At 46.0% G+C, this 72,089-nt stretch overlaps 1 protein-coding gene across 1 annotated transcript; it reads right to left on the minus strand.

Moving 5' to 3' along the window:
* Positions 1-32,833: 32,833 nt before the first annotated feature.
* LOC123134227 (BTB/POZ domain-containing protein At2g24240-like) lies at positions 32,834-34,462 on the minus strand. Its single transcript, XM_044553510.1, has one exon. It carries the CDS (start codon positions 34,403-34,405, stop codon positions 33,059-33,061), a length of 1,347 nt encoding a protein of 448 aa, XP_044409445.1. The 5' UTR covers positions 34,406-34,462; the 3' UTR covers positions 32,834-33,058.
* Positions 34,463-72,089: the final 37,627 nt, after the last annotated feature.

A 72,089-nucleotide genomic window follows, 5' to 3' on the forward strand; every position in this document is an offset into this window, starting at 1 on the left:
TCCAACTAGGAAAGAAGGGAGTCCTACTCCCGGTGGGAGTAGGACTCCCCATTGGCGCGCCCTCCTTGGCCGGCCTCCCCATCTCCCTAGGCTCCTTTATATACGGGGGCAGGGGGCACCTCTAGATACAACAATTGTTCTCTTGATCTCTTAGCCATGTGCGGTGCCCCCCTCCACCATAGTCCTCCTCGATAATATTGTAGCGGTGCTTAGGCAAAGCCCTGCGACGGTAGAACATCAAGACCGTCACCACGCCGTCGTGCTGACGGAACTCTCCCTCAACACTCGGCTGGATCGGAGTTCGAGGGACGTCATCGAGCTGAATGTGTGCTAGAACTCGGAGGTGCTGTAGTTTCGGTGCTTGATCGGTCGGGCCGTGAAGACGCACGACTACATCAACCGCATTTTTCTAACGTTTCCGCTTTCGGTTTACGAGGGTACGTGGACACACTCTCCCCTCTCATTTCTATGCATCACCATGATCTTGCGTGTGCGTAGGATTTTTTTTGAAATTACTATGTTCCCCAACAAATGCTACCTAGCATAATCTTGATCATGTAATCTAATCATGGCATGAATATTAAGACATGAGTGATTCAAGGCAATAGTCTATCATTTGACATAAAAACAATAATACTTAGAGCATCCTAACAAATAGTCATGTCTTTGAAAATGTCAATGCTTCCAGAATGTTATCCCTACAAAATCATATAGTCTTGTATGCTCCCTTTTCTTAACACAAGGTACCCCTCATGCCTATCCCGGTGTCAGCCAAGCAATTGTTTCATACTTTAGTATTCTCAAACTTTTTCAACCTTCACGCAATACATGAACGTGAGCCATGGATATAGCACTATGGGTGGAATAGAATATGATGGTGGAGGTTATGTGGAGAAGAAAAAAAGGGAGAAAGTCTCACATCGACGCAGCTAATCAACGGGCTATGGAGATGCCCATCAATTGATGTCAATGCGAGGAGTAGGGATTGCCATGCAACGGATGCACTAAGAGCTATAAGTGTATGAAAGCTCAAACTGAAACTAAGTGGGTGTGCATCCAACTTGCTTGCTCATGAAGACCTAGGGAATTTTGAGGAAGCACATCGTTGGAATATACAAGCCAAGTTCTATAATGAAAATTCCCACTAGCATATGAAAGTGACAATATAGGAGACTCTCTATATGAACAATATGGTGCTACTCTGAAGCACAAGTGTGGTAAAAGGATAGTAACATTGCCCCTTTTCTTTTTTTATTTTTTTTCCTTTTTTTGAATGGGCTTCTTTGGCCCCTTTTTTTATTTACGCTTCTTTGGCCTTTCATTTTTTATTTTTTTATTTTTTTTCATGGGGCAATGCTCTATAATGATGATCATCACACTTTTATTTACTTACAACTCAATATTACAACTCGATACTGGAACAAAGATATGACTCATGAATGCCTTCGGCGGTGTACCGGGATGTGCAACGATCTAGCATAGCAATGACATCAAAAAACGGACAAGCCATGAAAACATCATGCTAGCTATCTTACAATCATGCAAGGCAGTATGACAATGAATGCTCAAGTCATGTATATGATGATGATGGAAGTTGCATGGCAATATATCTCGGAATGGCTATGGAAATGCCATAATAGGTAGGTATGGTGTCTCTTTTGAGGAAGATATAAGGAGGCTTATGTGTGATAGAGCATATCGTATCACGGGGTTTGGATGCACCGGCGAAGTTTGCACCAACTCTCGAGGTGAGAAAGGGCAATGCACGGTACCGAAGAGGCTAGCAATGATGGAAGGGTGAGAGTGTGTATAATCCTTGGACTCAACATTAGTCATAAAGAACTCACATACTTATTGCAAAAATTTATTAGCCCTTGAAACAAAGTACTACGCTCATGATCCTAGGGGGGAGGTTGGTAGGAGTTAACCATCGCGTGCCCCCGACCTTCATGCAAAGATAAACAATCAAGATGCAATGCGCGCCAATTTGGTTACATAATTAGTAGACCATACGTGCATGCTCCGGGAATCACAAACCTTAACACCAACATCCTTACTAAACACAACCATCTACTAGTACCTCCCACATATTATCACCTCTATATTGCAAAACTATTGCAAGGAATCAAACATATCATATTCAGCTATCTACAAGTTTATGTAGGATGTTATGACTAACCATGTGAATGACCAATTCCTGTCATCTCTCTAAATTGATATAAGTGAAGCAAGAGAGTTTAATTCTTTCTTCAAAAGATATGCCCATGCTCTAAGTGAAGCAAAAGAGCATTCTACAAATGGTGGTTTTCTATATGAAGAGAAACAGGCAATCCAAACTTCAAAAGATATAAGTGAAGCACGTGAAGCATTCTATAAAGCCATACTCAAAAGATTTAAGTGAGGTGCAATGATCATTCTATAAATCAACCAAGGACTATCTCATACCAGCATGGTGCAAAAATAAAAATGAAAACTAAATGCAAAAGACGCTCCAAGACTTGCACATATCACATGAACGAAACGAATCCGAAAACATACTGATACTTGTTGAAGAAAGAGGGGATGCCTTCCGGGGCATCCCCAAGCTTAGATGCTTGAGTCTCCTTGAATATTTACTTGGGGTGCCTTGGGAATCCCCAAGAATGAGCTCTTGCCTCTCTTCCTTTTCCTCATATCGAATCATCCTCGATCAAACACTTCATCCACACAAAACTTCAACAGAAAACTCAGTAAGACCCGTTAGTATAATAAAGCAAATCACTACTCTAAGTACTATAGCAAACCAATTCATATTTTGTTTTTGCATTATGTCTATTGTAATATAACTTTTCCATGGCTTAATCCACTGATATAAATTGATAGATTCATCAAAACAAGCAAACTATGCATCAAAAACAGAATCTGTCAAAAACAGAACAGTCTGTAGAAATCTGAACATTCACCATACTTATGGTACCCCAAAAATTCTACCAAAATTAGGAAAAATAGACAAGTTTTACATAAAGACAGTGCAAAAAGAATCAGAACCATTTGATGTTCCAGTTAAAAATGTAAAGTCGCACACTACAGCCAAAGTTTCTGTCCTGCGCCGTACAAACCAACAAGCATTGTAAACATCCTAAAGGCAAACCTTGGCACATTATTTTTATAATACAATGGAGTTGTACAAGGGGATAATTATTTTTGATGAAAAGTTTCTGTAATTAATATTCAGAAAGTTTCCGTGAGCATGAACAAAGTTCAAGGAGCTCTCCCACTTCAACAATGCTTGTCTTTCTCACTTTCACTTTCCTTTTTGAAAAGTTATGGATTCCCCTCTTTACTTATTTTTTTGTTTTTAAACTTTATAAAAGCACATAACAGAAATAAATGACTCTCTAAACTTCCGGGTTGTCTCCCTGGCAGCGCTTTCTTTAAAGCCATTAAGCTAGGCATTTAGTGCTCAACTAATGGATCCACCAGGATCCCAAGGTATATCAAAGCCAATTTTAGTTAACAATGATTTGTAATTTAGTAGTGAGCACAAAGTAGCATACATCAAGCAACAACGAATTCTAACTCTCTTCCTATGCATCGGCATGTCATAAAAGAACAATTCATGCACACATACTAAAGGCCAATGCATAGTATAAGCAGTTTCTTGCAATTTTGTCATATTGGAAACATAGAGAGGTGAAGATATAGTTCCTCTTTCATAATAATTAAAAGTAGGAGCAGCAAGCACATGCATATTATATCTATCAAAATCATCATGTGTAGTAGTAAAAGGCAACCCATCAATATAATCCTTAATAAGCACAAACTTCTCCGATATAGCGTAGTTGGGAGAATTCAAAAAGATAATAGGACTATCATGCGTGAGTGCAATAGCAACAATTTCATGTTTAACATAAGGAACTATAGCAAGCTCATCTCCATAAGCATAATTCATATTGGCATATTGGCCACAAGCATAGAAAGCATTATCAAAAAGGGATATTTCAAGAGAATCAACGGGATCATAGCAATCATCATAGCAATCATCCTTCGGTAAGCATGAAGGGGAATTGAACAATGTATGAGTTGAAGAGTTACTCTCATTAGAAGGTGGGCACGGGTAGCTAATCCGCTCTTCCTCCTTTTGTTCCTCGCTCTCCTCATCATCTTTTTCATCCAATGAGCTCACAGTTTCATCAATTCCTTCTTCCATAGCTTCCTGCAAAATATTAGTCTCTTCTTGGACAGTGGAGAATTTCTCAATATATAGTTTAACATAGGCATTAGAAGCATAATTATCATAACAATATTCAAGTATGGGAAATTTTCAGATATGTAAAGAGTGGCATCATACTTTTCAATCAAAGAACCAATTTCATAAGCACCCTTAAAAGCAACAAATTCTTCAATTTGTTGAACATCATAGTAATTATAAACACCCTTAGCATACGAAGATACGATACCATTATCAATAAACTCACATTGGTAGGGAAGGTGTTTCTTAGGGTTTTCAGAACAACAAGTAACATCATATATTTCACATAAATTCCAAGCATAGCATTGCAAACCATGAGTTTCATCTAGTAAAAGTTTCCCTTTTTGTGTCAAGCAATAATCCCTAAAGTATTCATGTTGATCCAACGTGTCTCCCATAACATAATTGAATGGGGTTTTCTCAGGATTATCAAAGTAGTACATAATATCTTGAACAAAATGAGCATCGAGGGTTTTAGGAGGTTCCCCATCTCCATGAGTAGCAAGTACACCTAATTTTTTTGGTATTTTGTGTTCCATATCCATGACTAAAGATAGAGAACAACTAAGAACAGCAAATAAAAAATTACTTAGTGATAAAGCAAACAAGCACACATGAGAATATTCACCCCACGCTATGACTCCCCGGCAACGGCGCCAGAAAAAGGTCTTGATAACCCACAAGTGTAGGGGATAATTGTAGCCTCTTTCAATAAGTAAGAGTGTCGAACCCAACGAGGAGCTAAAGGTAGAACAAATATTCTCCCAAGTCCTATCTGCCACTGATACGACTCTATGCACGCTTAGTGTTCGCTTTACCTAGAACAAGTATGAAACTAGAAGGACCTTGTAGGTGTTATTGGATAGGTTTGCAAGATAATAAAGAGCACGTAAATATAAACTAGGGGCTGTTTAGATAAAGAGACAATAAAGTAAATATAGCGAGTGTGGAAAAGTGGTGGTAGGAGTTGTGGAATTGTCCCTAAGCAATTGGTTACTAGACCGGTAATCACTATTGCAATTTTATTTGAGGGAGAGGCATAAGCTAACATACTTTCTCTTCTTGGATCATATGCACTTATGATTGGAACTCTAGCAAGCATCCGCAACTACTAAAGATCATTAAGGTAAAACCCAACCATAGCATACACAAACAACCTACTTACTCGGGCCTGTGCTTCTATCACTCACGCCACCCACCATAATCAAATCATGAACATATTGCAAACCCTACAGCGGAAATCCCTCACGCTTGCGCGACACCGAGAGCCCCATAGGACAACACCAATAATAAAACATGCAACTCAAACCAATCATAGCAATTCATCAATCACCGATAGGACAATGGAAATCTACTCAGACATCATAGGATGGCAACACATCATTGGATAATAATATGAAGCATAAAGCACCATGTTTAAGTAGAGGGTACAGTGGGTTGCGGGAGAGTGGACCACTGGATATAGATGGGGGAAGGTGATGGAGATGTTGGTGAAGATGGCGGAGGTGTTGGTGAAGATTGCGGTGATGGTGATGGCTCCCGGCAGCGCTCCGGTGCCACCGGAAGCAAGAGGGAGAGAGCCCCCCTTCTTATTCTTCTTCCTTGACCTCCTCCCTAGATGGGACAAGGGTTTCCCCTCTGGTCCTTGGCTCCCATGGCGTGGAAGGGGCGAGAGCCCCTCCGAGATTGGATCTATCTCTCTGTCTCTCTCTCTCTCTCTCTCTTTCTGTGTTCTTAGATTCTGCCCTTCCACCGTTTCTTTTATATCTGGAGATCCGTAACTCCGATTGGATTGAAACCTTCGCCCAGATATTTTTCCAAAAATTAGCTTTCTTGCGGCCAAAGAAGGGCATCAATGGCCTTACGAGGGGCCCACGAGGGTGGGGGGCGCCCCCACCTGGAGTGGGCGTGGGCCCCTATCTCGTGGCCACCTCGGGCAATGTCTCGCGTTGATTTTACTTCCCAAAAATCACAAATATTCCAAAATAATTCTTCGTCCATTTTTATCCCGTTTGGACTCTGTTTGATATGGGGTTTCTGCGAAACATAAAACATGCAACAAACAAGAATTGGCACTGGGCACTGGATCAATATGTTAGTCCCAAAAATAATATAAAAAGTTTCCAAAAGTATATGATAGTTGAATAATATTGGCACGGAACAATCAAAAATTATAGATACGACGGAGACGTATCACTGCCCTAATGATGTTCTTTCTCTGCCTGTGGCTTGCATGTTGGTGAAAAAGTCTTGTGTTTCCATCACCTTCCCTCAACTGCAAGAGCCGGGATCATTGCCTCGCAATTGTTCTTTCAAGGGAGCACAACCCTAGTAGCTTTTTCTCCAAACACCTCCTCAAGCCCTTTTCCGCGTCACAGAGCTCCCTCAATTCCATGGCAGTATCAAGTTGCTTGATCACCTCCATAGCAATAGTAATTTGCAGTTTCACGTTACCAATCCAACGATCACTCCACCTTTGGAGGCTAACAGTCATGGCTCTAAGTTTGTTGTGCAGGGTGAGATATACATTGGAGGCTACCGGCGTCGACGTCCACGCCATTTGGAGAACGTCCATAAAACCTTCGGCTTTGCACCAAAAAGCTTCAAACTTGAAATGTTTCCTCGTACTAATACCCACATTTAAGTCAAGCATCAACAGGCAGTGGTCCGAGACCGCAGTGCCAAGAGCCGAGAGGACACAAGAGGGGTATGCCTCGTCCCACTCATTCAAAACAAAGACATGATCAATCTTTTCCAGAGTCGCATTCCACCTTTCATTGGACCACGTGTATCGTCTCCCATTGAGGTATAGCTCTTCCAACTCCAGTAGGCTCAACTTGGCCCCGAACCTCGCTAACGTCCTTCTATTAACCAAGGCGTCACTCTTGTCCTCCTACTTGGCGAGGAGGTTGAAGTCCCCAGCCACAAGCCATGGCCCAACGTGCAGGTCCCAAATGTCCACCAAATCCTGCATGAATTCCACTTTGTCACAATCGTCTTGCGGTCCGTACATACAAGTGAATCACCATGGCTGTTCGTCCTCCGGGCACTTGACAAGCGACGTAACCGTATGATTGGTGAAGGGTGGGTTTGATAGTTGGGTGACAGTGTTGTCCCAAGCTATCAAGACCCCCCAGGTGTTCCTATAGCTAGCAAGTAAAAAAATTTGAAATTATTTCCAAGGCATTGTCATACAATGATATCCGAGACCTCCTGTAGTTTGGTTTCCTGCAGACACACTATGGCCGGACTAGCCGTGTTCACCACCTGGTAAACCGAGTTCCGTCTTGCGGGTGCGTTGAGGCCACGAACATTCCACACTGTCATCTTCAAGGGTTGTGTACTCATCATCATAGTCAAATCCCACCTAGGCCACCAAACATGCACCTACACCTCCATGTCATCCACCAATATCTCCTGGAACAACTCAACTGGTGATTCCCAGCCAAATAGAGCCAACACCGCCATGATGTGTGTGTCAGAGAGCGACCGTGAGAAAAGGTCCACATACATCCGGAGAGCCTCCTCAGAAACGACCTCACCCTCATGTGCCAAAGATAGCTTACGTATGTGCACATGCTATGGCTTGGTGGCTCCAATCTTTGCAAGTCGAGTGCTCCGCCTGGGTGTTATATCAAGCTTGCCTTTCTCCCTCGGGTTGCGGCTCTGTACCGCACATCCACGGTCAGCCGGCAGTGGAAGAACCATAGCAATGGTCTTGCACATTTGAGCATGTAGCTCCTCAACGCATACTTGCAAGGGGCTCCTCACCTCGGGTTGCACAGGTGTACATGGCTCTTGGATTGTGATGACCCACAAGTGTAGGGGATCTATCATAGTCCTTCCGATAAGTAAGAGTGTCGAACCCAACGAGGAGCAGAAGGAAATGATCAGCGGTTTTCAGTAAGGTTTTCGCTGCAAGCACTGAAATTGTAGGTAATAGATAGTTTTGTGATAAGATAAATTGTAACGAGTAACAAGCAATGAAAGTAAATAAAGTGCAGCAAGGTGGACCAATCCTTTTGTAGCAAAGGATAAGTGTCGGTTTCAAAACCGATGGATCTCGGGTAGGGGGTCCCGATCTGTGTGTCAAGGCTGAGGGTAACAGGAAGCAAGGGACACAGATGTTTACCCAGGTTCGGGCCCTCTCGATGGAGGTAAAACCGTACTTCCTGCTTGATTAATATTGATGATATGGGTAGTACAAGAGTAGATCTACCACGAGATCGTAGAGGCTAAACCCTAGGAGCTAGCCTATGATGGTATGATTGTAATTGTGATCGGCCTTCTAAGGACGAACCTCTCCGGTTTATATAGAGACCGAAGAGGGCTAGGGTTTACATGGAGTCGGTTACAAGGAAGGAAATATAATATCCGGATCACCAAGATTGCCTTCCACGCCAAGGAAAGTCCCATCCGGACACGGGCCGAAGTCTTGCGTCTTGTATCTTCACGCTTCAATAGTCCGGACGTTGTACACAGTCCGGCTGTCCGGATACCCCCTAATCCAGGACTCCCTCAGTAGCCCCTGAACAAGGCTTCAATGATGATGAGTCCGGTGCGCAGTATTGTCTTCGGCATTGCAAGGCGAGTTCCTCCTCCGAATACTCCAAAGTGGTTGTCGAACACGTAGACCGTGTCTGAATCTGCAAGATGATCTTCATATGCCACCGTAGAGAGAATGATATTTCACAAATTCAATCTGCTGACAATTTGTTCTGACGACATGATATGTTATTACGGTCGGATCATTATTCGATCCGTTTTCCCACAACCAGCTACAGTGCGTATTGCGAGGCGGTTTCTTTGACACGTCTTGTCAAAGCAGAGATCGTGTCCCCTTATCACGGGATTCTCATCAATATGGGTATGGGTAATCTAGCTGTGCCACTAACCGCGGTGAGTGTGAGGCAGATGGGTTCCACCAAGCAAGTGGGGAGGCACAAAAAGCCTATATTGCCTTTATAAGGAGGTCAGGTTCCTTTCTCTTTTACCCACGCCTTCTTCTCCCGCTAGCCCATTCCCCTCCGTGCAAGCCCTAACGCCCAAGCACTCTTATTCCCCGCTGAAGGGAAGTTTCCTGAAGATGTCTGGATCCGGAGCAGGAGGTAGATGGATGGCCTCAATTGTCCAGGAGAAGGACATCAAGAAGCTCCGGGGAGCCGGGTATCTGGCCTAGAAGATCGGCCACCATCTTCCACCGGTAGGACAAGTCTTCTCCACTCGGGAATCTCATGAGAGAGTCGTGTTCCTCCCCCATTTCGTCCGTGGGCTCGGGTTTCCCCTCCACCCGTTCATTCGGGGAGTCATGTATTACTATGGGATCGATTTTCATGATCTTTCCCCCAACTCCTTCCTCAACATCTCGACGTTCATCGTCGTGTGCAAGGCTTTTCTCCGGATCCCACCTCACTTCGGCCTATGGCTGAAGATCTTCAATGTAAGCCTAAGGTGGTGAGTGGCAAACACGCCGAGTGCGGCGGCACCATGGTAAGCAAGATGCCCAAGGCTGTTTGGCCGAAGGGCGCTTTCAACGACTCCGTCAAGGAGTGGCAGCAGCAGTGGTTCTATATCACCGAACCACGCGGCAAGAAGTGGGCGGTAGCTCCATAGTTCAGATCCGGAGCTCCACTGCGGCTCACGTCCTGGACCGAGAAGGGCCCGAACTGGTGCTCGTCCGATGAGCTGTTACTGCTCCAGACATGCATTCAAGGTGTGGTCGATAGGGACATCAAAGTCGTCGACGTAGTCCAGGTGATGCTAGTTCGCCTAGTTCTCCCTTGTCAGCGCCGAGCTTGTGCCCTGTGGGAGTCCGATCCGACCGAGCACCAAACCCTTCGGGAGCTTTATGATTCCTCCCACAAGGATATCTAGAAGGTGCTCTTTAAGTCCAGAAAATCGTGGTCGGGCCCCGCCGAAGACCGTGGGTATCAGTCATCCCATTCTCCAAGCTCGGTAAATCACAGCCACACTCTGTTTATTCACGCTTTAGTCGGCATGTCATGCGGGAGTCATCCTAATCGTGTTTCATTTGAAACTTCAGGGATGGGTAAAGAAGGTGGAGCGGCTACATTGTCCAGCCCCCCTGCCGGAGGAGCCGGCCGGACCTCTTCTAACGAAGATGCTGGTCCCCGTGCCTTACAAGGCGCCCAAGAAAGAGGCCTCCAAGAAGGTCAAGAAGACCCGGGGCAGCCTTCGCCGTCGTGAGGCTTCGGATGCCAAATCCGAGGACTCCAGCGACGATCCTTCGTCCGAGGAGGAAGAGGAGGAAGCAAAGGAGGATGAGCCTCACTCTGATGGTGGGAGGAAGAGGACGGCCTCCACATCTCTGAAGGCCGGATTGCCCAAGAGGGGGGGGGAATTCCCTCTCAGGGGCATCCCCCACGGCTGCTGATAGCAGCTCGGAGTGGGATCCCAGGGCCTAGCCCCTGGGGAAGTCGTAAGTATCCGAACACACATATGCGTCCAGGATCGTTTATGGGTGTAGTAGTTTTGATTGTTGCCTATATATTGCACAGTTCGGCAAGGTCCTGCGCCGGCTAGTCCTCGTCGGAGGATTCACTGGGCGCGGACGCTTTGGCGAGCGAGACGCCTCCGCAAGCCCCTTCCCCCAAGTCTGGGCGCGACATTGAGGTGTCATCTCGACAAGACCCAGACCAGGGAGGACATATCCCTGGTGCTGAACACGCGGGGATGGATACGGCCCCCGGGACCTCTAGGGTTCCGAGATCGAGCGAGCAGCCACCCCTGATGGTGGGGGGGCTGCCTACGCCGCCGGCGTCCTCTGTTCGAGCAGAGCTGCCTGGCGGTCTATCGACAGCATTGAAGAACGCGTCTATTGTCGATGAGCATCGGGCCCTTATGGGCACGGTGGTTGAAAGGATTCAGTCCGCCGAGAGCGGGCTGAACAAGTCCTGCCTTGGCCTTATAAAGGCTTTTGAGGTATGTTTCCTAGGAAACCCTTGAGGAATTGTCATAATATGAGTAGTAGCCCCTAATGCACTGTCCGGCGGAGGAGACAGAGTCGGGCGGGGGATCAAATCCCCTGCCTTCGCACGAGCCTATGTAAATAATGTATACCCTTTTGTGTGAAAATAGGCATCCGCAGAGAGGATGGCCTCTTACAATGCGGAAGTGTCGAAACTGAAGCTGAGCCTTGCCTGGGCCGAGGAGGAACTCGGCCGTGTGAAGAAGCAATTGGAAGATAAGCAAGATATGTTGAAAAAACATTTGTCTTGGAGTTGGCACGAACAAATGGTTTTGCAGAATGAAAAATATTAGTATTGTGTGCTCTAGGAGCGGGTGCCGAATACGAGGCACTAAAGAAAGCTTTGGCTGATGCCAACAAGAAGGCTGAGGCTGAATAGGCGCTTCGTGAAAAACACGAGGCCAGGGTTGTCACCGCTGAGCGAGAACTCCATGAAGCTATGAAGAAAGGTGAGGGCTTGGAGCAGAGTCTAGAAAGGAAAGAATCCGAGCTCGCCCAAGATCTCGAGGCTGCAGAGGGTGCTCGGGAAGAAGCCCGAGGTGCTGCGCGGGACATTCAGGAGGCCCGGAAAGTAGCGGCTGGTAAGGCCTTCTGTATTCTTAGCTCTTTATATGTTAGAATGTGAAGAATTCCAGCGGCAAGCTGAATTCTTATTTTTCCAGGGGCTTTTGCGGATCTTCCTCGCAGCATATCAGATGCCGCTCAATTCTACCGCATCGAGGAGAAGAAGACTGTGGAGAGGGATTTCTGGTCGCAGTATCTGGCGCCGAACTATCCGGTGCCATTTATCGATCAGCTGAAACGGCTGGTCGAACTGCACCACGCGGCCGAACTAGCCATGAAGGACTTAGTTGTCCGGCTGTGGCCTGCAGAGCCGATTCCAAGAAGCTACTTCGCACTCGTCAAGCGGATTGTGGGCGCCTATCCTCGGCTTGATGCTATCAAGCAATCAGTCTGCATAGAAGGCGCACGTATGGTGTTTGCCCGTGCGAAAGTGCATTGGGGGAGGCTTGACGCGGAGAAGCTGATGACTGAGGGGCCGCCGGAGGGTAAGGAGCACCGCAAGCCCGAGCTGTATTATGAAGGTGTAATGAAAGGGGCCCGCCTTGTGGCGAACAAGTGTGCTAAAGACATCATATTTCCCTGAGGGCATTTGCGCCGCTTGTTGTAATATGGGATAATGGCATGTTTATTATATATTTCCTGTTTTATTTGAACATATGTTCTTCCTGTGCGGCTATTTATTGTATGCAAATTCTAGGAGTTGGCCAGTCGTCGGCTTCTGCCCCCTCGTAGAAAGGATACGGGGGTGTTCGGGATATATCTGAACGCTCTTTATCCCATAGTTGGGTCCTTTTAAGGAGGTGTATCTTTCCGCGAACCAGGCAATCGGACTATAAGGCTTTATTACTCTCACTTAGCCATAGGAATTCGAGTATGGTCGGCGCAGCCCCTAGTGTTCGGAAGGCCGAACTAGGGGCTCTATTGGCGCCTGATCAGAAGACCGATCCATCGCACTCAGCATTTATAATGGCGTTGTGGAGAATAAATCTTTAAGAATTCTGTAACCTCTCGAACAGCGGACCGGCTCTCGCTTCATCATGATAGTCGATTTTCGGCTTTCTCTACTGAGGTGCTCGTCCGGCTGAACCGGGACACAATCGCAGTAGTTCTCCCAGCGCTACCTTAGCCGATAGAATGGAACATAAGGTACCAAAACATGGGAGCCAGGCAAACCCAAACAATGACCCAAGACATGATTCGGAGCAGATGCATATAGTGCTATAAGTTCGGGGTGCCGAGTGACCGAAAAGGTGGTCGGACTTTATTGTCGTACTGTGAAGCCCCTGGTATGACCAGACGAACGCGCAGCGTGGCTGTCATTTTCGGCAAAGAGGCGTCGGCGATAAACGACAGCCGGTAATTGCTATTTAAGTCTACGCATTGTACTAGGATGATATGTCTATGCATATGAGTATGATGTATGGAAAGAGGTGTTATTTGTTGGAACCTGTTGTGGCCGGACTGGAGGGGGTTGTGAGTGGATTGAGAATAAATCCGAACTGCCTTCTACCTGCATGTTCCTTCCTTTGTGTGTCCCGGATAATTCCATGCCGCCAGTCATGTTCTGCGTCAATCGTTAGTGTGCAAATGTGAAATGCTTGAAGGCAGCTAGGTGTCCTCTTGTTGTTGGTCCCAGGGTCCCTAATCGGTCCCTGGTGTGCCCAACCTTTAGACCGTGAGGTAGTGCGGACTCCGCAATGGGTGTACGGATAGTTGGCCTGGGTAATTTACCACGTGGAATCTAGTCGACGTGGTTTTTAGCATACGGTAAACTATCGTATGGTGGGAAGGCGCCGAAGATTTATTCTTTGGCGTAGCATCCTTTGGGTGATCCGAAGACAACCGTTTAGAGTGGTGGGCCAATAAAACTTGGCCTTTGCGCCTTACATCTTTTAGGAGATGTTTTTCGTGGCGTCATACCCTTGTGGGCTTTGTGTGTTATGGAGCCCCCGGACTACTAGGTCTAGAGGCACTGTAATTGACTTGTTGTGGTTTATGTGGTCTTGGGCGGTCGGCCGTACTGTTACGCTCTTGGGAGGGGGTCTTGACGAGGCATCTTCCCTTATTGCTTCTGGCGTGCGACCAGCCGCTTTGTTTTGAGAATCCCGCATTCTCTATTGGTATGCTTTCCCGTCCTTCTAGGGGTACCGTGAATTTCACACGGCTGATCCAGCGTGTGGCTTTGGTCGAGTAGGCTTGTGTTGTTCTTTGTCTGTTTAGCGGACCGAGAGTTGCCGGACTTGGCACCAGCTTCCTTGTCTTGATGTTTATGACCTTTGTGTGGCCTGAGGGTGCCTCTTCGTGTATGCTTCTTGCCGTCTTGGACCGTAGTGATGCGTGGGCGTTTGTGTGCATGCCCGTGGTTTTCCTGCTCGAGTTGAGGTAGCCAGTTGTGCCGTGTGTGCCCTTTATTGGGGCTGCCGAGTTCGTACTTTTCGGCGGCCAGTATCTTGGTCCACCTATCCTCTAGCACGTCTTGGTCAGCTGTAAGCTGCTCTTGCTTCCTTTGCAGGCTCCTTGCGGTAGCCATGAGCCGTCGCTTGAAGCGAACTTGTTCCACTGGGTCTTTAGGTACGCCAAATTTGTCATTGTCGAGGCTTGCCTCGTCGTCGGAGGGGGGTGTGTAATTGTCCCTCTCCAAGCATCCCACCATCATCGGTCCGGCCTGCTTGAGTGTAGGCTGACTAGCGTTGTATTCCTCTTCGGCACCATCTGGACTACTCTCATTTCCGGGGCCGTTTTTGATGTGGCGGGGCTTGGAGTGGCGCTGATAACGCACATGTCTTGCTTTTCTCCCTGAGGGGTTATCCTCCATTGCCTCACCGCCACTGGTTTCCTTTGGGGTGTCCACCATATATATATCATATCAGGAGGTGGCCGCCCACCGCCTTGTATGCGGTGGTCCCTGTAGTTCTCCTGCATCGTCGTCCATACCGTCGATGTCTTCGGAGTCAAAGTCAAGCACGTCGGTTAAATCATCGACCGTGGCAATGAAGTGGGTGGTGGGTGGGCAACGAATTCCATCATTGTCTGCTTCCCACTCAAGCTGGACATAGTCCGGCCCGGAGTCTCCTGACAAAGAGAGAGACTTCAGTAAGTTCAGCATGTCGCCAAAGGGCGAGTCCTGAAAGACGTCCGCCGCAGTGAACTCCGTCACCGGAGCCCAGCCAAGCTCGGTGGGTTCGGGGATGTGCGGACTGGAACCTACAACCGGATACAAATCCGGGAGTCCGGAGTCACAGGCTCCCTCAGAAGTGAGGCATGTGTTCGGCTCCATCGCCGATGAGGGTACGACCTGCGGGGCAAGGTCCAGCCCTTCGTCCTTAGGCAACGCAACCTCCCTCGGATTTAGATCCGAGGCTTCTGTCGGGATGATGTCCCGAGCATAGTCTGATAGCAGGTCTAAGCCGTGCTCATCGTGACAGTTCGGTGCTCCTGGTGCTGGCCTGAATCCATCGAAGATCAAGTCTCCACGGATATCCTTCGTGTAGTTTAGGTTTCCGAACCTGATTTGATGACCAGGGGCATAGCTATCGATCTGCTCCATGTGGCCAAGCGAATTGGCCCGTAGTGCGAAGCCGCCGAACATGAAGATCTGTCTGGGGAGGGAAGCCTCACCCTGGACAGCGTTGTTGATGATGATTGAAGGAGCCATCGAGCCTGACAGCGACGACACAGAGGAACTCTCAATGAAAGCACCAATGTCGGTGTCAAAACCGGCGGATCTCGGGTAGGGGGTCCCGATCTGTGCGTCAAGGCTGATGGTAACATGAAGCAAGGGACACAGATGTTTACCCAGGTTCGGGCCCTCTCGATGGAGGTAAAACCCTACTTCCGGCTTGATTAATATTGATGATATGGGTAGTACAAGAGTAGATCTACCACGAGATCGTAGAGGCTAAACCCTAGGAGCTAGCCTATGATGGTATGATTGTAATTGTGATCGGCCTTCTAAGGACCAACCTCTCCGGTTTATATAGACACCGGAGAGGGCTAGGATTTACATGGAGTCGGTTACAAGGAAGGAAATATAATATCCGGATCGCCAAGCTTGCCTTCCACACCAAGTAAAGTCCCATCCGGACACGGGCCAAAGTCTTGAGTCTTGTATCTTCATGCTTCAATAGTCCGGACGTTGTACACAGTCCGGCTGTCCGGATACCCCCTAATCCAGGACTCCCTCAATAAGCCTGGACAATTTCTTATAATGAGAAAAGAGCTCCCGAGGACACATGGGAATTATCGTCAAGCTAGTTTTCATCATGTTCATATGATTCGCGTTCGGTACTTTGATAATTTGATATGTGGGTGGACCGGTGCTTGGGTACTACCCTTACTTGGACAAGCATCCCACTTATGATTAACCCCTATTGCAAGCGTCCGCAACTACAAAAGAAGTATTAAGGTAACCCTAACCACAGCATTAAACATATGGATCCAAATCAGCCCTAACGAAGCAACGCATAAACTAGGGTTTAAGCTTCTGTCACTCTAGCAACCCATCATCTACTTATTACTTCCCAATGCCTTCCTCTAGGCCCAAATAATGGTGAAGTGTCATGTAGTCGATGTTCACATAACACCACTAGAGGAAAGACAACATACATCTCATCAAAATATCGAACGAATACCAAATTCACATGACTACTAATAGCAAGACTTCACCCATGTCCTCAGGAACAAACGTAACTACTCACAAAGCATATTCATGTTCATAATCAGAGGGGTAATAATATGCATTAAGGATCTGAACATGTGATCTTCCACCAAGTAAACCAATTAGCATCAACTACAAGGAGTAATCAACACTAATAGCAACCCACGGGTACCAATTTGTGGTTTGGATACAAGATTGGATACAAGAGATGAACTAGGGTTTTGAGAGGAGATGGTGCTGGTGAAGATTTTGATGGAGATTGACCCCCTCCCGATGAGAGGATCGTTGGTGATGACGATGGTGATGATTTCCCCCTCCCGAAGGGAAGTGTCCCCGGCAGAACAGCTCTGCCGGAGCTCTAGATTGGTTCCGCCAAGGTTCCGCCTCGTGGTGGTGGAGTTTCGTCCCATAAGCTTGCCCATGATTCTTTCCCAGGGTAAAAGCACTCATATAGCAGAAGATGGACACCGGAGGGCCACCAGGGGGCCCAGGAGACAGGGGCGCGCCCAGTAGGGGTGGGCGCGCCCCCCACCCTCCTAGCCAGGGTGTGGGCCCCCTGAGGTGTTTCTTCCGCTCAATAATTCTTATTAGTTGCAAAAATAAGTTTCGTGGAGTTTCAGGATTTTTGGAGCAGTGCAGAATAGGTTTCCAATGTTTGCTCCTTTTCCAGCCAGAATTCTAGCTACTGGCATTCCCCCTCTTCATGGTAAACCTTGTAAAATAAGAGAGAATAGCCATAAGTATTGAGATATAATGTGTAATAACAGCCCATAATGCAATAAATATTGATATAAAAGCATGATGCAAAATGAACGTATCAGCTTGCGTGCTGCATGGCGTGCCCATGCAATGGGCTCCCCACATCTGGTTGCACAGGTGCACCCGGCTCCTGGTTTGCAAGCTGCATGGCGTCAAAAATTAGACAGTACTAGCGATTTTTAGCTGCAAAATATGAAAAATGACAGTATTTTTTAGGATCACAAATGGCAGTGTTTACAAGGTCGACAAATGGCAATGTAACTATATTTACAAATGTAATTATTTCAATTTGACAAATGGCAATATACCCAATATAACAGATGCAAATCTTGAAGGAAATATGCCCTAGAGGCAATAATAAAGTTATTATTTATTTCCTTATTCCATGATAAATGTTTATTATTCATGCTAGAATTGTATTAACCGAAAACATAATACATGTGTGAATACATAGACAAACATAGTGTCACTAGTATGCCTCTACTTGACTAGCTCGTGAATCAAAGATGGTTAAGTTTCATAGCCATGGACAAAAGAGTTGTCATTTGATTAACGGGATCACATCATTAGGAGAATGATATGATTGACATGACCCATTCCGTTAGCCTAGCACTTGATCGTTTAGTATGTTGCTATTGCTTTCTTCATGACTTATACATGTTCCTGTAACTATGAGATTATGCAACTCCCATTTACCAGAGGAACACTTTGGGTGCTACCAAACGTCACAACGTAACTGGGTGATTATAAAGGAGTACTACAGGTGTCTCCGAAGGTACATGTTGGGTTGGCGTATTTCGAGATTAGGTTTTGTCACTCCGATTGTCGGAGAGGTATCTCTGGGCCCTCTCGGTAATGCACATCACTATAAGCCTTGCAAGCAATGTAGCTAATGAGTTAGTTACGGAATGATGCATTACGTAACGAGTAAAGAGACTTGCCGGTAACGAGATTGAACTAGGTATTGGATACTGACGATCGAATCTCGGGCAAGTAACATACCGATGACAAAGGGAACAAAGTATGTTGTTATGCGGTTTGACCGATAAAGATCTTCGTAGAATATGTAGGAGCCAATATGGGCATCCAGGTTCCGCTATTGGTTGTTGACCAAGAATAGTTCTAGGTCATGTCTACATAGTTCTCGAACCCGTAGGGTCCGCACGCTTAAGGTTTCGATGATAGTTATATTATGAGTTTATGAGTTTTTATGTACCGAAGGAGTTCGGAGTCTCGGATGAGATCGGGGACATGACGAGGAGTCTCGAAATGGTCGAGACATAAAGATCGATATATTGGACGACTATATTCGGAGTTCGGAAAGGTTCCGAGTGATTCGGGTTTTTTTCGGAGTACCGGAGAGTTACGGGAATTCGCTGGGGAGTATATGGGCCTTATTGGGCCATACGGGAATTGAGGAGAGAGGCCGAAAGGAAGGAGGCGCGCAGCCCCCCTCTGGTCCGAATTGGACAAGGGGTGCAGCCCCTCTTTCCTTCCTCCTCTCCCCCTCTTTCCCCCTTCTCCTACTCCAACAAGGAAAGAGGGAGTCCTACTCCCGGTGGGAGTAGGACTCCCCTTGGCGCGCCTCTCCCTGGCCGGCCGCCTCCTCTCCTTGCTCCTTTATATACGGGGGCAGGGGGCACCCCATGAGACACACAAGTTGATCTACGGATTGTTCCTTAGCCGTGTGCGGTGCCCCCCTCCACCATATTCCACCTCGGTCATATCGTCGCGGAGTTTAGGTGAAGCCCTGCGCCGGTAGAGCATCATCATCGTCACCACGCCGTCGTGCTGATGGAACTCATCCCCGAAACTTTGCTGGATCGGAGCCCGGGGATCGTCATCGAGCTGAACGTGTGCTGAACTCGGAGGTGCCGTACGTTCGGTACTTGGATCGGTCGGATCGTGAAGACGTACGACTACACCAACCGCGTTGTGCTAACGCTTCCGCTTACGGTCTACGAGGGTACATGGACAACACTGTCCCCTCTCGTTGCTATGCCATCACCATGATCTTGCGTGTACGTAGGAAATTTTTTGAAATTACTACGTTCCCCAACAGTGGTATCCGAGCCGAGGTTTTATGTGTTGATGTTATATGCACGAGTAGAACACAAGTGAGTTGTGGGCGATACAAGTCATACTGCTTACCAGCATGTCATACTTTGATTCGGCGGTATTGTGAGATGAAGCGGCTCGGACCGACATTACGCGTACGCTTACGCGAGACTGGTTTCACCGTTGCGAGCACTCGTGCTTAAAGGTGGCTGGCGGGTGTCTGTCTCTCTCACTTTAGCTGAATCGAGTGTGGCTACGCCCGGTCCTTGTGAAGGTTAAAACAGCACTAACTTGACGAACTATCGTTGTGGTTTTCATGCGTAGGTAAGAACGGTTCTTGCTAAGCCCGTAGCAGCCACGTAAAATTTGCAACAACAAAGTAGAGGACGTCTAACTTGTTTTTGCAGGGCATGTTGTGATGTGATATGGTCAAGACGTGATGCTATATTTTATTGTATGAGATGATCATGTTTTGTAACCGAAGTTATCGGCAACTGACAGAAGCCCTATGGTTGTCTCTTTGTTGCATAAGATGCAAGTGCTAAATAATTGCTTTACTTTATCGCTATGCGATAGCAATAGTTGCAAGAGCAATAGTTGGCGAGACGACCATGTGACGACACATTGATATAGATCAAGATGATGAAGATCATGGTGTCATGCCGGTAACGATAGAGATCATGACATTACTTTGGAGATGGAGATTAAAGGCGCAAGATGATCATGGCCATATCATGTCACATATTTTGATTGCATATGATGTTTATCTGTTATACATCTTATTCTGTTTTTTTTACTGTAACATTATAAGATGATCTCTCACTAATTATCAAGAAGTGTTCTCCCTGAGTATGCACCGTTGCGAAAGTTCTTCGTGCTGAGACACCACGTGATGATCGGGTGTGATAGGCTCTACGTTCAAATACAACGGGTGCAAAACAGTTGCACACGCGGAATACTCAGGTTAAACTTGACGAGCCTAGCATATACAGATATGGCCTCGGAACACGGAGACCGAAAGGTCGAGCGTGAATCATATAGTAGATATGATCAACATATTGATGTTCACCATTGAAACTACTCCATCTCACGTGATGATCGGACATGGTGTAGTTGATATGGATCACGTAATCACTTAGAGGATAAGAGGGATGTCTATCTAAGTGGGAGTTCTTAAGTAATATGATTAATTGAACTTAAATTTATCATGAACTTAGTCCTGGTAGTATTTTGCAAATTATGTTGTAGATCAATAGCTTGCGTTGTTGCTTTCATATGTTTATTTTGATATGTTCCTAGAGAAAATTGTGTTGAAAGATGTTAGTAGCAATGATGCGGATTGGATCCGTGATCTAAGCTTTATCCTCATTGCTGCACAGAAGAATTATGTCCTTAATGCACCGCTAGGTGACAGACCTATTGCAGGAGCAGATGCAGATGTTATGAACGTTTGGCTAGCTCAATATGATGACTATTTGATAGTTTAGTGCACCATGCTTAACGGCTTAGAATCGGGACTTCAAAGACGTTTTGAACGTCATGGACCATATGAGATGTTCCAGGAGTTGAAGTTAATATTTCAAGCAAATACCCGAGTTGAGAGATATGAAGTCTCCAACAAGTTCTATGGCTAAAAGATGGAGGAGAATCGCTCAACTAGTGAGCATGTGCTCAGATTGTCTGGGTACTACAATCGCTTGAATCAAGTGGGAGTTAATCTTCCAGATAAGATAGTGATTGACAGAGTTCTCTAGTCACCATCACCAAGTTAATAGAACTTTGTGATGAACTATAGTATGCCAGGGATGACGAAAACAATTCCCGAGCTCTTCGAGATGTTGAAATCGACGAAGGTAGAAATCAAGAAAGAGCATCAAGTGTTGATGATTGACAAGACCACTAGTTTCAAGAAAAGGGCAAAGGGAAAGAAAGGGAACTTCAAGAAGAATGGCAAGCAAGTTGTCACTCCCGCGAAGAAGCCCAAAGCTGGACCAAAGCCTAAAACTGAGTGATTATACTGCAAAGGAAATGGTCACTAGAAGCGGAAATGCCTTGAATATTTGGTGGATAAGAAGGATGGCAAAATGAACAAGGGTATATTTGATATACATGTTATTGATGTGTACCTTACTAGTGTTTATAGTAACCCCTGAGTATTTGATACTTGTTCGGTTGCTAAGATTAGTAACTCGAAATAGGAGTTACAGAATAAACAGAAACTAGTTGAGGGTGAAGTGATGATGTGTGTTGGAAGTGGTTCCAAGATTGATATGATCATCATCGCACACTTCCTATACTTTCGAGATTAGTGTTGAACCTAAATAAATGTTATTTGATGTTTGCGTTGAGCATGAATATGATTTGATCATGTTTATTGCAATACGGTTATTCATTTAAAATCAGAGAATAATTGTTGTTCTGTTTAAATGAATAAAACCTTTGATGGTCAGACACCCAATGAAAATAGTTTGTTCGATCTCGATCGTAGTGATACACATATTCATAATATTGATGCCAAAAGATGCAAAGTTAATAATGATAGTGCAACTTATTTGTGGCACTGCCGTTTGGGTCATATCGGTGTAAAGCGCATGAAGAAACTCCATAAAGATGGATTTTCGGAATCACTTGGTTATGAATCATTTCATGCTTGCGAACCGTGCCTTTTAGGCAAGATGACTAAAACTCTGTTCTCCGGAACAATGGAACAAGCTACTGACTTATTGGAAATAATACATACCGATGTATGCGATCCAATGAGTGTTGATGCTCGTGGCAAGTATCGTTATTTTCTGACCTTCACAAGATGATTTGAGCAGATATGAGTATATCTACTTGATGAAACATAAGTCTGAAATAATTGAAAAGTTCAAAGAATTTCAGAGTGAAGTGGAAAAATCATCGTAACAAGAAAATAAAGTTTCTACGATCTGATCGTGGAGACAAATATTTGAGTTACGAGTTTGGTCTTCAATTAAAACAATGTGTAATAGTTTCACAAACTGATGCCACCTGGAACACCACAGCTTAATGGTGTGTCCGAACGTCGTAACCGCACTTTATTGGATATGGTGCGATCTATGATGTCTCTTATCAGTTTTACCACTATCGTTTTGGGGTTGTGCATTAGAGACAGCTGCATTCACGTTTAAAAAAGGGCACCATCTAACTCCGTTGAGACGACACCGTATGAACTATGGTTTAGCAGTAAACCTAAGCTGTCATTTCTTAAAGTTTGGAGTTGCGATGCTTATATGAAAAAGGTTTTCAACCTGATAAGCTCGAACCCAAATCGGAGAAGTGCGTCTTCATAGAATACCCAAAGGAAACTGTTGGGTACACCTTCTATCATAGATCCGAAGGCAAAACATTCGTTGCTAAGAATGGATCCTTTCTAGAGAAGGAGTTTCTCTTGAAAGAAGTGAGTGGGAGGAAAGTAGAACTTGATGAGGTAACTGTACCTGCTCCCTTATTGGAAATTAGTTCATCACAGAAATCTGTTCCTGTGACTATTACACCAATTAGTGAGGAAGTTAATGATGATGATCATGAAACTTCAGATTAAGTTACTATAGAACCTCGTAGGTCTTCCAGAGTAAGATCCGCACCAGAGTGGTACGGTAATCCTGTTCTGGAAGTCATGTTACTAGACCATGATGAACCTACGAACTATGAGGAAGCGATGATGAGCCCAGATTCCACGAAATGGCTTGAGGCCATAAAATCTGAGATATGATCCATGTATGAGAACAAAGTATGGACTTTGATTGACTTGCTCGATGATCAGCAAGCCATGTTAAATAAATGGATCTTCAAGAGGAAGACGGACATTGATAGTAGTGTTACTATCTACTAAGCTCGACTTGTTGCGAAATGTTTTCAACAAGTTCAAGGTGTTGAATACGATGAGATTTTCTCACTCGTATCGAAGCTTAAGTCTGTCTGAATCATGTTAGCAATTGCCACATTTTATGAAATCTGGCAAATGGATGTCAAAACTGCATTCCTTAATGGATTTATTAAAGAAGAGTTGTATATGATGCAACCAGAAAGTTTTTGTCAATCCTAAAGATGCTAACAAAGTGTGCAAGCTCCAGCAATCCATCAATGGACTGGTGCAAGCATCTCGGAGTTGGAATATACGCTTTGATGAGTTGATCAAAGCATATGGTTTTATACAGACTTTTGAAGAAGCATGTATTTACAAGAAAGTGAGTGGGAGCTCTGTAGCATTTCTAATATTATATGTGGATGACATATTGTTAATTGGAAATGATATGGAAATTCTGGATAGCATGAAAGGATACTTGAATAAGAGTTTTTCAAAGCAAGACCTCGGTGAAGCTGCTTACACATTGAGCATCAAGATCTATATAGATAGATCAAGACGCTTGATAAGATTTTTCAATGAGTACATACCTTGATAAATTTTTGAAATAGTTCAAAATGGAACAGTCAAAGAAGGAGTTCTTGCCTGTGTTACAAGGTGTGAAGTTGAGTAAGACTCAAGACCCGACCATTGCAGAAAATAGAAAGAGAATGAAAAGTCATTCCCTATGCCTCAGTCATAGGTTCTATAAAGTATGCTATGCTGTGAACCAGACCTATTGTATACCTTGCTCTGTGTTTGGCAAAGGAATACAATTTTGATCTAATAAGTAGATCACTGGACATGGGTCAAGAATATCCTTAGTGAGGACTAAGGAGATGTTTCTCGATTATGGAGGTGATAAAAGAGCCCGTCGTAAAAGTTACAATGATGCAAGCTTTTACACCAATCCAGATGACTCTAAGTCTCAATCTGGATACATATTGAAAGTGGGAGCAATTAGCTAGAGTAGCTCCGTGCAGAGCATTATGGACATAGAATATTTCGAAATACATACGGCTTCTGAATATGACAGACCCGTTGACTAAGCTTCTCTCACGAGCAAAACATGATCATACCTTAGTACTCTTTGGGTGTTAATCACATAGCGATGTGAACTAGATTATTGACTCTAGTAAACCCTTTGGGTGTTGATCACATGATGATGTGAACTATGGGTATTAATCACATGCAGATGTGAATATTGGTGTTAAATCACATAGCGATGTGAACTAGATTATTGACTCTAGTGCAAGTGGGAGACTGAAGGAAATATGCCCTAGAGGCAATAATAAAGTTATTATTTATTTCCTTATTCATGATAAATGTTTATTATTCATGCTAGAATTGTATTAACCGGAAACATAATACATGTGTGAATACATAGACAAACATAGTGTCACTAGTATGCCTCTACTTGACTAGCTCGTGAATCAAAGATGGTTAAGTTTCCTAGCCATGGACAAAGAGTTGTCATTTGATTAACGGGATCACATCATTAGGAGAATGATGTGATTGACATGACCCATTCCGTTAGCCTAGCACTTGATCGTTTAGTATGTTGCTATTGCTTTCTTCATGACTTATACATGTTCCTGTAACTATGAGATTATGCAACTCCCGTTTACCGGAGGAACACTTTGGGTGCTACCAAACGTCACAACGTAACTGGGTGATTATAAAGGAGTACTACAGGTGTCTCCGAAGGTACATGTTGGGTTGGCGTATTTCGAGATTAGGTTTTGTCACTCCGATTGTCGGAGAGGTATCTCTGGGCCCTCTCGGTAATGCACATCACTATAAGCCTTGCAAGCAATGTAGCTAATGAGTTAGTTACGGAATGATGCATTACGTAACGAGTAAAGAGACTTGCCGGTAACGAGATTGAACTAGGTATTGGATACCGACGATCGAATCTCGGGCAAGTAACATACCGATGACAAAGGGAACAAAGTATGTTGTTATGCGGTTTGACCGATAAAGATCTTTGTAGAATATGTAGGAGCCAATATGGGCATCCAGGTTCCGCTATTGGTTATTGACCAAGAATAGTTCTAGGTCATGTCTACATAGTTCTCGAACCCGTAGGGTCCGCACGCTTAAGGTTTCGATGACAGTTATATTATGAGTTTATGAGTTTTGATGTACCGAAGGAGTTCGGAGTCCCGGATGAGATCGGGGACATGACGAGGAGTCTCGAAATGGTCGAGACGTAAAGATCGATATATTGGACGACTATGTTCGGAGTTCGGAAAGGTTCCGAGTGATTCGGGTATTTTTCGGAGTACCGAAGAGTTACAGGAATTCGCCGGGGAGTATATGGGCCTTATTGGGCCATACGGGAATTGAGGAGAGAGGCCGAAAGGAAGGAGGCGCGCAGCCCCCCTCTGGTCCGAATTGGACAAGGGGTGCAGCCCCTCTTTCCTTCCTCCTCTCCCCCTCTTTCCCCCTTCTCCTACTCCAACAAGGAAGGAGGGAGTCCTACTCCCGGTGGGAGTAGGACTCCCCTTGGCGCGCCTCTCCCTGGCCGGCCGCCTCTTCCCCTTGCTCCTTTATATACGGGGGCAAGGGGGCACCCCATGAGACACACAAGTTGATCTACGGATCGTTCCTTAGCCGTGTGCGGTGCCCCCCTCCACCATATTCCACCTCGGTCATATCGTCGCGGAGTTTAGGCGAAGCCCTGCGCCGGTAGAGCATAATCATCGTCACCACGCCGTCGTGCTGACGGAACTCATCCCCGAAGCTTTGCTGGATCGGAGCCCGGGGATCGTCATCGAGCTGAATGTGTGCTGAACTCGAAGGTGCCGTACGTTCAGTACTTGGGTCGGTCGGATCGTGAAGACGTACGACTACATCAACCGCTTGTGCTAACGCTTCCGCTTACGGTCTACGAGGGTACGTGGACAACACTCTCCCCTCTCGTTGCTATGCCATCACCATGATCTTGCGTGTACGTAGGAAATTTTTTGAAATTACTACGTTCCCCAACAAATCTTGCCAAATTATATGTATGTGGTTGCACATGTGTCATCATGCAAAATCATTTGCGATGAAGAGATGCACAAATCCTGCCACCAAACTTTCCCTAGGTGGCTTAGTGGTGAAGGAACCTAACTCTCGCTTTGCATACGGGTGTTCAATTGAAACATTTGAGATGAGTGTTTTATTCAGTGAAAAACATTGATGCTTTTTTTAAGTATGTATATTCAGAGAAAAAATGCTCAGTTGATCAAAACCACTTAATTCAGTCACACTATGACTTTACATTCATATGATTGAGATACAATATTAAACAAAAAATCTAATTGCGGCGGCGGCTTGTGGCGCGGGCGTTGTCGCCCTCCGGAACACTATTGTTCAAGTCTTCAAGCTAGCCCAAAATGTTTTGGACTTGCAAATCCAAGAGTTGTTTGTCGCGAATCGATGGGTAGGGGGGGCGACTCATGGCGCTGCAAGGTAGCGGTCGAAGGCGGCGTCTCATGATGCTGAGGGAGGCGCGGCGGGTGTAGGAGTGCGCACGGGCACAGGTGCAGGCAAGCGCATAGGGACCGGCGCCGCGGTGGGTGCAGGGATGCGCTCGAGCACAAGAAGTGGGAGCTTGCGTCACGTACACGAGATCGCGCGGGTCCGCAGGGACCTCGCTGACGCCCACGGCTTCCAGCGCTGCGATAATGCTCGGCGGCCAGCCCGTCAATGCCATGGGGATGATCACCGACGCGTCGGGGATGGGAGTTGCGAGGGGCCTGGCGTTAGCATCCGTCGCAGCCAGCTCGTTCAGGGCCATGTCCATGAGGCCCTATTCCTCCTTATTTCTATCTCCTCTGGCTCGGGCTCGACTTCACCAAATTGGAAGACTAGTGGCAGATGATCCTTGTGCGCCATGGCGTAGGTGGAGGTCTGCCAGATAGGATTCAGATGAGAGGGGAATGGGAGGTGAAGACTAAGGCCGCCTTATTAAACAGTGGCTTAGGAGCCATTACTGGAGAGGTTGGGAGCGAGGCGGGCGGTTATGGAGGTCAAAAGGCTCGCTTCCCACTCAGCCTGTGCGGCGTATTGCACGCACGCTTTCCGGAGAGCTTGCATAGCAGAGGACTGCTCGCACGCCTCCCGTCTACTCAAGCAGTTGCCCGCACGACACCTCCTAGCCAATAAAAATGTGACTCGTGGTGTCATATGAATGATTAGCACAACGCGCATAATTTAAATTATACAAATGCTTGAGGTGATAACGCGACAGCTACTTGTTTCAAAATGCCTTTGTTGGTTTGTTTTACTGGTTTTGGGAACCATCCAGAAGGTTCCTGAACTGGTTTTTTTCTTTTTCCTTTTCTTTTTCTTTTTTTACTCTTCTGTTTTTTCTTCCTTCTTTTTCTGGTTCTTTTTTCTTTTCTTTTTGTTACTTTTTGTTTTCTTTCAATTTTCTTTTTCAAGTAAATTTCTCTTTTCAACAAATTTTCTTTCTTTGATTTTTTATTTATTTTTCTTTACTTCTCTTTTTTTTCAAACTTTTTTCAAAATATTCAAGTTTTTTTCATGTTTCCAAAAAGAATGTTCAGCTTTCTAAAAAAATGTTCTCAAAATTCAAAAATTGTTCTCATTACACAAAAAAGTTCAAAACTCTCGAAATTCAAAATATGTGCTGGAATACAATTTTTTTTCACATATTCAAAAAAATCACGCTTCCAAATTTGTTAGCGATTTTTCAAAATTTGTTTTCAAGATTCAAAAAATCTTCATGCTTTAGAATTTTGTTCGTGCTTCGAATTTGTTCTCAAGCTTCAAAAAATGTTTGTGCTTTAAAAAATTGTACACAAATTACAAAACGTTCATGTTTTCAAAAAATGTTCCGATTTCAAAAAAATGTTCTCATTACAAAAAAAAGTTCAAAACTTTCAAAATTCGGAAAATGTACTGGATTTCAATTTTTTGCTCATGCATTCAAAATAATTCACGCATCCAAATTTGTTCGAGATTTTTTTAAATTTTTCTCCTTTTCAAAATTTGTTCTTAAAATTGAAAAAACGTTCGTGCTTTAAAAAATTGTTCGTGCTTCGAAATTTGTTCTCCGTTTCAAAATTTGTTCTCAAGATTCAAAAGATGTTCGTGCTTTTAAAAATTGTTCACAAATTCCGAAACCTTCATTCAAAAAATGTTTGGTAAATTCAAAATTTGTTCCCGTGCAAAAGTTGTTTGTGTTTAATTTTGTTTGGAATTTGAAAAAAAAATCCTGTTTTCAAAAAATTGTTCCTGTTCAGTTTTTTGGGTAGCTTAAAAATGTTCTATTTTTAAAAAAGGTTCGCTTCTCCAAAATTCATTTGCGTGTTTAAAAATGTTTGAGCTTTCTCAAAAAATTTAACAAATTTGAAAAATGTTCCCGTTTGATAAAACATTCACGTTTTGTTTTCGAAAAAAAGTTTTGCATTCGAATTTTTGAAACCATTCGGATCGGCGTTTGAGTTTCTTAAGGTGTTACGCTATTTTGTAATCAAGAAAGGCACTAGCTCAAGTGGTTAGAGTCATATGCTCTCAAGCGAGATGGGGCCACTAAGCCCGCGAACGAGCAACCCTATACGAACGTCCAGCAATTTGACGCAGAATGCGGCGCATAGGACCTCCCAATAGAAATACTAAAGGCTTATAGGGGAAAAATAATAGGCCTATTGGGCCCATTATGGGGTGGCGCCCCCTTAGCTTGTTGCATAAGCTAAGGGGTGGCACAAGGAGTTAGAGGAGGACTCCTTCTCCTCCTTGGTGTGTTAAGGGAGGGTTTCCCCCTCCCAACTCAGCCAGCCCCTCCCCTGCACCTATATGTACATGAGGGGGGAGCTATTGAGACACAAGTTTCTCTGCCTCCCCCCCTCTCTCTAGTTCTTTCCTGTTCAAGTTCTTGTCTAGTTGGACCTAGACTAGATCTAGTTCTAGTTTTCTCTAGTCCACATAATATAGAAGCCCTGTGAGGTTCTATTCTTCCTCCTCTAGTTCTTCGGTGACGCTAAGCTCTGGATGATGAAGCTCTACTAGATTGTGCCATCCGTATGCGTCCAATCCACAGAGAGGTTGTGCTTCCGGTGTTATGTTCGAGGGATCGTCGTGGACGATTCAAGGGACTTCAAGTTTGATCTACACCAACTCTTCTTCTGATGCAACTCAAAGTTTGTAATGATCCGATCTAAACCTCTAATGCCTCTTCATAGTGATCCAGTACCTTGATCCGTAGGGCAATTTTTTCATTTTCTACTATGTTTCCCAACACCTAGAGTATCCCATAGCCGTTGCGTCTCTAGACGGAGTCCCTCCCAGGTGTGCGGGGTTTCGGGTCTACAAAAGCGCCCGCCGGATTGCTTATGTACCGAGCTTTCGGCCGAGTCTCCTTCGACATGAGTTGTGGTGCATCACCCCCAGTTTCGAGGGTACATGGTGATGTGTTTTTGTGCGAACATACATGCAAGATTAATGGCTTTGTGGATACGGAAGCATCGACAAAACCATTAATCAGGGAAAGCTAGCTGGGACAGGAGCAAAGTAGTCCCAATAGAGTACTCATGCTCCAAAGACCCTATCCAAGTTCAGAACTCTTCTCCCTTTGATCAAGCCTTGGAGTTGAGAATGTGCTCGACCTCCTAGTCCATTTCCTGTTGGATGCTCATGACATCATTATCGTGGTTTATTTGTCTGAATCCGACGAATCAAAGAACTCCTTTTGAATTAATTCATCAAGCTTTGTTGTTCCATACTCCTCGTCCGACAAACCATCTGAATCCATCATTTTCCCTACAAAGCAATCACAAAAAACTAGTCGGACAGTGTGTCGACACATGGAGGGCGAGGTGCCGTCTGAGAGTAGTCAGAGCATACCGAGGCGGGGTATGGGCCGACGACTGTGTCCATGCGGGCGAGAATGGAGGGGAGTAGTGTTTTGGCGGTGTTGGCGCTACGAGCTCGGTACAGCGGCGGAGCAAGGGTGGCGGTGGAGCTAGGGCGGGTCGGCGTAGACGAGGGAGAAGAGAGGAGAGAAACAAGGTCGAGGGGGTGGTGCAATTTGTGGTAGGATCGGCATGTCTGGTCTGACGTGGCAGATGTGCCCGGGCGTCACCATAATGGCCCTAGATTTGGGCTAAATATGAGGGGTGTTAGTTAGTCCGGGTATATAGGACCGGTAGGCTCCGTCCGTGTCTGGGTTTTTTTTTACCAGCCACCGACCGGACCGTCCGCCATGGTGTATAGGGAAGATCTGGGAAGCCCGGCCGTAGATGCTCTAAGGGAGAAGCTCCATACAGGTAACGAAGATAGGTAGAGATAGCAACCATGTTGCACATGGATTAGCAAAGCTCTCAAAAACCAGCTGACCTGAAGGGATGTGTTTTTGGCAAAACCCTCTCCCCTTTGATTTACTAGTTGTTTTCGTGCAAAAATACTGTAATGACTTGGTCAACAATTTGTAATGATAAGCTACATATCTTTCCTAAAAAAACAAATCTCCTTCACAGATGCTCCTCCTGAATTCCAAACCACTTCCGCACACTCACCGGAGAGTGCTGAACACGTTACTGCTTACTTGCAAGGTTTCCCTTGGATCACGAGGTGTCCCGACTTTTTCCTTCATGTGCAGCTCTTGCCCCGACCATTCATTTACCCAACAAACATAGGGAGCTAGTCTATGTACGACGAGGGGGCGAACCGGCGAAGATTGATGTGTGCAAACAACTTCCATACACCCGTACTCACGCTGGACACGAGTTTTGCAGTCAGTAGGTACGACCACAAGGAGGTTAATTTTATGCCACCTTGGCCTATGCCTTACGTTTCAAGGTAAAGCATGCCATGAGAATTTGCATTAGATGTACACGCCGCTCGGGTGTACCGACTCTGAAGCACGCAAGAAAAAGGGACTCTGAAGCAAAATGCTCAACCACCGGCTGCTGCTGCTCCACCGGCCAACTGCAAGCTTGCATCTCTAACAGCGTACGCTGCCGATCTTCGTCAGTGGCAGCAGAGCTCTAGTCCTAGGTTCTGCTAACTAACGGTCAGACTGCATCAAAAAAAACATGATTAGTTGTGTTGTGTATTACCCTAAAAAAAAGTTGTGTTGTGTATGTGTCTAGCTAGTTCATCTTTATTATCGAAGAAAAAGCAAACAGGTGATACTAAACATGTGGAGACAGCCAAACAAAATTAAATGGACTAGTGGGACAGTAGAGATATCCAAACAAGATCTCCTGTTTATTATGCTTTTCTCCCCACCTTTATGTCTCTCCCCACATTTGTTTTCCTTCCAGAGATGGGCAAAGGCAAATCCAGTCTTATCCCGCCGTTCACTTCTTCCTTTTTCAAATCGGACGATATCATCTGCTCACGGCATCTTTAAATTCACTACGTTCCCTAATTTGGGCTCCTTCGTTCAATTGATTGAGGTGTTTAATTTTAAATTTGGTTCATAAGTTTAACTGAGTAAAAAAATTCTCAAATTAATCGGTAGCAACCAACCTATAAAAACACATCAGTCCCGCACTACCTTTCATCACTTGGCAAAACAAAAGAAACGCCACCATGCCACTTTCTCACATACGTAAATTTCTTTTTTGCGAGTGCTCACACTCGTCAGTTGATTAGTACTCCCTCTGTCCGGAAATACTCGTCGGAGGAATGAATGTATCTAGATGTATTTTAGTTCTAGATACATTCATTTTTATGCATTTTTTCGACAAGTATTTCTGGACGGAGGGAGTAGATAATACAGAACCAAACCGCCCAAAAATACCCATCAGCATAAGGCATTATAAGGAAACATGCTTCATCTCCCCCATACGTCAAACAAAAATTATGAGACCCTCACAACACCTACGATGACAACCCTTCTAGTTAGTATGATTTACGGAAATGATTAATCCTCAATATTTGGATTTTAAGCATAGCAACCCGAACGTTTTTCATGACAACTTTAGTTCACGTGAGGTTGGCAAACATGGCAATTTTTTGACAAAAAACAATCTGCGACAAAGTTGTCGTGTTTTAACAACTAAAGAAAAACGTTCGGGAGGACATGCTTAAAATTCAAGCGTTTGAAATTTATCGGAGTCCATGATTTAGTATGACCTCCTGGGATCTCCTAATCACTTATTCATCAGTAGTGAAGAGATATCTTGCGCTCACATCTTCACAAACATTAACCCACAAACATAGGAAATTCACCTAAAGTTTTATTTGTTATACTTTTTTCTAGCACACATATAAAGTGCCTTTTTTTATGTTAACACGGTACAATTGCAGATGCTGACATACACTCATCCTTATGAGCGCACGCACGTACACACTATCCCTATAAGCACCTCTAAAATACTGAGTTGACATAATATTTTGAGATCGACGTAGTCACTACAGACGTCTCATAGTCAACGAGAACATCTACTCCCACTGAACAAACATCGCCGTAAACCCTAAAATAAATCCAAAAAAAATACATGCACGAGTGTACATCTGACCTACATTCAGTTTGTATTGTATGGAGGGTCAATATTTGCTTGGTAGTCATTGAAGTCACAAAGAATTTACAACAAAGGTGTCTGTTGATAATGACAACACTCCACTCATATATATAAATACAAGTTTAGAGTATGATTGGTTTGCTGCCAATATTTGGCATCGCCAAATATTGACAATACCAAGACTTGCCAATTATTGGCAACTTTATATGAGATGGGCAAAACAACTCGGTAACCAATTAAGTTATAGCCAATATTTGGCACAACGCAAGCATTGGCATGCCAATTTTTGGCACCAAACCAATTATGTTCTTAGTGACAGTTGAATCTTCTCTGGTCATGTCAAAATGATGAGAATGCTACAGCATGTTTCTCCGTCAAAACCTCTATCACTACATGTTCCCCTCTTCTCTTGATAAAAGAAAAGTTGTGACTAATCCTCGCACAAGTGTCAGATGATCGGCGGTGGCGGCGTCTCCCAGACATCGAACACATTCTCCTCGTTATGCAAGGCGAAAAGACGGTCGCCCCCAATGGAGAAGTCGCAGATGGCGCCGCCGTCGCTCCCGCGCAGCGTTGAGGTCAGTGCATGGTCGGGGCCAGTGAATACCGAGATGGCGTCGTTCGTCGACGCGAAGAGCTGGCCGGCGTGCGTGGCGAGCTTGGGATAGCACGTCTCCTCGGCGTGCACCTTCTTCCTGCTCATCAGCTTGCTCCGTGATCTCCAGCGCACACCGCCGGCGCTGCTCCGGATGTCGAGGAACCCGAGGTCATCGTACTGGTTGATGACGCAGATCGACCTCCCGTCCTCCATTGCGATGGCGTGGACCGCGTGCTTGTCCTCGAGCGACGCCGGCGTGCCGACGTCGCACCACGACCAGACGACGTTCTTGTCCCGGAAATCCAGCAGGCTGATGAAAGAAGAATCCGCCCGCGGAAACATGGTGGCCGCCATGAGCGTTTTGGTGCCGTCCAGCCACTGGAGCTTATCGGCGTCCCCGAGGGCGCAGCCGGGCGGCTCGTAGAAGAAACCCGTCTGCTCGCCGGTGGTGCCGTCCCATACACCAATGCCATACTCTTTGAGCCGGCCCTTGCAGCTCGCAAAGATGCTGCACTCCTGGTCGAAGGCCAGTGCGCCGGGGGTGAAGGACCTGACCTGACGATCGTGCGCGACGCGGAAGCGGTGGCGCATCTCGCCGGTGAGCACCGAGAAAGCGGCCACGCCGCTGTCCCGCCTGCCGGGGCGCTCGCGCGCGGCGACGAGGAGCGTGGAGGCGTCGAGGTAGGCCGCGTCGTTGACCGGCGCGTGGTCGAGGTAGACCGGCCGACGCTCCTCGAGCATCCAGTTGTAGACGCGCACGGCGCCGCCGTGCGCGACGCAGCAGCCTCCGTCGGGCGCCGCGCGGACGGCCGTGCCGTCCCCCACGGCCCGGCCCGGCACGGACGCGGCCAGGCGGAGGCGGTCGCCGTCGAAGTCGTCCCAGCGCGCGGCGCGGACGCGGTCGAGGAGGCCGTAATAGAGCGCCTCGCGGCAGAGCACGGCGTCGGGGATGTGGGGCGGCACGTGGAGGCCGCCCGTGCGGAGCAGGTCGAGCAGCACCGCGAAGCAGGCCGGGTCGCGGTCGATGAAGTAGTCGGCCTCGTCGCCCGCGGCCGCGGCGTTCCAGGAGGCGTCCAGCATGGCGCCGAGCATGGTGTCCCGCCCCGCGGCGGCGAGCGTGGCGGCCGTGGTCTGGAACACCCGTCCGCCGACGTTCAAGCGCACGCGCCCGCGGCCACCCGCCGCTGGCGTGCACATAGTCGGCCGCGCGTAGGCGTAGCGTACAGGGGGTGCCTCCTTTTGTTTCGTTGGGCGGGGCGGGCGTTGGAATGACCGGGTCGAGAGTTTGGCCCCGGCGTCTTTTTATGGGGCGGAGAAAAGGTCGGGCTCGGGTTCAGGTGGCGACGGAAGCGAGGATTCGGTCGCGCGGGACGTCAGCGCGGCTGTTCCTTGGACGCAACAAGGATCGGCGTTCGGGTTTGGGGATCGGGTGTCGTGGTCTTGTGGTTGGGCGGCGCGAGGGATTTGTTTACGGAGTGGGTTTTGGGTGCGTGGTGGCTCTGTCTTCTCGTGATCGTGAGTGCGGCGCGCGGAATGGGGAACCGAGCTCTGTCCCAAGCACCCATTCCCTCGGGGTGCTGACTCTAGTGGATTAGAAAGTTCCGTGGATCGGGTGGACTTAACTGGTACACTCAGGAGGCCGACAGCAACTTCACTGTTCGTTGCGGTGAAGATCATATGAACCACTTACCAGAAGCACTACCGATTGCTTACTGCAACGGAGCTTCGAACCGTCCGCAAGCGTTTGAACCGTGCGTGTTTGCCATCCGTCGCAGATCTATATATGTTGAAATGGATTGCATTCAGGCTGTTAGGCTGATAAATAGTGCATGCAAGAACTTCTCAGCAGCTGGGCCAATTGCGGAAGATATTAAGTGTTTGATGCAGGATTGGCAGAGATGCAAAGTTTTATGGAGACGAAGTGTCTCAGGAATGGCGAGATGTGCCTTCTGAATGTATTCTGCATGTAATAGTGACGGAGATTCCGAAGGCTTTTTAATTAATGAAGTGTGATTCCCTAAAAAATAAAGCTTGTTCGGACGTGTTCTTTTTTGGCAACCCAAAAACAAATTATAGGGCTTTGCATGTGTCCGGGTCACTGCCACACCCGCTTTTGACTGCCGTGTCCCGCCCAAAAAATCCTCCCTGGCCTGCGCCCTTTCCCGCCCAAAGGTAGCTACGCATTGACGTCGGCTCAGAACGGACGTGGCATCTCGCTGGCGTTGGTATTGAAATGGCTCGCCGGCCGAGGGCGCCGCGGCTGCGCACGTCTTCTCTCCGCACTGAAATTGCATCTGTCTAACCGCCTACCTCCATTAAACCAGTGCGTGTCCCGAGAAAGCTACTCCGACGCCCGAGCGCCACACGTCCGTTCTTGTGCCGGTCGGCATTAAACACCTCTCTGTTTGGCTTCTCGCATCCGCCCTTTGTATAAACCTGGCCAGGCACCAGGCAAAAACTGCACCTCACCTCCGCTCTCCATCTCCTCCTTGCACCACACCCGCCATGGCTACCAGCTCCAAAGTCTTGCGGGACGGCCTCTCTAGCAAGCAAAAGAAGAAGCTCTCCGACATTGCAATTGCCTGGCTTGTCTGGTGAGCTAGCCAGATATAGGTTGGCTCGCTAGCAAGTCCGAAGTAGGGATCACCGCCATAGACAAGCCACCCTCACCCGTCTAGGCTGGCCAACGCCTTCTCCCGGCAAATCCACTGCGAGCGATGGTGGCAATAGTCCGTGAAGCGGAGAAAAGAAGCCATGTTCACGGATGTTGAAGTGGCGGAGGGATTCGACTAGAGCATCGACGATGACGTCGCTGCTATTTGTGATAGTTGTTGGATTTCTCCAAAAAGAAAGGGTGATGTAGTATAGTAGCAGATAATATTTTGAATATCCAATTCTGAGCCCGGGCTCATCTGCACCCGGTCAATAAACAATTCATAAAAAATTCAGAAAAAATAAAAAATATCCAATTTTTTTGTGCAAGGTAGATAATTTGGTGCGTGAGGTTCGCTGAAAATTTCAGAGCATTTGAACACATGAGTAGCTCTCAGCAAAAAAAGACAAATTGGGTCAAAACAGTATACGAACAGTACACTTTTTAACAGACCACAGATTTGTCTTTTTTGCCGAGAGCTACTCAAATGTCCAAATGATTTGAAATTTGGAGCGGACATCAGGTACCAAATTATCTACCATGACAAAATAATTTAGATTTTTTTTGAATTTTTCTAATATTTGTTTTGGATTTTTTATTCAACGTGGGTGCAAATAAGCATGGGAGCCAAAAGGCCTCACTCATAATATTTCCCTCATTTAAGAACCAAGGTTATTAAACCAGAAGAAAGTGGCACCCAGACAACGTTAGCAGTACATGTACATACACACAGGAAAGCAAAGCAAATGCTTGCACCCGACAAAGGCAAGGGGGTCTTCACTCCCCTTGCTTTTGCCAGTTGCAAGTATCAAATCTGGTATGACAAGTATAATAACAAAAGTAAAGTAAAACAACGAATAATTATAGGATCGCTTGGTAATATTCCCTCCATTTTTATATACAAGGCCACCATGGGTTTTGCATCTATACAAGGCCACCAACAGTAATCGAGGCAAAATTAATGATATTTTCTCGTACTAGCAACCTGTTTAATAGTTGCATGCATGTAGTCATAATGACAATCAGCTATTTCCTCCACTCAGAGTTCTTGCATGCATGTGTGGTATTAATGATCCAAGTAAACGAAAAGAAAAGCTAACTTGCAAAGAAGGCATTAAATTTTACATTGATACCTGTAATTTGAGTTTGTGGTCTTGTATATAAAAATGGAGGGAGTAATTGAGAATGGACCCGGGGGCCAAAGGTTCAGTAGAGACATCTCTCTCATAAATAGCATCGGTGAGTAAACAAACTACTGTTGGGCGATTTACAGAATAGCACATAGTTATGATGATCATCCAAGGCATAATCAATATATATACATTACGTCCATAATAAGTAGGCGTTAAACTTATTGACGTGTACTATTATTACTCCGTGCCAAGACCGCCATACAACATGCATCTCAAAGTATTAATTTTATGACAAACAGAGTAATGAGTTAAGCAAGATGACAAAATGTAAATAGAATAAGATCAACTAATATGACCAAACTCCGTCGGTTTGCCCTTAGTAGCAACAATACAATGCGTGCCTTATCACCCCTCCTATCATAGAGCAAGGTCGCCGCAAGATTAAACCTACCACCAAGAACATCTCTCTCTCTCTCTGAAGGTAAATCAATCTACTTGGCCAAAGAAGTCAGATAGATCGGAGAGAAATACAAGGCTATAAAATTACACGATCAAAGAGATCTCAAAGGACTCAAATAATATAATGAATAATTTGATCATAAACCTACAATTCATCGGATCCCAACAAACGCACTGCAAAGATTACATTGGATTGATCTCAAAGGAGATCATTGTATTGAAGATCAAAAGAGAGAGAACAAGCCATCTAGCTACTGCTATGGACCCATAGCTGTTGAAGAACAACTGACACATCATCATGGAGGCAGCAAGGTTGATGAAGAATGCCTCCCCAATGGCTTGCCCCTCGGATAGAGTACCGGAACAGGGCTCCAGATGGGATAGCTTCGAAATAGAGGCTTACGTTGGCGAAAGAATAATTTTGGGTCTCGCTTCAGAGGTTTCTAAATATATGGGAAATTATAGACTAAGAATTTGGCCAAACGGAGTCATGAGGGGCTTATGTCTACTACACAACGTGTTCTTGTAGACTCATGTTGGGCTTCCAAGCACAGAGTTTTGTAGGACAGTAGCAAATTTCCCTCAAGTGGATAACCTAAGGTTTATCAATTCGGGGACAGTAGAAAACAACCCTGCAACCAAATAACAAAGAGTATCTTGTGTCTCCAACACATCAAATACAATGGTAAATTGTATAGGTGCACTAGTTCTGTGAAGAGATGGTGATACAAGTGTAGTAATGATGGTAGATATTGATTTTTGTAATCGGAACAATAAAAAAATAGCAAGATAGCAAGTAACAAAAGTGAGCACAAATGGTATTACAATGCTTGAAAATAAAGTCTAGGGTTCATACTTTCACTGGTGCAATATCTCAACAATGCTAATATAATTGGATCAGATAACAATGAAGGAAATATGCCATAGAGGCAATAATAAAGTTGTTATTTTATATTTCCTTATTCATGATAAATGTTTATTATTCATGCTAGAATTGTATAACCGGAAACTTGATACATGTGTGAATACATAGACAAAATACCGTGTCCCTAGTATGCCTCTAATAGACTAGCTCATTAATCAAAGATGGTTAAATTTCCTAGCCATGGACATGTGTTGTCATTTGATGAACAAGATCACATCATTAGGAGAATGATGTGATGGACAAGACCCATCCATTAGCTTAGCATAATGATCGTATAGTTTTATTGCTACTGCTTTCTTCATGTCAAATACATATTCCTCGGACTATGAGATTATGCAACTCTCGGACACCGGAGGAATGCCTTGTGTGCTATCAAACGTCACGGTGTAACTCGGTGATTATAAAGATGCTCTACAGGTATCTTCGAAGGTGTTTGTTGGGTTGGCATAGACCGAGATTAGGATTTGTCACTCCGAGTATCAGAGAGGTATCTCTAGGTCCTCTCAGTAATGCACATCATATGAAGCCTTGCAAGCAATGTGACTAATGAGTTAGTTGCGGGATGCACTACTAGGGAAAATCTTATACACAGAATCTTACCAGTAGCGTTCTTCAAAATACAAAGCTACTGCTATTTAGCAGCAATGCATGCCAGAGAAACGCGCTGCTGAAAGAAAAATAGCAGTATCACGTCCCCTCTAAACCGCGCTACTGCTCTAATTGCCATGACCTCACCGTCCAGCTAGTTATAGCAGTAGCGCCCTATACCGCACCGCGCTACTGCTATAGATGTTAGCAGCAACGCACTTCTATAAAACTCGCTACTGCTAAGTTCATCCCACAAGTTTAGTCCCACCTTGCTCCGCAAATAGGGCGTTTACCACCTTAAATATGTTACTTCTCAAACTATCACAACCACTTGGTCTTCACTGAACTCTATGTGTAGAATTTGTGGCCGCAATATGAGTCTTCTCTGGTTCCTACCGGAGAGGACTCATATTGACAATTCAGATTGTACACAAAAAGATCATTGATGGCCAATGTATTTTTGCATTGACAGACAATATATTTTTCCATGCTTACACTTAGCAGTAGCGTGTGTCCCCGCCAAGCGCTACTGCTATTCTCCTTAGCTTTAGCGCATTTTCGTACCCACGCTACTACTAACCCTACCTTATCCCCACGCGGCCGACCCTCTCTCTCACTCACTCTCCCTCTTAGTCACTCTCGCCCGTGCCGATAACTGTCGTCGTCTGTCGCCGCCGCCGCCGTCGTCCATCCGCCACTGAGGTACTCCCTCCTTCCGTCCCTCCTCCTCCCAGCGCGCCCTCCTCCCTCCTCCTCCCATCGCGCCCTCCTCCCTCCTCCTTCCACTGCTCCCTTCTCCCTCTGCCTGCGGCCACCCCCTCCTTCCTCCTCCGCCGGCAGCCCTCCTTCCACTTTCCCTCCCTCCTCCTCCTCCTCCCACCGCCCCTCCCTCCTCCTCCTCCGGCCGGCCCCTCCCCCTCCTCCTCCGGCCATCCCTCCCCTTTCTCTCTCCTCCCTCCCTTCCTTGTCTCTGTTCTTACAAATCGTAGGTAATTCAAATGTAGATTTTAGAATGTAGACTGTAGGTTTTTTAATAGAATATATTTTTTAACTATTTTAGGTGTTTTGAATAAAATAGAAGTAAGAAAATTTAGGGTAGAACTAGGGTAGTAGAATTTTTAGCAAGTGTTTAATAGAAATAGTTTATTTAGTAAGTGATTAATATAACTAGTTTATTTATATTAAGGGCTTAATATAACTAGTTTATTTAGTAAGTGCTTAATAGAACTAGTTTATTTATAGTAAGTGCTTAATAGAACTAGTTTATTTAGTAAGTAGTTAATAAAACTAGTTTATTTAGTAAGTAGTTAATAAAACTAGTTTATTTAGTGTTAGGATTATATATAAGATATTTTCAAATGTTTTTTTTCATATTTTAAACCATTGAAATGCAATGACCTCGATAAGTGGCCTATGTTTTGCCGGGGTGTTGATTAATTTCCTTTCCGGCAAATTTCAGGCGCTCGATATGTCCTTTTTTAGCAAAGGTCATGCCGGATTTTTTGGGTTTTGCCGTCGAGTTATAATCTTTGAATTTTGAACACAGGAGATGTCTGATGACGATGGGATCCCGGAGTGCGGGTACTGCCACGATGACCGGGGTGTGTGCGATAGGTTTCCTCACCTGCAAAATGATAGGTTTTTCACCGTGAAGCTTGAAGAGACCTTCGATGTTTGTACGGTACGCAACGACAAGCATTTCATCATAATTAATATCATCACTTGTGCTTCTTTTGTTCAACGTGTAATTTATGGAATTTTTTTCAATTCGATTAGTACATCCCGTGCCATGCTAGACCATATGTATCGGAGAAGCTTGGTTTAGGTTTAGATGACTTTAAGAATGTGGAGACAAGGAGGGCTCACTTAAGAACTAAACATGGTTATGAGTTTCTGGTTAAGTTCTACAATGCGGCGATCGCTCCCATTTCGGTTGCTCTGATTGGGAAGCTCTCTGCAAGGCATATGGATTTGAGGATGGAATGCGAATAAGATTTGATATTCGTCCTAAAGATTATGATGATGATGGTAATATCGACATCTGGGTGGATGTGGATATGCCTCCAGTTTTACCTAGATGTGAGTTTGTCAAACTAATTTCTTAAGTTCAGTAATTTATGTTGTTAATTTAAAAATATTTGGTGTTCATTCGTACTAAACTTATTTATTTATAATTGTCATCTTATTTCTTATCTTCAAGAAATACTCGGAAGGTAGTAGACAGCACATACTATAGCTATGACTCCAAGCTTAATTGTGAGGAGAAAGTTATCTTATATCATTCATAGAAGATGTTGAGGCCTTAAAACCAGTCACTCTATCAGCCCAAATTATACTAGATACATGCCACTAGTCCATAAATTTCTTGATGGTAACTTCATTGCCAAAACTTGGTAAGATTTTGTTAATGATGGTAACTTCATTGCATACATTATTCTTAAGTAAACTACATTGCTAACTATATATGTTACTATTTTTTTGAACAGAGGCTCCCGAAGCAGGTTGTGCCTGACATGCTATTTACCGAAGGTGATATGCATATGGTTAGCTTACGAGCAACTCCTTCGGAGGCTTACCATACTGCATACTCGATTTCTTCAAATGATGGAAGGCTCGAAATCAAAGAATGGAGCAAAGTGATGAATGCGCACACGCAAATAATTGGAGACAAAATGAATGTGCGTAAGCCACAAGTTGGAGATAGGTTTATGTCCATTCTCCATTATGGTGAAGGACCGATTTATCTGTTTTATGGTATTTTAGCTAGGAGAGAGGAGTAGGTCCTAAGTATTAAGAACAATTAGTTAGTGTTGATTATATATGAGTACAATGTCTTAGACTTGATGGTGATGTTGAGTAGGAGTAGTGATTATGAGTACTATGATGATGATGAGGAGGATTTGTTATTAAAACTAGTGACGAAGTTGTTATATGATGTCTCATCATGGACGAAAATGATGATTATGAGGAGTTATATGACAATGATATATTATGATGATAAGTTGTTAATGATATTATGATGATGATGATAAGTTATTATGTTATTGGGTGAAAGAACCGCGAATTAGTTTCAAATGGATGGATCCAAAGTGACCATTTGTTACTTTGGATCCATGAACTTGAAACCAATCCAAGGTTCTTTCACCTAGTGATTTAATAACTCATTATGATGTAAAAACAATCTCTAAATTGCTATTGTATGAAAAATTGTATACATGTGTATGAATACGACCTAAAATTCAAAAGAAATGGAATACAGAATAATAGTAGTAGCGATTGTTTTCGGAAGTGCTACTAGTAATTAGCAGTAGCGATTGGCTTGGAAAGCGCTACTACTAAGTAGATATAGCAGTAGCGAGTGCCAGTAGGCGCTACTGCTAAGCTTTAGCTGTAGTGCCTTGTCAGTAGCGCGCTCACCCGCACTACTGATAGGCCAAAAACCAGCGCTACTGCTAGGCTTTTCCCTAGTAGTGATGATGCATTACGGAATGGGTAAAGAAACTTCCCGGTAACGAGATTGAACTAGGTATGAAGATACCGACGATCGAATCTCGGGCAAGTAACAAACCGATGACAAAGGGAATAACGTATGTTGACATAGCGGTTCGACTGATAAAGATCTTTGTAGAATATGTGGGTACCAATATGAGCATCCAAGTTTCGCTATTGGTTATTGACCGGAGAGGTGTCTCGGTCATGTCTACATAGTTCTCGAACCCATAGGCTCCGCACGCTTAACATTCAATGACGATATATATTATATGAGTTATTTGTTTTGGTGACCGAAGGGTGTTCGGAGTCCCAGATGAGATCACGGACACGACGAGGAGTCTCAAAATGATCGAGAGGTAAAGATTGATATATTCGAAGGTAGCATTCGGACATCGGAAGGATTCTGGAGTGTATCGGGCACATACCGGAGTACTAGAGGGGTTACCGGAACCCACAGGGAAAGATATGGGCCATAAGAGGGAGGCTAACCAGCCCACAAGGGGCTGGTGCGCCCCCCACAAGGGAGGAGGCTGAATTGGACTGGCAAAGGGGGCGCCACCCCCCTTTCCTTTTCCTACTCCCTGTCCTCCCCCCTTTCCCCCTCCGGTAAAAGGAAGAGAGGGCCGAATCCAACTAGGAGTCCAAGTGGGACTCCTTCCCACTTGGGGTGCGCCTAGGCCGGCCTCCTCTCCCTCCCTCCTTTATATACGGGGGGAGCCCCTAGAGAACACACCAATTGCTCCAAGCCTTGTGCGGCGCCCCCCTCCACAGTTTACGCCTCCGGTCATATTCTTGCGGTGGTTAGGCAAAGCCCTGCGCGGATTGCATCACCATCACCGTCACCACGCTGTCATGCTGACAGAACTCATCTACTTCCTCGACCCTCTGCTGGATCAAGAGCTCGAGGGACTTCATCGCGTTGAACGTGTGCAGGACTCGGAGGTGTCATACGTTTGGTACTCGGTCGGTCGGAACGAGAATATGTTCGACTACATCAACCGCATTGAGCAAACGCTTCCTCTTTTGGTTTACGAGGGTACATGGACACACTCCCCCCCTCTCATTGATATGCATCTCCTAGATAGATCTTGCGTGAGTGTAGGAATTTTTTTGAAATTGCATGCTACATTTCCCAACAAACAATCCCTCAACGTGCGACAAAGAATCACTCCAAAGTTTTTATCTAGCGGAGAACATAAGACAAAATTGTTTGTAGGGTACGAAACCACCTCAAAGTTATCCTTTACTATCAATCTGTTGAGCTATTCCTATAAGTGTCACAAACAGCCATAGAGTTCGTACTAAAATAACACCATATGATACACATCAACCAACTCTAATGTCACCTAGACGCTCCATTGTCACCACAAGTATCTGTGAGTTGATTATATGATATGCGTTAAATAATTTTAGATTCATAATATTCAATCCAACACAAAGAACTTCAAAGAGTGCCCCAAGATTCCTACTGGAGAAACAAGGATGAAACCGTGCATCAACCCCTATGCATAGATTACCCCAATATCACATCGGGAATCCGCGAGTTGAGTGCCAAAACATATATCAAGTGAATCAATATAATACCCCATTGTCACCACGGGTATTCATATGCAAGACATACATCAAGGGTTCTCAAATCCATAAAAGTATGCAATCAATAATTGTAAAACCTCAAAGGTAAAAACTCAATTCATCACAACAAGATAGAGAGGGGAGAAACCATATGATCAAACTATATTAACAAAGCTCGTGGTACATCAAGATCGTGCCAAATCAAGAACACGAGAGAGAGAGAGAGATAGAGATAGAGAGAGAGAGTTTAAACACATAGCTACTGGTACAAACCCTCAACCTCAAGGGTGTACTACTCCCTCCTCATCATGGTGTCTGCCGGATGATGAAGATGGCCTCGGATGATGATTTCTCCCTCCGGCAGGGTGCCAGAACGGGCTCCTGATTGAGTTTTCATGGCTACAGTAGCTTGCGGTAGCGGAACTTTTGATCTAGGGTTATTTCTAGGGGTTTCTATATTTATAGGATTTTTGGCGTCGATCTCACGTCCAAATGGGCTTCGAGGGGCTCAGTACCCACCAGGGCACGCTGGAGGGGGGTGGCGCGCCCTGGTGCCTAGTGGCCACCTCCTTCACCGCCTGGTCCTCCCACGAAGCTTCTAGAGCTTCTTTTGTTCCAAAAAAATCATCGAAATTTTTTGCTACATTTCGAGAACTTTTATTTTTGCACAAAAAACAACACCACGGTAGTTCTACTGAAAACAACGTTGGTCCGGGTTAGTGCCATTCAAATCATACCAAAACCATATAAAATTGTTGTAACATGGCATGAATACTTCATAAATTATAGATACGTTGGAGACGTATCAGCATCCCCAAGCTTAATTCCTGCTCGTCCTCGAGTAGGTAGATGATAAAAGAAATAATTTATGAAGTGTGAATGCTAGCATAGTGTATAGGTTTGATCAATGATAATTCCAATCACTTTTCCTAGCATCATAAAAGCAACTCTTCCTTTCATAAAACTCATCATGATAAAGTAGCAATCAATTCACAGGTTATCATTTAAACAATGCACTATCTTGAAACTTAACAACATATGTTCTTAGTCATCAAACAATTGCAATTCAACTTATTCTGAACAAAGTCTAAGTAAGAGCTCCACATACTCAATCATCATATAGTATTCTATGATTGCTAGTACTCAAAGCATATTTTTAGAACAAATGGCATCCATCAAACACAGAGAAAGATAGGGGTTTGATGTTTTGCCTCCCAACTCATTTATCATAGAGATAATTGTCAACAATAATATATCATGATCAAATATATTTTGCTGGCCATATGTGCCTAGATCTTTCCCCACCACATGATGCTTGCCAACTAGAGAATAATTGAGGTTGAAATGAGAATGCATACTATTGACTCTTGCATAAAGTAAATATTGAAAAGTAAAAGATAGGCCCTTCGGAGAGGGAAGTAGAGGTTGTCATGCGCTTTTTATTTTTCGATGTGCAAGCTCTTAATGCAAATGAATGTCGTGTTATATTGCCCCTTATGATAGCAGCCTTTATTATGTATTTCGTTGCTTTATTACTTTGCCATCACAAGTTTGTACAATGCTTATTTTCCCTTACAATAAAAGATCAAACATATTTAGGATCAATTTTTATTGCTTTATGCACTGATGACAACTTACTTGAAGGATATTATTCAATCCATAGGTAGATATGGTGGACACTCATGGCAACAAACTGGGTTTAAGGATTTTTGGATGCAGAATTAGTATCTGTACTTAGTACGAGTTTTTGGCTAGCAAAAGATCCTAAGCAAGCACCACATGTTGGAGGATCCATAACAATATAACTTCTATGCAAATATACACAACCACAACTCATTGCGTTACCTTCATTGTCCAACTTCAACTAATTTGCTCAAGTTTGAAAATAATTAATGGGTATTCACAATCATAGAATATGTCCAAGTATATGAAAGTTCTCTTCCTTATACTAATCCTTCATGAATTGCTTGTATGGCCAATATTGTGATTGTCAAGCTTCAATAGATTTCACTGTCTAAACCCAATGTGAAGCTACTACTAGGCATGATATGAACATATAATTTAAACTTCATGATATTCAATTCATTCAACAATTTACTCATAGAATATAAGTGAAGCACAAGAGTAAATGGCAAACTACTCCAAAAATATATAAGTGAATATCAAGTGAGTAGTTAAGTAAATGGGTAGCTATTTGAGGACTCTCTCTCGTTTTAAAAAACTTTCAGATCTAAGTATTTTATTAAAACAGAAAGCAAAACAAAATAAAATGACATTCCAAGAATAGCACATATCATGTGAAGAAGAAAAAACTTAGGCTCAGCCACTACTAACTGGTAATTGTTAATGAAGAAAGGTGGGATGCCTACTGGGTGATACATCTCCGAGTATCTATAATGTTTGCTTGTTCCATGTTGTTATTATCTTCTTGGATGTTTTACAATCATTTTATAGCACCTTTATATCATTTTTGGAACTAACCTATTGACATAGTGCCCAGTGCCCGTTGTTGTTTTTTTGCTTGTTTTTTACTTCGCAGAAAATCAATACCAAACGGAGTCCAAATGCAGCGGAACTTTTTGGAGAATTTTTCTGGACCAGAAGACACCTGTTGAAACAAAGAAGTACCAGAGGGGGGCTCCGAGGGGAGAACAACCCACCAGGGCATGCCCGGAGGCCCAGGCGCGCCTAGGTGGGTTGTGCCCACCTCGGTGGCCTCCCGCACCGCCTCTTCGCCCTATAAATCCCCAAATATTTCAGAAACCTTAGGGGAGTCGACGAAACACAATTCCAGCTGCCGCAAGTTCCAAAACCACGAGATCCAATCTAAACACCATCACGGAGGGGTTCATCATCCTCATTGGTGCCTCTCCGATGATGCGTGAGTAGCTCATAATAGACCTACGGGTCCGTAGGCAGTAGCTAGATGGCTTCCTCTCTCTTTTTCGATTCTCAATACAATGGTCTCTTGGAGATCTATTTGATGTAACTCTTTTTGCGGTGTGTTTGTTGGGATCCGATGAACTTCGAGTTTATGATTAGATCTTTTATCCATGAATATTATTTGAGTCTTCTTTGATCTCTTATATGCATGATTATTTATAGACTCGTATTTCTTCTTCGAATCTTTGGTTTAGTTAGGCCAACTAGATCGATTTTTCTTGCCATGGGAAGAGGTGCTTTGTGATGGGTTCGATCGTGCGGTGTTCTTTCCTAGTGATAGAAGGGGCAGCAAGACACACATGTATCATTGTTATTAATGATAACAAGATGGGGGCTATTCCTACATGAATAGATCTCCTCTACATCATGTCATCGTTCTTATTGCATTACTCCATTTCTCCATGAACTTAATACACTAGATGTATGCTGGATAGCGGTCGATGTGTGGAGTAATAGTAGTAGATGCAGGCAGGAGTCGGCCTACTAATCTTAGACGTGATGCCTATATATTGATCATTGCCTTGGATATCGTCATAACTATTCGATTTTCTATCAGTTGCCCAAAAATAATTTGTTTACCCATCGTGTGCTATTTCTTGAGAGAAGCCACTAGTGAAATCTACGGCCCCTGGGTCTATTCTTTATCATATTAGCTTTCCTATCTATTATTTGCCACTTTTATTTTTAGACTTATTATTCCAAAAACCCAAAAATACCTTCCTGCACTTTTTATTTGCATCTTTTGTTTCATGTTTGATCGAGATCTATTTATCCAATCTATCACAATTTTTATCCCGTCAACTTAACAATTTCTGGCGCCGTTACCCGAAAAGGGATTGACAACCCCTTATAAGTGCCGGGTTGCAAGTATTTGTGCTTTATGTGCAGGTATCATTTACATAGTGTTTCTTGGTTCTCCTACTGAATTGATACATTGGTTTGATAACTGAGGGAAATACCTACCGTAGTTGTGCTGCATCATCCCTTCCTCTTTGGAGAAATACTGACGTAGCTTCAAGCGACATCACCGGGGCATCCCTGAGTTTAGATGCTTGAGACTTCTTGAAATATTATCTTGGGATGACCTGGACATCCGCAAGCTTGAGCCTTTGTGTCTCCTTAATTCCTTTTATATCACGGTTTCCCTAAATCTTACAAACTTCATCCACACAAAACTCAACAAGAACTCATGAGATAAGTTAGTATAAATCAATGCAATAACCTGATCATTCTCTACTGTAGCAAATCGCTAAAATTATTATTTAACATTACCTACTGAATGCCCTACATATTTAGTACTCCGATCCTCAAATATAATCATTAAAAAGCAAACATATGCAAACAATGCAAACTTAACAGCAATCTGTCTAGACAGAACAGTCTGTAAGGATGCAAGAAGATTCATACTTCTTTGACTCCAAAAATTCTAAAAAATTACCACAATGTAGAAAATTTGTCATAACATACTGTGTAAAAATTTCAACATTTATCACATTCGGACTTTCCATAAGAATTCACACAATGATAGAAAACTTTCTGTTTTCAAACAACAATATATGGACTTGCAAAAGAAGCATGGTAAAGGCCACAACACTTTTATTGAAGTAGAAAATAGAAAACATTATTCTAAATAAAATCAAGAAAATCTCAACAAAATAAAATGATGCTCCAAGCAAAACACATATCATGTGACGAATAAAAATATATCTCCAAGTGAGGTTACCGATAATGTTGAAGACGAAAGAGGGGATGCCTTCCGGGGGATCCCCAAGCTTAGTTGCTTGGGTATTCCTTGAATTTTACCTTTGGGTGCCTTGGGAATCCCCAATCTTAGGGTCTTGCCACTCTTTATTCTCCTTATATCGATATCTCACCCACAACTAGAAAACTGCAATCACACAAAACTTAACGGAACTTCGTGAGATGATGGGTTAGTATGATAAAGAGCAAATCATTCACTTTGGTAGTTTCAAAGACAAGATTCATAGTTATTTTCACATAATGCCTACTATATTCTATCATTTCCATCATATATTTTGACCACTATAAGCCATAGACACTATAAAACAAGCAAACTATGCATTGAAAAACAGAATCTGTCAAAAACAGAACAATTTGTAATGATCTGAACAATGACCATACTTCTGAATCCAAAAATTCAGAAAAATTAGGACGCCATGGGCAATTTGTATATATATCATTTGTAAAAAAATGTAGAATTTTTCAACGCTCCAGTGATTCTCAACATTTCTGTTACTGGGCGCAAAAGTTTCTGTTTTTGCATAGAATCAAGTCAACTATCATCCACACTATCCCAAAGGCTTTACTTGGAACTTTATTGAAACAAAAGCTATAAAAAATTATTACTACAGTAACTTAATCATGTGAACACATAAAAACAGTAGGTAGAGATATTGGGTTGTCTCCCAACAATCTCTTTTCTTTAATGCCTTTTTAGCTAGGCATGATGATTTCAATGATGCTCATACAGAAGTAAAGAATTGAAACATAATGAGAGCATCATGAATCATATGTTCCTCTCTCATAATAATTTCCAGTAGCATCATGAATGTATTCAATAATATGGCTATCACATAAAACATTCTTTTCATGATCTACGAGCATAGAAAATTTATTACACTCCTCATAAGCAAATTTCTTCTCATTCACAATAGTGGGAGTATCATAGGAAATTTGAATACTATAAATTGTTTCTACATTAAAAGAGTAATGTTCAGTAAAAGAATATTCATAATTATGACAAGTTTTATAAGAATGATCATTACTACTTTTTATAACATAAGTATCATCATGATACGTCTCTGTCGCATCTATAATTTTTGATTGTTTCATGCCAATATTATACAACTTTCACATACTTTTGGCAACATTTTATATGATTTATTGGACTAACCTATTGATCCAGTGCCCAGTGTTAGTTCCTAGAGTTGTGCAGAATAGGTAGCCTGGCGTAGCTTTTCCAGGTCCAGATTTCCAGCTGCCTGAATTCTCCCCCCTTGAGTGTACCTTGCATATTATGAGAGAAAAGGCATTATAATTACTCCAAAAAGCATTATTATGCATAAAAACATCATAAATAACATTAGGAAAACATGATGCAAAATGTACGTATCATCTCCGCATGGCTGTCTCCATGGGCATACAACGCCTAGAGGTGCGCGACGACTCAAACCTCGCAATATCTCAGGTAAATGGAGAGTTCGATGCAAAATATCCATAGATGGCGGCATATTGAAATGCCGTATTAAGTGTTCGGCTCGGTTCGAGGGGCTTGAGTTTCATCACATCGCTCGAGACAGTAACCAGGTAGCAGACATCCTTGCTCGCATGGGCACCAAGCGCGACCCCGTCCTGCCTAATACCTTTGTGGAAAGGCTCTTCAAGCCATCCGTGGTATGGCAGGACGAGAGCGGAGACACCAGTCCAGACCTGATCACGCCCCCAGCAGCCGAACACAATACAGATATCATTGGGGGATCGGATACCGAAATAACACCCTCTACTCATGAAATCATGGTTGTTATTGCTCCATGGACTGAACCATTCCTGGCCTACCTTATAGGCAGGAGCTTCCTGACGATCAAAATGAGGCCCGTTGCATAGTTCGACATTGTAAAACCTATAAAGTTCACGAAGGTGAACTGTACAAGAAAAGAACTACCAGAGTTCTCCAAAGATGCATCTCCGAAGAGGAGGGGCGATAACTCTTGGCTGAAATACATGCTGGTCTGGGCGGCCATCACGCCGCAGCTCGGGCCCTCGTAAGCAAAGCCTTACGGAATTGTTTTTTCTGGCCAACAGCCCGAGCAGACGCACAAGCCCTTCTCCAATGTTGTGTGGGATGTCAGCTTTTCGCCAATCAAAGTCACATGCCTCCCACTGCCTTAAGAACAATCCCCATCACTTGGCCCTTCGCGGTCTGGGGGCTCGATATGGTCGGACCCCTTAAAGGGGGAAGCCACAAAAAGAAATATTTACTGGTTATAGTGGATAAATTCACTAAGTGGATAGAGGACAAACCAGTAAAAACAGCTGAAGCAGGGCCAGTGATTGACTTTATATCTGGCGTGGTACACCGCTATCGTGTCCCGCACAACATCATCACTGATAATGGTTCCAATTTTACAGCCGATGAGGTGAAAAATCGGTGTGCTAAGTTGGGCATTTAACTCGACTATGCATTTGTCTACCACACTCAAACAAATGGCCAGGTTGAATGGGCCATTGGCTTGATAATGAGCGGCATTAAACCTAGACTGGTGCACTCCCTATGGAGTCAGATAAGCACTAGGTTGAGGAACTCAATTCCGTGCTCTGGGGGCTGCGGACTATGCCTAATCAAACAACCGGATACACACCTTTCTTCATGGTGTACGATGCAGAAGTTGTCCTGCCCTGCGACATTATTCATGACTCACCTCGAGTGCGCATGTACGAAGAGAGAGAGAGGCCGAGCTTGATCGGCAGGATGACCTAGACGGCCTTGAAGAGAAGCGTGATATTGCACGATCCCGTTCCGCATTTTATCAACAATAGGCCAGACGATGCCAAAGCAAAGAAGTGCAGGCTATGACATATAACATCGGCAACCTCGTCTTGCGTCTCCCGGATAAGAAGAAGGATAAGCTCAAACCAAAATGGGAGGGCCCCTTCATCATAGACGAAGTTCTCACAGGAGGAGCCTACCGCCTTTGTAATTAATCGGATAATCACCTTGAGCCGAATCCATGGAACGCTGCTTGGCTTCGACGATTCTACGGATAGTTCGGTCGCACCTTTTTTTATTTTACTTTGACTAGGTTCCTTTTTCTCCTCTCCTCTTTTTTATTTTTATTTTTTATCCCAGGGTATGTTGGGATCTACTGAACTGTTAGGGGTACACATCTGTAAATGTACACACCCCACTATAACTGGGGGCTTCTTTGACAAAGCTTATTACTAAAAAGCGTGTTGCTTCCATTGCTTTTGTTGTTTGTTCTATACATATTTTGCCATTATATGCACCTCTATGACTTAAGTTTTTGCCAAGCTGGGTTGCCTTGCTCATGTCTTTATACCTTACGTTCCTGATTGTTTGGCTAGGGTGTAAAGGGAGTACCTCTGCGATTGTTACAACCAGGTAGTCTGGATTTGTCCTCAGACAGGTGAAGCCAAAAGCTAGCGTTCTAATTGGTCGGCAAGCAACGACAGATTGTTTACATTTATGGAATTCTTATAACAAATACGGGATAGGCTCCCCATAATTCGGATCAAATCCTAGGCATGCATAATTAAGCATGCCAACCCAAGGAGAGGAACCCTTAACGGAACTATTTTCCCTGGAAGATGTTTCTTATGTTAAATAGTAATATAACATGACTCCCCGAACAAATTTTGTTTGTTTGAGAAATATGACTGGATTGCCTGGTTTCCGGACATAATGAATGTTTATTACATTCCAACATGGTATCCGAAAACACTCCAACTTCTTGGTTCGCAGGTCGAAGCTAAAGGCCTGCGATGACAAATTTTGACATGTTCGGTTGGAGATAATTTCGATGGTAAAGTACATTGATACATTGAATCGAACGACTACTCTTTATCTATGTCATCTATAAGACTGTCTAAGCTACAATCTTCTTGCGAATATTTCGCAGCTATCATCACTTGGTCATATACCAAACTCACAGGGATGTCTTTTCCATCCGGTCCCTGAGGTTCAACTTGGGCCATATGATTCGGATCGAGCCCGGTGTAGCGCATTTTCACCATCGCCCATGCCTTTTGTGCACCTTCCCAGCATGCGGACGCCTTCCATAGCTCAAAGCGGTGCTGGGCACCTTTGAACAGGTTCGCCAACCCCTCCATACTTTCTGGAGGGGCATCGAATGGCCATAAAGCTTTGGTCATACTTCCCATGGCTTTCCGGGCCCGCTCATGCACCACGAATAGCTCTTTTAGCACATCGCCTCCAAATCTTGATACTTCTTCTTCGGGCCGCCCAGTTAATAGACCTACAACAAAAGCATTATAACAATCCGAATTATGGGATAGTATGAGTCCCTGGGATGGTTCAGAAGGTCATACCGAATATGCCGCCTTTCAACTTTTTATTCTCTTTTTTCGCGTTCGATAACTAAGTGTTTAAGCTCTTTATCTCTTTGGCTTGTTTATCCTTTTCCTCCTCAAGTTTGTTCTTTTGATCAATGATCATTGTGGCTTTCTTCATTTCCTCAAGCTCTATGGTGGCGGCACTCATCTTTGTCTGGCTCATTTTAAGCTCCTGGGACAGTGTGTTGTTCTTCTCTCTTGAGAACCTGTGGTCATAACGATCCTTAAATTGGTTGGCCTAACCACTTCAAGTCTCGGGGGCTACTGGCATATATCTATTAAATATGCACAAATTATTACCTGCATATCCTTTGAAAATAGCTGAGTAACTCCAGCAAGTCCATCCCAGGCGGCTCGGATATATGCATCCACGGAGCTGAGGGCAGTAAATTCTCGCTCAGTAAAAGCTAGAGCGTGCATGGCCTCTTTTAGTCATCGATGATTCATCACTCTCTCCACCTCGGAATTTGTGACTGATACGTCATCCGAATCCTCATGAGGGGTCTGATCTGGCACTGCTTCTGTATTAGCTCTTGTCCTGGTTGACGAGCCCGGAGCCGGATTAGCTGATGCTCAGCTAGCAGGGTGTTTGGACACGATTTGCCGTGTGCCCCTCCTGAAATAAGATGGGAGGAGAAATATAACAATATAATCTCATGCCTGGGCACATGTCAAAGTACATACCTCTTTGAAGAAGGAGGGGGCTCGACGACGCTCCCAGTTTCCTTTCGTTTTGAACGCTCGCCCTATGTAGATGTTGCCTTCCTAGATGCCGCTCTCGATGGAGTGCAGCTCGCTGAGCGTCGATCCTATGAAGCACAATTCAGTGTGATGGGTGAGATGCAAGTAGGGGCTCCTTTTTTGAGGAACCTTTCTGAGTACTTACAATGGAGAAAGGGAAAAGGCGGGGGTAGTCGGCCATAATAGCCACTTCCGAGCCGTCAAGGCTCGCTTGGTAAAAGACTCCATCATCAAACTCTATGAATATATATGGATCCTCAAAGAAGTTGGGGTCTTTGTTACGAGCATAATCCTCTGGTTGTGGGGAGGGGCAATGAATATTCTCGACCACCTTCCTTCATGTCTGCTTTAAGACAACCAGAACAATTTGATTAGCATACCTCGACAACAAGGTAGGACAATGTTGATAATCAAAAACTTACCCATTCAATGGGGTTATACATGGAAAAACCTTCCTGGCAATTTAAATGGATGAAGTCTTCTTTCTCCCCCTTATAAAGATCGGCCAGGATGATGGCCAGTTCGGCTGGGGTATCTAGGCCCTTGCACCTATAACGAGATGTGTCGTCCTCTTCGTTGTAACACCATAAAGGGGTCACTCTGGACTGGAGGGGCTGGATACATCACTCTATCGCAATGAGAAAGTAATCTGACCTTGCTGACCAGCCTCTTCACTTCCGCACTGTCTTCTTCCTTGGGACTCCGGGGGTGCCAATTAAGGTGTTTCTTCAAAGGAGAACTGGAAAATTCGGGGAGTCCATGCCGAACTGGGTCCGAAAGGGGAACATCCTCAATATAAAACCATTTCGAAGACCATTCTTGGGATACCTCCTTGGGAGCTCCGACAAGGTAACCTAATCCGGCTATGCGCCATACTTTGGCACCGCCCACTTCAAATATGGAACCCCCTCGATGACGAGGGACGAGGCAAAAGAACTTTCTCCATAGTTCAAAATGAGCCTCACAGCCTAAAATAGTTCGCAGAGAGTGACAAAACCCGAGATGTGCAGGATAGAACCTGGTTTGAGGTTGTGCAGTTGGATCCCGTAGAATTTCAATATACCTCTGAGAAAGGGGTGGATCGGAAATACTATGCCCCGCAAAAGAAATGAGACAAAGCACACCCTCTCCTCCTTGTTGGGGTTGGGGAAATTCTCTACTAGCAAATCATTGCCAATCGAGGCAAATCCTGCCCGCACAGAGATAGGATCTGCAAGAGGGAGATATCCTTGCATCTGAAGTCGATTCAGCTGAAGGTGAGACACTGAGCAGCTTCGCCAATCACCCTTGTCGGTGTCAAAACCGGCGGATCTCGGGTAGGGGGTCCCGAACTGTGCGTCTAGGCGGATGGTAACAGGAGACAAGGGACACGATGTTTTACCCAGGTTTGGGCCCTCTTGATGGAGGTAAAACCCTATGTCCTGCTTGATTAATATTGATGATGTGTGTTACAAGAGTGGATCTACCACGAGATCAAGGAGGCTAAACCCTAGAAGCTAGCCTATGGTATGATTGTTGTTCGTCCTATGGACTAAGGCCATCCGGTTTATATAGACACCGGAGAGGGCTAGGGTTACATAGAGTCGGTTACAAAGGTAGGAGATCTACATATCCGTATCGCCAAGCTTGCCTTCCACAACAAGGAAAGTCCCATCCGGACACGGGACGAAGTCTTCAATCATGTATCTTCATAGTCTTGGAGTCCGGCCGATGATGATAGTTCGGCTATCCGGACACCCCCTAGTCCGGAACTCCCTCAGTAGCCCCTGAACCAGGCTTCAATGACGACGAGTCCGGCGCGCGTATTGTCTTCGGCATTGCAAGGCGGGTTCCTCCTCCGAATAATTTATAGAAGATCGTGAACACCAGGATAGTGTCCGGCTCTGCAAAAATAAATTCCACGTACCACCGTAGAGAGAATAATATTACACAAGATCAATCTGCTGACGTATTCTGTGGCGTGACATCACACCACTTCCAAGCCTTTACTCAAATTGTTTTTATTGTTCCACCTCAGCGCGTTTAGCGAAGCGGTTTCCTTGGCACGTCTTGTCGAAGCAGAGATCGTGTTCCCCTTATTCCGGGATTCCCATCAATACGGACATGGGTAACCCAACCGCGCCATCGACTGTGACGCTTGGGAGATAAGCGAGTTTTACCAGGCCGGTGGGGACGCATGTTTCTGTCCGCCCATATAAGGGGATAAAGATCCAACCCTTTTACCTGCGCCTTCTTCCTCCTTGGCTTATCCATCTTCGCGAACTCGAGCTCCAGCGCCCAAGTCCGCACTTCTCACCTCAACCTTCTCCAACTATGTCCGGAGCGGGAGGCAAGTGGATGGCCTCCTCCGTCACGGAGGGGCAGATCCAGAAGCTGCACGACGCCGGATACTTGTCCAGCGACATCGCGCACCGGCTCCCCGACGAGGGAGAGCTCATCCCCACCCCCAGGCCCCATGAGAGGGTAGTGTTTCTTCCCCATTTCCTCCACGGACTGGGCTTCCCACTTTATCCCTTCGTCCGGGGGCTCATGTTCTACTACGGCCTGGATTTCCATGATCTGGCCCCGAATTTTATCCTCAAAATCTCGGCGTTTATCGTCGTGTGCGAGGCCTTCCTCTGCATCCAGCCCCACTTCGGCTTGTGGCTCAAGACCTTCAGTGTCAAGCCGAAGGTTGTGAAGGGCAGCCAAGCGGAGTGCGGAGGCGCCATGGTGGGCAGGATGTCCCACGTTACGTGGCTGGAGGGCACTTTTGTGGAAACCATCAAGGGGTGGCAATCGGGGTGGTTCTACATCACTGAGCCGCGTGACGCCGAATGGGCAGCGGCCCCCGAATTCAGATCCGGCATCCCTACACGGCTCGCCTCCTGGAAAGAGAGTGTCCTGATCTGGGGGAATTCGGAGGAGCTGACCGGACTCCAAGCCTGTATCCAGAAGCTGGTGGACAAGAAGCTCAAGCTTGTCAACGTAGTCCAGGTCATGCTCATCCGCCGGATCCTCCCGTGCCAACGACGGGGTTTCAACATGTGGGAGTTCGATCTGGCGCAGCACCAGACCCTGAGCGGGCTCTTCGACACTATGTACGAAGATGTCTGGAAGGTGCTGTTCAAGGGCGCCGAGGCTCCCGCATCCGCTTCCGAAGATCGCGGATTCCGCTCGCAGCGTCCAGCAGACGAGGTAAGTGATTTTGCCACTTGTTTTCCATAGTTTGATTCTATGCGGGATCTAAACTCCCCTTACCTTTGACAGGACTGGCTGACGAAGGCCGAATGGACTATCTGTCCGGCCCCATTGCCAGAGGACCCAGCGGACGCCCGTCTAACAGGGCTGCTGGCTCCGGCACCCCACGTGGTGTCGGAGAAGAAGGCCAAGAAGAAGGCCACGGGGACTCGGAAGAGTTCCCGTTTTTAGGTGCTGTCGGATGATGAATCCGAGGCCGACTCTTCCCACCAAGGCGAGGAGGAGAAGAAAAAAGCCTCTCCCCCAGCGGGGGGAGGGAAGAAAAGGAAGGCCTCCCCAACAAGGGAGGCCGAAGGGTCCAAGAAGGGAAAAACTCTTCCCCCAGACTGCTCCGCCAACGCCAGTGACGACGACGAGGACTGGCCTCCAAGGGCCAAGCCCCTGGCGAGATCGTAAGTATCTGGACTCATGAATAACTTCAAGGTTTTTTCTTTTCACCACATAATGTCTTTCTAATGCCGCATACAACCCTGCATTCCGCCCAAGGATGATCTTCCCGTTTCATCGAGCGGGTCCTTGGGTGCGTCGGATATGGATTCCCTTCTGACTGCCTCCACCCCCCGTGCCGCGGACGACACCGAGGTGGGATCCCAGGAAGGGACCCACCAGGAGGAGGAGACCCCGGAGGTGTCACAGGACAACCTCCCGAACTTTGCACCGGACTCAACCCCGGAGGCCACAGTGTCTCGAGAGTCCGGCGGGCGACCCCTTCGTAAGAAGGGCAAGACCGCGGCGCCGGCTGCCTCCGTCCAACCGGAGGTGCTGGATAGTTTGCTGGAGGCGCTCAACGGCGCCTCCATCAAAGAGGAACACCGCACTGTTATGAGTGCGGTGATTCAGAAGGTTCAGCTCGCCAAGAGCGGGCTGACTGAAGCCTGCAGCAGCCTTCTAACAGGCTTTGAGGTAAGAATTTCAATATATGTAAAATGGTACCGCATAGACAGTAGCCCCTGATGCTCGGTTCAGTGTTCGGAAAGAAAAGCCGGACTGAGGATCTTTAGAAAGATAAACGCAGGAGTCATAAAAAATATGTCAATATGGGATTGCAGGCTGTGCTACTGACCTCCGCCGCATTGACTGCGGAGGTCAATACTTTGAAGGAAAACCTCGAGCGGTCCGAGAATGAGCTCGGCCATGCCAAGAAGCAGCTCGAGGAAAAAGAAGGTGAGTAATACCTTATGAAAATTGTACCTTACAGAAAAGGATTTGGTTGTAAGAAAAATGACAAGGATAACGTGGGTATTGCAGGGGCCACTAACGAGGTGGCGACCCTAAAGGAGGCGGTGGCCGTGGCCGAACGCAATGTGGCCGCAGAGCATACCGAGCGAGAGAAACAGGAGGCGCGAGTGGCGGAGGTACATTAAGAGCTCCAGGATCTCGTGAAAAAACATGAGAGCTTGGAGCGTGACTCGAAGACTCGAGAGTCTGAGCTTGCAACGGCTCTTGAGAGTGCCAAAGCCGCTAAGGCCGAAGCCTACAAGGCCCTTCAGGAGATTGAGGCGGTAAAGAAAATAGCAGCGGGTAAGGCATTTTTCATGCAAAGTAAGCATGTGAGTGTTAATTACCTGTTGCTTACCCGAATTCGGAGCTCTCCAGGAGCGTTCGCAGATCTTCCTCGCAGCGTGTCCGACGCTGCCGCATTCTACTGGGCCGAGGAGGGGAGCTCGACGGAGAAGGTCTTCTGGTCTCAGTATGCTGAGGCCGGACATCCGGTGCCCCTTAGTGACCAGCTGAAGCAGCTGGTCGAGCTCCACAAGGCGGCCGAACAGGCCATGAAGGGCCTCATAGTTCGGCTGTGGCCTAAGGAGGCCATGCCTGGGAGCTACTTTGGCCTGGTGCGGTGGCTGGTGGATGCGTGCCCGTGGGTTGAAGTCATCAAGCATTCCGCTTGTATTGAGGGTGCCCGTCGGGCCCTTGCCCGCGCAAAGGTGCACTGGGGCAAGATGGATGCCCAGAAGCTCGTAACGGACCCGCCACCAGAGCGCAAGGAGCATCGCACGCCCGAGATGTATTATAAGAGTGTGCTGAAGGGCGCCCGCACTATTGCGGGTGAGTGCTCCAAAGATGTAATATTTGAGTAGACTCGCATTTTGTTATCCTGTGTGCTGAAAACTTAGTTCATATGCGCTAAGCAACGCTTGTTAATTTAAAATATTACCTTCTGTGCGGCTGTTTATCAAATCTGAGAGATGGCAAGTCGTCGGCTTCAGCCCCCATGCCACGAGTGCTGGGGTGTTTGGGATAAACTTGAGCGCTCTTGTTCCCATTTTTGGGTCCATCTAGGGAGGCGCTCAACACAGCGAACAAGGCAACCGGACTTATAATGCTTGAACACTCTCACTTAGCCATAGAATTCTATAATTTTAAATTTCGGCGAAGCCCCTAGTCTTCGGAAGGCCGAATTTGGGGCGCTATCCACGCCTTGGCCGGACAGTATCCGGCTCCTCGCTCTAAGCGGCATAAGTCTTTAAGGACTCGCAAGAAACCTCTCGAACAGCGACCGGCTCTCGCCTCATCATGACGGTCATTTTTAGCTTTCTCCACTTAGGCATTAACCCAGCTCAACTGGGGCGCAATCGCAGTGGTTCTCCCAGTGCTACCTTAGCCGATATAACGGAACGTAAGGTACCAAAACATGGGAGCCGGGCAAACCCAACTATTGACCCAAGACATGATTCGGAGCCGATGCATATAGTGCTATAAGTTCGGGGTGCCGCACTTGTGAAAGTGTTCGGACTCATCACACCATAATGCGGGAAACATAAGCCCCTGGTGTATATTAGCCGTACCAAAGTGTACGGATGCAACATGCCGTGAATGCACATATGTATGAAAAAGAAATGCAATTATAAGCAAAAAGGTGCTGCATTGTTTTATTCAATAAGTGCTGCTACGAATGCAGAACGATACAAATAGTGCGATAAGCAAGGGATGGGACTGTTAAACATGTCCCCCTCCAGGGGTAGGCTGCAGATTGGTGTATAAAAATGCTCGTAATGGAGACCACCTGTATATTCGTTGTAGCCTTTATCCTTCCCTGGTTGTTGCATCATGAGTTCGGCAGATCTACTGCCGGACAGGGCCTCTGACAAACGGAGTCCTGTGGGTAAAAAATAAAAGGTAAAAAGAAAAGAAAAAAGAACAACACACTTGAGAGCCCCTGGTGTGGTTGAGCCGCAGTCTGGGTTTATCGTGGTCGTGCCCCTCTCCCCATGCCCATGGTATCTTTAGAGCGTAATGGTGTACGCGAAGGACCTGCTTTGACGTTTCGCAGGAGCTGGGGTTGGGGCCACACTGCTACGCGTGCTCGGAACGTGCTAGGTGGTCTTGTTGTAGGTTACTCCGGGCGCGCTTAGCTGTGTCCGGCCGCTTAACGGCCGGACTCGAGAATTGCCTTAAGAGGCTGCATTGCACTTTTGCCGCGAGAGCCGCTGTATGTTCCTCCGTGCGGAGAGAACGTTCAGTGTTTCCATTGACTGTGATGACTCCTTGAGGGCCTGGCATCTTGAGCTTGAGGTATGCGTAGTGCGGCACCGCGTTGAACTTTGCAAACGCGGTATGTCCGAGCAAGGCATGATAGCCGCTGCGGAACGGGACTATGTCGAAGATTAACTCCTCGCTTCGGAAGTTATCCGGGGATCCGAAGACCACTTCCAGTGTAATTGAGCCTGTACAATTGGCTTCTACACCTGGTATGACGCCTTTAAAGGTCGTTTTGGTAGGTTTAATCCTTGAGGGGTCTATGCCCATTTTGCGCACTGTATCCTGGTAAAGCAGGTTCAGGCTGCTGCCACCGTCCATCAGGACTCTGCTTAGGTGAAATCCATCGACGATTGGGTCTAAGACCAGTGCGGCGAATCCTCCATGGCTGATGCTGGTGGGGTGGTCCTTTCGGTCAAAAGTGATCGGGCAAGAGGACCATGGATTGAACTTCGGGGGAACTGGCTCCATCGCGTAGACATCCCTGAGTGCACGCTTCCGCTCCCTTTTGGGTATATGCGTCGCGTATATCATGTTCACCGTCCGCACCTGTGGGGGGAAACCCTTCTGTCCTCTATTGTTCGGCGGTTGGGTCTCGTCCTCGTCATCGCTATGCAACCCCTTGTCATTGTTTTCGGCAATTAACTTGCCTGCCTGCTTGAATACCCAACAGTCCCTGTTGGTGTGGTTAGCTGGCTTTTCGGGGGTGCCGTGTATCTGGCACAAGCGGTCAAGTATTCGGTACAAATTGGACGGACCCGGAGTAGTTCTTTTGAATGGCTTTTTCCGCTGACCGGGTTTAGATCCTCTGAATCCGGCATTGACTGCCGTATCCTCAATATTGTCGCCATTAATGCGGCGTTTGTTTTTGTTACGACGCGGCCTGCCATTTCGGTCTTTGAAGTCCGGACTACCAGAATTTTTGCTGAGGTTGTTGCTGCGTGCTAGCCAGCTGTCCTCACCCGTGCAGAAGCGGGTCATGAGTGATGTGAGGGCTGCCATGGATTTCGGCTTTTCCTGTCCCAGGTGCCAGGCAAGCCACTCATCGCGGATGTTATTCTTGAAGGCCGCGAGGGCCTCCGCATCCAGACAGTCGACAATTTGGTTTTTCTTGGTTAAGAACCGTGTCCAGAATTGTCTGGCCGATTCGTCTGGCTGCTGAATTATGTGGCTTAGGTCATCAGCGTCTGGTGGTCGCACATAAGTGCCCTGGAAGTTATCGAGGAATGCGGCTTCCAGGTCCTCCCAACTCCCAATTGACTCTGCTGGCAAGCTGTTGAGCCAATGCCGGGCTGGTCCTTTAAGCTTGAGGGGGAGGTATTTGATGGCGTGAAGATCGTCACCGCGGGCCATGTGGATGTGAAGGAGATAGTCTTCGATCCAAACCGCGGGGGTCTGTTGTGCCATCATAGGATTCAATATTGGCGGGTTTAAACCCTTCGGGGATTTGATGATCCATTACTTCGTCTGTGAAGCATAGTGGGTGTGCGGCGCCTCTGTACTGGGCGATATCACAACGGAGCTCAAGGGAGCTTGGTCTATTTTGTTCGGCCCGGCCGGACTTACTGTGTCCGGTGCGACGGTTGTCGTCACGTATCGTGGGACGCCCACGCGATCCATAGATCGATCTTGATTGTCTTGCCTTATCCTCCAATATATCTCGCAAGTCCGGAGTGTTCCCCTGTGGCCGTGTGCTTTTCGAGCGATGCCAGGGTACGGGTCTAGTAAAGGGCCTAGAGGCCTCTCTGTCGCGACCACGGTGTGGTCGGTCAGCCGTATTGTCTCCTGGTGATGCGGGTTCGTAAGCCTCCTCCTCTAACCGGGGGAGCAGCTTGCGTTTAGGGTAGCTTTTGGAGGGGCGTTCGAGCTCATGCTCTTCGGCCGCGAGGACTTCAGTCCATCTGTCGGCTAGCAGATCCTGATCAGCTCTAAGCTGTTGCTACTTTTTCTTGAGGCTGTTCTCCGTGGCCATAAGCCTGCGTTTAAAATGCTCTTGTTCGACGGGATCCTCAGGCACGACAAATTCGTCATCGTCGAGGCTCGCTTCGTCTCCGGAGGGAGGCGTATAATCCTCTGCCTCTTCTTCTACCGCTCCTTCACAAGGGCTGGCGTCTCCATCCTCCTGCGCTGCATCTTGCTGGAGTGGGTTGTCTTCGGCACTGTCCGGTGTATTATTGTCTTTGGTGCCGGAGTCTTCATTCTTGCTGTGGCGGGATTTAGAGCGGCGCCACTGACGCCGGCGCTTGGGCTGCTTTTTGGAGGGGTCATCCTCCTCTGTTGCTTCGCCATTCCCATCTTTTGGGATATCCACCATGTATATGTCATATGATGAGGTGGCTGTCCAGTGCCCAGTAGGCGCTGGTTCTTGGTCGTCTCCGGCATCGTCGTCCATACCGTCGATGTCCTCGGAGTCGTAGTCTAGCATGTTGGTTAAATCATCGACAGCGGATACCAAGTGGGTGGTGGGTGGGCTTTGAATTTCTTCGTCGTCCGCATCCCAACCGTCCTAACCGCAGTTCAGCCAGGGCTCTCCTGATAATGAGAGATACTTTAGCGAAATCAAGATGTCACCGAAAGGTGAGTGTTGAAAGATGTCCGCCATGGTGAACTCCATGATTGGCGCCCAATCAGGTTCGATCGGGGGGAGCGCGGGAGGTTCGGAGTCCGGCGCCTCGGAGTCACGAGCTTTATGAGGGACAAAGTTAGTGTTCGGCTCTATCACCGTAGAGGTTGCAGCCCCCGAGGCGGTGTCTAGGCATCCATTCTCGATCTGCGCAGCTGGCTCTGAATTGAAGATCAGAGCGGTTTCGAGTGCGGCCCCCAGGGCACTGTCCGGCTGCAGAGCTAAATCATGCTCGCCGCGACAGTGCGGCACGCTCGGCTGTGGCTCGAATCCATCGAGGATCAAGTCCCCGCGGATGTCAGTCGTGAAGTTCAAACTTCCAAATCTGACCTGACAGCTAGGGGCGTAGCCTTCGATCTGCTCCAGTTGGCCAAGCGAATTGGCCCGCAGTGCAAAGCCGCCGAATACGAAGATCTGTCCGGGGAGAAAGGTCTCACCCTGGACAGTGTCGTTGATGATGGTCGAAGAAGCCATCGAGCCTATCAGTGATGACACAAAGGAACTTTCAATGAAAGCACCAATGTCGGTGTCAAAACCAGTGGATCTCGGGTAGGGGGTCCCGAACTGTGCGTCTACGCGGATGGTAACAGGAGACAAGGGACACGATGTTTTACCCAGGTTCGGGCCCTCTTGATGGAGGTAAAACCCTACGTCCTACTTGATTAATATTGATGATGTGTGTTACAAGAGTGGATCTACCACAAGATCAAGGAGGCTAAACCCTAGAAGCTAGCCTATGGTATGATTGTTGTTCGTCCTATGGACTAAGGCCATCCGATTTATATAGACACCGGAGAGGGCTAGGGTTACACAGAGTCGGTTACAAAGATAGGAGATCTACATATCCGTATCGCCAAGCTTGCCTTCCACGCCAAGGAAAGTCCCATCCGGACACGGGACGAAGTCTTCAATCATGTATTTTCATAGTCTTGGAGTCCGGCCGATGATGATAGTTCGGCTATCCGGACACTCCCTAGTCCGGACCTTCCTCAACCCTCTCGAGGGCCATGTGGGCGCGAAGAGGAGCTAGGAGCGCTAGCCATGTTTTGAAGTTTTCCATGGCTGGCTCTGATGATCTCTACGCGATGTAGATGGCATTTGGGGATCTAACCTCTTTATATAGATGCCACCCCTACATGGTAAGGGGCTTATTTGTAAAAAAATATTATGGACCGTTCGCATTCGCTCGATGCATGGAAATCAAGGCGACAATATGAAGGAATTCTAAAGGCAGAACGTGAAGGTCAGGACCGGACTATCATCAGTCTGAAGTATGATGATGAACCCGCCTTGCAAAGATGAAGACATAAGCCGGATACTATATCATCAATGAAGGCAAGTTCGGGGGCTACTGAGGGAGTCTTAGATTAGGGGGTCCTCGAGTGTCCGGTCTATTTGATATGGGCCGGACTGATGGGCCGTGAAGATAAAAGAGAAGGCACCCCCCGTGTCCGGGTAGGACTCCTATATGCGTGGACGGCAAATTTGGTGTCCGGATGTACTGTTTCCTTCTTCTGCAAACCGACCCTATACAACCCTAGGCCCCTCCAGTGTGTATATAAACCGGAGGGTTTTAGTCCGTAGGGGGCATCAGAATAGTCATAGGCTAGACAGCTAGGGTTTAGCCATTATGATCTCGAGGTAGATCAACTCTTGTAACCTCTATACTCATCGAATACAAGCAAGCAGGACGTACGGTTTTACCTCCTTTAAGAGGGCCTGAACCTAGGTAAACATCGCTTCGCCCTATTGTCCCCTGTTACCATTGATCCTTAGACCCACAACTTGGGCCCCCCTACCTGAGATCTGCCGATTTTGACACCGACACCTGGCTTTGTACAAGGGGTTACATGCAACTGAGGCAAGGCCTGTACAAAAGGGTGGCTGCCGGGCAAGGCCCAACAGCCGCGCCTTACGGGTAGAACTTGCGGAGATGCTCAATATTCTATGAGTTTTGTAATTGAATGCCATCTCCGGTCTCCAGACGGACTGCGCCAGGTCTGGTCACTCGTACTACCCGGTAAGGGCCTTCCCACTTTGGCGTCAACTTGTTTGCACCCTTGGCGGACTGAACACGCCTAAAGACAAGGTCGCCTTCCTCAAAACACCGGGCATGAACCCTGCGTCTGTGATAGCGATGCAGGGCTTGCTGGCAGCGTGCAACATGCGTAACAGCCCGGAGACGGTTCTCCTCGAGAAGCACAGCGTTGTCATGCTAGTGTTGATCCTGCGATACTTCATCATAGGCAAGCACTCGAGGCGACCCGTAAATGAGTTCCATGGGGATAACTGCTTCTGCCCCATAAAATAGGGAGAAGGGAGTCTGCCTAGTAGCTCGATTTGGTGTCGTTCTGAGGGACCAAAGAACTACTGGCAGCTCATCGATCCATCGCCTGCCGCACTTCTATAGCGTATCAAATGTTCTTGTCTTGAGCCCTCGCAACACTTCAGTGTTCGCCCTCTCAGCTTGTATTTCTTCTAGGATGTGCAACAAAGGCAAATGAGATCTTGCTTCCGAGGGCATGAATGTATTGCATGAAGGCGCGGCTCGTGAACTGGGTGCCATTGTCGGTGATGATCCGGGCAGGGACCCCGAAGCGGCACACCAATCCTTGCAAGAACTTGGTAGCTGACTGAGCAGTCATCTTTCTCACGGCATCTACTTCCGACCACTTTGTAAACTTGTTGATGGCAACGAACAAGAATTCACAGCTCCCGACAGCTCGGGGGAAATGGCCGAGGATATCGAGCCCCCAGACCAAAAAAGGCCATGACAAAGGGATTGTCTAAAGAGCTTGTGCAGGCAGATCGACGTTCTTGGAATGGTACTGGCAAGCTTCACATTTGGTGACTAGCTCAACCGCATCTTGGAGGGCTGTGGGACAATAGAATCCTTGTCGGAATGCTTTCCTAGCTAATACCCTTGATCCAATGTGGGAGCCACACATGCCTTTGTGTATTTTTGCCAGTAGTTCCTTTCCTTCTTCCCAGAAAATGCACTTCAATTTCACACTATTGGGCCTCCTTCTGTATAGAGTGTCATCGACAAACTGATACACACCAACCCTCCGGGCTACTCTTTCAGCTTCCTCTTGCTCATCGGGAAGTTCTCCAGTTTGGAGGAAATGGACTATGTGCCTCGCCCAAGTTGGAGCCTGGGGCTCGGCAACAAGGACTAGAAGCACCTCCTCACCTACGGGAGTGCGTTCCTCGATCGAGGGGACCAGTGGCCGGTAGGAGGGCGCACCTCGGCAGGAGGGCGCAGCACGGCAATTAATGGGGAGTTGTTTTTGGTAGGGTCCCTGCCAGGAACCCCGGGAGGCTCTACTGGGAGAGGCTTACCGAAGTCCAATTTCCTCCTCTTTTGGGCCGTCGTTGCCGGGGAAATGGAGGGCTGAGTAAGACGGAGAATAGAAGTTCCTGGTTCCATAGGAAGTTTTTGTGCAGCACACTTTGATAGATGATTAGCTATGATGTTTTCCGCACGGGGTACGTGCTCTGTTTGCAATCTGTCAAAGCGCTCCTCCAATCTTCTCACTTCCTCAATGTATGCCTCCATCAATGGACTTTGGTAATGTTTGCTGACTTGTCTCACCACAAGTTGTGAATCTCCTCGAATGATTAGTTTATTGATTCCCAATTCTGTGGCAATCCTGAGCCCGGGAAGGAGTCCTTCACACTCTGATGTATTGTTGGTTTCCTCCTCTCGGGGAAAATGCATCTGGATGACGTACTTCAGGTGCTCCCCAGTGGGAGAAATGAGAAGTACACCAGCCCCTGCACCTTGCAGGGATAATGCACCATTGTGACGCCCCAAGACCGACGATCTAGAAGACTTCCATATTTTTTTGTGACCTCTGTGTGTTTTTATTTGTGCTTGCTCTATTTATTTTTGCATTGCATCATGTCATTATGCCAGCATGTCATTTAATTTTTAAAACCTCAACTAAATAAATTGCATAGATCTTTTGATCTATTTAAATCGAGGGAATTCACATGGTGATTTCTCTTTATAACCTATCCTTCTAATATTTAGGGAGCTACTATAAAAAATTCCCATGCCCTTTCTATTTCAAGTTCGGTCCCCAAATTTTGCCATCAATTCTTATCTCTTTTATCGAAGCTCCACCAAAATTCCCAACATTTTTGGACCTTCCTTTTAGCAAGTACTAGTTCAAACCCATTTGAATTATATTCAAAGGAGTTTGAATTTAAGCTTGCAATCATGACCACTTATATTTTCCTGGGATCAACCTCATTGTTGTGAGTCCAGGGAAATTAACCTCTTGCCCAAATCCTTCCCATAACCCCTTTCTTTTCTCTCCTTTCTTTCATTGCGAATTTTCTGTTTTTTGGAAAAGATTTTGAAAGAATTAAGGGGGGAGAGAGATCCAGCGCAACCCAACTCCTCCTGGCCTTTTGCCCTCTTCACCGAGATGGCCCAAGGCCCAGCCGCGCCCCGCTGTAAACCCTAGCGTCCCCTGCTTGTTCCCCTCATCTCCCGTCGATCTCTCCCTCCTGCGCCACCACACGCAACACACATCGACAGGGAGATCCCTGCTCGATCCCCTCCTCCCTCGATGCACCGTTGCAGAGAGAGAGAGAGGAGTGCCGCGCCCTTGTCTTGTTCCCCTCTGCCTCCTCCTCGTCGTCGGAGTCCAGTCGCTGCGACCAGGAGCGCCGCCGTCCTCAACCCACCTCGCCGTCATCCACGGCCACGCCTTCGCCAAGTGCCAGTGCGGCCTCGCCGCATCTTGCCGTTCTCCATCGTCGTCGAACCCGCGCTGTCCTCTGCTTCCTCCACGGCAACCAGGGGCCACCTCGCCCGCGCGTCTCCTCCACCAGCAGCCTGCAACGCTCGAGGGGAGCCGAGCTCCTCCCCGTCCCCATGGTGGTTGCTTCCCTGCAGCTGGCGTCCAAGTCCCGCGGCCCCATGACCTCGCTGCATCTCGCACTGCTGCTCTGCCTCGCCACCCTCCTTCCACGCCCAAGCTCCACCCATGATCCGTAGGCTGTCCTCCCCTGCCTTCATTGCCAATCTTGAGAGCCACAGCCGCGACTTGTCCTCTGCCGCTAGTTTCGTGCACCTCCGCTGCCGGTTGCATGGACGCCAAGATCCCCTTCGATTTGCCAATACGCAGCAACCAGGAACGCCCAAGGACGCCTTTGTGGATTTCGCCAAATTCGACCACCGTCGAACGAAGGGTTTTTGTCTTGCTCATTTTGGATACGCCAAGTTCACCGGATGCCTAGTACGACTACAGGACCGGAACCCAAGTTCCACGGGGACCTTGTACCACTATCGTCACAAGAACCGAGATCGGCAAGGCTAGAGACCCCAAGTACCACGACAATTGACGCATAGTACCACTACTTCCATGACGACGTGTGTACCACTACTGTCGACCTCGAAGATCCCCTGGACGTCAAGTTCCTTAACGTGACCCCGAACATCTACGGAGTGTGTACAAGTACGAAACGTGTACGACTACTTCCTCTACGAACCACGAATGACTACTTCCCTCGACGATTTTGAACTGTCCTGAAATGCATGCTTCAAAGGTATAACCGCCGAGACGATGACCCATGGATGAATGCATGTTGTCTGAGAGGAACCGTATGTTTGCACCGTGCCCTTTTGCTTCATGCACGTTCCTCCTTGTTTGCCATGCCGTCGACCCGTGGGAACCTGGTAACCGGGATCACCCCACCATCTTTTGCATGTTCCGCACATCCGCACACTTGCTCTTTTGCATCGTTATCTCAATGAGTTGTCAGATCATCGAAATGTTGCCGTGGCACCATTTCCGTTTTCGTTGCCGTGGCACGCCTTTCGTTCCGCCATGGTGACCAAATGCTTCATAACATGCTCATGTCAACATTTTATAAAATTTCATATAACTTGTTTATGTCATCTGCATCATGATAGAAACATTTAAACACTTAAAATTGTGTTTGCATTAAATTGCTAAATGACATGAGGATTTACTGGAATTGTTGTTTGTTGTTTCCGGCTCATTTAAATTGCCTAGCTAGGTAGGTTTTTATTATGCTTCACCTCTTGCCATGTTAATTAACAGTTAATAATTGTTGAGTATCTTAACCGATAGTAAACTAAATAATTCGATGTGGTGTTTCGTCGATATGCAACTCGTTGCATATTGAGCTCCACTTAATTTGTAGTATTGTTTGTTGCACTTTGCCATGCCATGCCTCTTTAAACCGGACATGCATCATACTTAATTGTGCACCATGCCATGTTTATGTGATGGTTGTTTACCATGTTGTTTGGTTCTTTCTGGGTGCGCTTCCCCTTGATAGTTCCGGTAACGTTGCTTTCGTGAGGATTCGTTCGACTACGTTGGTTCGTCTACTTCATGGACTCGTTCTTCTTCCTTGCGGGATCTCAGGCAATATGACCATTACCCTCGATATCACTTCTATCTTTGCTTGCTAGTTGCTTCGTTCTATCGCTATGCTGCGCTACCTATCACTTGTTTACCAAGCCTCCCAAATTGCCATGCCAGCCTCTAACCTTTTTCACCCTTCCTAGCAAACCGTTGCTTGGCTATGTTACCTCTTTGCTCAGCCCCTCTTATAGCATTGTTAGTTGCAGGTGAAGTTGCAGATTGCTCCATGTTGGACCGGATTATGTTGGGATATCACAATATCTCTTATTTAATTAATGCATCTATATACTTGGTAAAGGGTGGAAGGCTCGGCCTTATGCCTGGTGTTTTGTTCCACTCTTGCCGCCCTAGTTTCTGTCATACCGGTGTTATGTTCCTTGATTTTGTGTTCCTTACGTGGTTGGGTGATTTATGGGACCCCCTTGACAGTTCGCTTTGAATAAAACTCCTCCAGCAAGGCCCAACATTGGTTTTAACATTTGCCACCTAAGCCTTTTTCCCTTGGGTTCTGCAGACTCAAGGGTCATCTTTATTTTAACCCCCCGGGCCAATGCTCCTTTGAGTGTTGGTCCAAACTAGAGCCCTTTGCAGCGCCCCCTCAAGGAAACTTGAGGTCTGGTTTTAGTTGTATGGATTTCTCATCCGTTGTGCCCTGAGAACGAGATATGTGCAGCTCCTATCGGGTTTGTCAGCACAGTCGGGTGGTTTTGCTGGTCTTGTTTTACCATTGTCGAAATGTCTTGTAAACCGGGATTCCGAGACTAATCGGGTCTTCCTGGGAGAAGGAATATCCTTCGTTGACCGTGAGAGCTTGTGATGGGCTAAGTTGGGACACCCCTGTAGGGTATAAACTTTTGAGAGCCGTGCCCGTGGTTATGTGGCAGATGAGAATTTGTTAATATCCGGTTGTAGAGAACTTGACACTTGACTTAATTAAAATGCATCAACCGTGTGTGTAGCCGTGATGGTCTCTTTTCGGCGGAGTCCTGGAAGTGAACACGGTCTTGGTGTTATGATTGTGTGTAAGCAGTTTCAGGATCACTTCTTGATCATTTCTAGCTTCTCGGTTGTTCCGTTGCTTCTCTTCTCGCTGTTATTTGCGTATGTTAGCCACCATATTTGCTTAGTGCTTGCTGCAATTCCACCTCATTACCACTTCCTACCCATAATCTTAAATAGTCTTGATCTCGCGGGTTTTGAGATTGTTGAGTCCACGTGACTCACCAGATACTATCACAACAGTTGCAGGTGCCGATGATACCAGTGCAGGTGATGCAACTGAGCTCAGATGGGAGCTCAACAAAGATCTTGGTCGTTGCTATGTTTCGTTTCATGTTGATCAGTAGTGGAGCCCAGTTGGGATGATCGGGGATCTAGCAGTTGGGTTATCTTCTTTTCTTTAGGCTTCGTCCGTAGTCGGACTATGTGTGTACTCTGAATGATGTATGATTTATTTAAGTACTTGTGTGAAGTGGCAATTCTAAGCAAACTCTTTATCCCAGTCTTGTTCATTACATGGGACTGTGTGAAGATGACCCTTCTTGCGACAAAACCACAATGTGGTTATGCCTCTAAGTCGTGCTTCGACACGTGGGAGATATAGCCGCATCATGGGTGTTACAACCACGAAATACTTGATCCATTCTTTGGGCGCCTCCTTGCCGGGGGTAATGTCACGACCGGTTTTTCAATAAAATACTTATTGAGAAATTGATCTTTTGATTCCAGTATAGGAAGAGTTATCCTTACTGGTAGACAAGTACTTGATACAGAAGGCCAGTAGCTTTAAAAATAATACAGGGTTGAGCTGAGGCTGCTCAAGAATTTATTACAAACATGCCAATATTGTACATAAGGGCGGTTATGATACAGGGGTGTGGTGGCATACTACTGACTCGAGATAAAAGTGGTGGTGGATATATCACAGTGGAGTGGATAACATGACTCTTAAACTGGCGGCTCATCGAGCGTCGAGGTGAGGCTCGATGAATTTATTCGGGTAGCGGAAGCGGATATAATACAGTGACCAAATCCAGGGTCGCACGGGACTGACTAGGACTCCTCTAGGCGTCGGACTCGCTATCGAACTCTTCATCCATGAGATCGCCTTCATCAACATCTGGCCAAATCAACCAGCCAGGTGAGTACTTTGAAAGTACTTGCAAGACAGTTCGGACATAAGATATAACAAATGCATGCATGAATGCGTTATGAGCAAATAGCAATTAATAAATATTTGCACGACATGATAAGTAAAAAGGAAGTCGGGCGGTAGTCCTCCCGAAATCCCAACAAACAACTGAAAACCGATCGGGTGTCTGGAGCGACGCCTCGAAGGGTAAACAAATAAATAATCATGCCGCAGTCGGGCGTCTAAGCGACACCACATAAAGGGCTTATATTGAAAAGTAAATGACATGCGTGCCACAGTCGGACGTCGGAGCGACATCGCAAGAAAGGGCTTATATTAAAAGTAAATAACATGCGTGCCACAGTCGGACGTCTGAGCGA

The sequence above is a fragment of the Triticum aestivum genome, chromosome 6B, assembly GCF_018294505.1.
Source record: "Triticum aestivum cultivar Chinese Spring chromosome 6B, IWGSC CS RefSeq v2.1, whole genome shotgun sequence".
Taxonomy (NCBI): Eukaryota; Viridiplantae; Streptophyta; class Magnoliopsida; order Poales; family Poaceae; genus Triticum; species Triticum aestivum.

Excerpts from the sequence above, each read along its gene's own strand:
- LOC123134227 (XM_044553510.1), bottom strand. The coding sequence starts at position 34,405 with ATGTGCACGCCAGCGGCGGGTGGCCGCGGGCGCGTGCGCTTGAACGTC.